Source organism: Pristiophorus japonicus, chromosome 10, assembly GCF_044704955.1.
Source record: "Pristiophorus japonicus isolate sPriJap1 chromosome 10, sPriJap1.hap1, whole genome shotgun sequence".
NCBI classification, from domain to species: domain Eukaryota; kingdom Metazoa; phylum Chordata; class Chondrichthyes; family Pristiophoridae; genus Pristiophorus; species Pristiophorus japonicus.
In genome coordinates this window covers 61,505,262-61,577,350 of record NC_091986.1, presented here as the reverse complement: position 1 = coordinate 61,577,350, position 72,089 = coordinate 61,505,262, and positions in this window count along the sequence as shown.

Genomic DNA, 72,089 nt, shown 5'->3' with positions numbered 1-72,089 from the left:
CTCTCCGACTCACCAACTGCCTCTCCGACTCACCAACTGCCTCTCCGACTCTCCAACTGCCTCTCCGACTCACCAACTGCCTCTCCGACTCACCAACTGCCTTTCCGACTCACCAAGTGCCTCTCCGACTCACCAACTCCCTCTCCGACTCACCAACTGCCTCTCCGACTCTCCAACTGCCTCTCCGACTCACCAACTGCCTCTCCGACTCGCCAACTGCCCCTCCGACTCACCAACACCCTCTCCGACTCACCAACTACCTCTCTGACTCACCAACTGCCCCTCCGACTCACCAACTACCTCTCCGACTCACCAACTGCCTCTCCGACTCACCAACTGTCTCTCCCACTCACCAACTACCTCTCCGACTCACCAACTGCCTCTCCGACTCACCAACTGCCTCGCCGACTCACCAACTGGCTCACCGACTCACCAACTGCCCCACCGTCTCACCAAATTCCCCTCCGACTCACCAGCTACCTCTCCGACTCACCAACTGCCTCTCCGACTCACCAACTGTCCCTCCGACTCACCAAATACTTCTCCGACTCACCAACTGCCCCTCCGACTCACCAACTGCCTCTCCGACTCACCAACTGCTTCTCCGACTCACCAACTGCCTCTCCGACTCACCAACTGCCCCTCCGACTCACCAACTGCCTCTCCGACTCACCAACTGCCCCTCCGACTCACGAACTGCCCCCCCGACTCACCAACTGCCTCTCAGACTCACCAACTGCCTCTCCGACTCACCAACTGCCTCTCCGACTCACCAACTGCCTCTCCGACTCACCAACTGCCTCTCCGACTCACCAACTGCCCCTCCGACTCACCAACTGGCTCTCCGACTCACCAACTACCTCTCCGACTCACCACCTACCTCTCCGACTCACCAACTACCTCTCTGACTCACCAACTACCTCTCCGACTCACCAACTGCCTCTCCGACTCTCCAACTGCCTCTCCGACTCTCCAACTGCCCCTCCGACTCACCAACGCCCTCTCCGACTCACCAACTAACTCTCCGACTCACCAACTGCCCCTCCGACTCACCAACTACCTCTCCGACTCACCAACTGCCTCTCCGACTCCCCAACTTCCCCTCCGACTCACCAACTACCTCTCCGACTTACCAACTGCCTCTCCAACTCACCAACTGTCCCTCCGACTCACCAACTACTTCTCCGACTCACCAACTGCCCCTCCGACTCACCAACTGCCTCTCCGACTCACCAACTGCTTCTCCGACTCACCAACTGCCTCTCCGACACACCAACTGCCTCTCCGACTCACCAACTGCCGCTCTGACTCACCAACTGCCCCTCTGACTCACCAACTGCCTCTCCGACTCACCAACTGCCCCTCCTACTCACCAACTGCCTCTCCGACTCACCAACTGCCTCTCCGACTCACCAACTGCCTCACCGACTCACCAACTGCCCCTCCGACTCACCAACTGCCTCTCCGACTCAACAACTGCCCCTCCGACTCACCAACTGCCCCTCCGACTCACCAACTGCCTCACCAAGTCACCAACGACCTCTCCGACTCACCAACTACCTCTCCGACTCACCAACTGCCCCCCCGACTCACCAACTGCCTCTCCGAGTCACCAACTACCTCTCCGACTCACCAACTACCTCTCCGACTCATCAACTGCCTCCCCGACTCACCAACTGCCCCTCCAACTCACCAACTGCCTCTCCGACTCACCAACTGCCTCACCGACTCACCAACTGCCCCTTCGACTCACCAACTGCCTCTCCGACTCACCAACTGCCGCTCCGACTCACCAACTGCCCCTCTGACTCACCAACTGCCTCACCGAGTCACCAACTACCTCTCCGACTCACCAACTACCTCTCCGACTCACCAACTGCCCCCCCGACTCACCAACTGCCTCTCTGAGTCACCAACTACCTCTCCGCCACACCAACTGCCACTCCGACTCACCAACTACCTCTCCGACTCACCGACTGCGCCTCTGACTCATCGACTGCCTCTCCGACTCACCGACTGCCTCTCCGACTCACCGACTACCACTCCGACACACCGACTACCTCTCCGACTCACCTACTACCTCTCGGACTCACCAACTACCTCTCCGACTCACCAAATGCCTCTCCGACTCTCCAACTGCCTCTCCGACTCACCAACTGCCTCTCCGACTCACCAACTGCCTCTCCGACTCACCAACTGCCCCTCCGACTCTCCAACTCACTCTCCGACTCACCAACTGCCTCTCCGACTCACCAACTGTCCCTCCGACTCACCAACTACCTCTCCGACTCACCAAATGCCCCTCCGACTCACCAACTGCCCCGCCTACTCACCAACTGCCTCTCGGACTCACCAACTGCCTCTCCGACTCACCAACTGCCTCTCCGACTCACCAACTACCTCTCCGACTCACCACCTACCTCTCCGACTCACCAACTACCTCTCTGACTCACCAACTACCTCTCCGACTCACCAACTGCCTCTCCGACTCTCCAACTGCCTCTCCGACTCTCCAACTGCCCCTCCGACTCACCAACGCCCTCTCCGACTCACCAACTAACTCTCCGACTCACCAACTGCCCCTCCGACTCACCAACTACCTCTCCGACTCACCAACTGCCTCTCCGACTCACCAACTGCCTCTCCCACTCACCAACTGCCTCTCCGACTCACCAACTGCCTCTCCGACTCACCAACTGCCTCTCCGACTCACCAACTGCACCTCCGACGCACCAACTGCCTCTCCGACTCACCAACTGGCTCTCCGACTCAGCAACTGCCCCGCCGACTCCCCAACTTCCCCTCCGACTCACCAACTACCTCTCCGACTTACCAACTGCCTCTCCAACTCACCAACTGTCCCTCCGACTCACCAACTACTTCTCCGACTCACCAACTGCCCCTCCGACTCACCAACTGCCTCTCCGACTCACCAACTGCTTCTCCGACTCACCAACTGCCTCTCCGACACACCAACTGCCTCTCCGACTCACCAACTGCCGCTCTGACTCACCAACTGCCCCTCTGACTCACCAACTGCCTCTCCGACTCACCAACTGCCCCTCCTACTCACCAACTGCCTCTCCGACTCACCAACTGCCTCTCCGACTCACCAACTGCCTCACCGACTCACCAACTGCCCCTCCGACTCACCAACTGCCTCTCCGACTCAACAACTGCCCCTCCGACTCACCAACTGCCCCTCCGACTCACCAACTGCCTCACCAAGTCACCAACGACCTCTCCGACTCACCAACTACCTCTCCGACTAACCAACTGCCCCCCCGACTCACCAACTGCCTCTCCGAGTCACCAACTACCTCTCCGACTCACCAACTACCTCTCCGACTCATCAACTGCCTCCCCGACTCACCAACTGCCCCTCCAACTCACCAACTGCCTCTCCGACTCACCAACTGCCTCACCGACTCACCAACTGCCCCTCCGACTCACCAACTGCCTCTCCGACTCACCAACTGCCGCTCCGACTCACCAACTGCCCCTCTGACTCACCAACTGCCTCACCGAGTCACCAACTACTTCTCCGACTCACCAACTACCTCTCCGACTCACCAACTGCCCCCCCGACTCACCAACTGCCTCTCTGAGTCACCAACTACCTCTCCGCCACACCAACTGCCACTCCGACTCACCAACTACCTCTCCGACTCACCGACTGCGCCTCTGACTCATCGACTGCCTCTCCGACTCACCGACTGCCTCTCCGACTCACCGACTACCACTCCGACACACCGACTACCTCTCCGACTCACCTACTACCTCTCGGACTCACCAACTACCTCTCCGACTCACCAAATGCCTCTCCGACTCTCCAACTGCCTCTCCGACTCACCAACTGCCTCTCCGACTCACCAACTGCCTCTCCGACTCACCAACTGCCCCTCCGACTCTCCAACTCACTCTCCGACTCACCAACTGCCTCTCCGACTCACCAACTGTCCCTCCGACTCACCAACTACCTCTCCGACTCACCAAATGCCCCTCCGACTCACCAACTGCCCCGCCTACTCACCAACTGCCTCTCGGACTCACCAACTGCCTCTCCGACTCACCAACTGCCTCTCCGACTCACCAACTGCCTCTCCGAATCACCAACTGCCCCTCCAACTCACCAACTACTTCTCCGACTCGCCAACTGCCCCTCCGACTCACCAACTACCTCACCGACTCACCAACTGCATCTCCGACTCACCAACTGCCTCTCCGACTCACCAACTGCCTCTCTGACTCACCAACTGCTCCTCCGACTCACCAACTGCCTCTCCGACTCACCTACTGCCCCTCCTACTCACCAACTGCCTCTCCGACACACCAACTGCCTCTCCAACTCACCAACTGCCTCTCCGACTCACCTACTGCCCCTCCTACTCACCAACTGCCTCTCCGACTCACCAACTGCCTCTCCAACTCACCAACTGCCTCACCGACTCACCAGTTGCTCCTCCAACTCACCAACTGCCTCTTCGACTCACCAACTGCCCCTCCGACTCACCAACTGCCCCTCCGACTCACCAACTGCCTCTCCGAGTCACCAACTACCTCTCCGACTCACCAACTACCTCTCCGACTCACCAACTGCCCCCCCGACTCACCAACTGCCTCTCCGATTCACCAACTACCTCTCCGACTCACAAATTACCTCTCCGACTCATCAACTGCCTCCCCGAATCACCAACTGCCTCTCCGACTCACCAACTAACTCTCCGACTCACCAACTGCCTCTCCGACTCACCAACTGCCTCTCCGACTCACCAACTGCCTCTCCGACTCACCAACTGCCCCTCCGACTCACCAACTACCTCTCCGACTCACAAACTGCCTCTCCGACTCACCAACTGCCTCTCCGACTCACCAACTACCTCTCCGACTCACCAACTGCCTCTCCGACTCACCAACTACCTCTCCGACTCACCAACTTCCTCTACGACTCACCAACTACCTCTCAGACTCACCAACCACCTCTCCGACTCACCAACTGCCTCTCCGACTCACCAACTGCCCCTCCGACTCACCAACTGGCTCTCTGACTCACCAACTGCCTCTCCGACTCACCAACTGCCTCTCCGACTCACCAACTGCCTCTCCGACTCACCAACTGCCTCTCCGACTCGCCAACTGCCCCTCCGACTCTCCAACTGCCTCTCCGAATCAGCAACTGCCTCTCCGACTCAGCAACTGCCTCTCCGACACACCAACTGCCCCTCCGACTCACCAACTACCTCTCCGACTCACCGACTGCGCCTCCGACTCATCGACTGCCTCTCCGACTCACCGACTGCCTCTCCGACTAACCGACTACCTCTTCGACTCACCGACTACCTCTCCGACTCACCTACTACCTCTCCGACTCACCAACTAACTCTCCGACTCACCAAATGCCTCTCCGACTCTCCAATGCCTCTCCGACTCACCAACAGCCTCTCCGACTCACCAACTGTCTCTCCGACTCACCAACTGCCCCTCCGACTCTCCAACTCCCTCTCTGACACACCAACTGCCTCTCCGACTCACCAACTGCCCCTCCGACTCACCAACTGCCTCTCCGAGTCACCAACTACCTCTCCGACTCACCAACTACCTCTCCGACTCACCAACTGCCCCCCCCCGACTCAACAACTGCCTCTCCAAGTCACCAACTACCTCTCCGACTCACCAACTACCTCTCCGACTCACCAACTGCCTCTCCGACTCACCAACTGCGCCTCCGACTCACCAACTGCCTCTCCGACTCACCAACTGCCTCTCCAACTCACCAACTGCCCCTCCGACTCACCAACTACCTCTCCGACTCACCAACTGCCTCTCCGACTCAGCAACTGCTCCTCCGACTCACCAACTGCCTCTCCGAGTCACCAACTACCTCTCCGACTCACCAACTACCTCTCCGACTCACCAACTGCCCCCCCGACTCACCAACTGCCTCTCCGAGTCACCAACTACCTCTCCGACTCACCAACTACCTCTCCGACTCACCAACTGCCTCCCCGACTCAACAACTGCCTCTCCAAGTCACCAACTACCTCTCCGACTCACCAACTGCCTCTCCAACTCACCAACTTCCTCCCCGACTCACCAACTGCCTCTCCGACTCACCAACAGCCCCTCCGACTCACCAACTGCCTCTCCGACTCACAAACTGCCTCTCCGACTCACCAACTGCCTCTCCAACTCACCAACTTCCTCTCCGACTCACCAACTGCCTCTCCGACACACCAACTACCTCTCCGACTCACCAACTAAATCTCCGACTAACCATCTACCTCTCCGACTCACCAACTACCTCTCCGACTCACCAACAGCCTCTCCGACTCTCCAACTGCCTCTCCGACTCACCAACTGCCTCTCCAACTCTCCAACTGCCTCTCCGACTTACCAACTGCCTCTCCGACTCACCAACTGCCTCTCCGACTCACCAACTGCCTCTCCGACTAACCAACACCCTCTACGACTCACCAACTGCCTCTCCGACTCTCCAACTGCCTCTCCGACTCACCAACTGCCTCTCCGACTCACCGACTGGCTCTCCGACTCACCAACTGCCCCACCGTCTCACCAAATTCCCCTCTGACTCACCAACTGCCTCTCCGAGTCACCAACTACCTCTCCGACTCACCAACTACCTCTCCGACTCACCAACTGCCTGCCCGACTCACCAACTGCCTCTCCAATTCACCAACTACCTCTCCGACTCACCAACTGCCTCTCCGAGTCACCAACTGCCTCTCCGACTCAACAACTGACTCTCCGACTCACCAACTGCCCCTCCGACTCACCAACTGCCTCTCCGACTCACAAACTGCCTCTCCGCCTCACCAACTGCCACTCCGACTCACCAACTACGTCTCCGACTCACCAACTGCCTCTCCGAGTCACCAACTACCTCTCCGACTCACCAACTACCTCTCCGACTCACAAACTACCTCTCAGACTCACCAACTACCTCTCCGACTCACCAACTGCCTCTCCGACTCTCCAACTGCCTCTCCGACTCACCAACTGCCTCTCCGACTCACCAACTGCCTCTCCGACTCTCCAACTGCCTCTCCGACTCACCAACTTCCTCTCCGACTCACCAACTGCCTTTCCGACTCACCAAGTGCCTCTCCGACTCACCAACGCCCTCTCCGACTCACCAACTGCCTCTCCGACTCTCCAACTGCCTCTCCGACTCACCAACTGCCTCTCCGACTCGCCAACTGCCCCTCCGACTCACCAACACCCTCTCCGACTCACCAACTACCTCTCTGACTCAACAACTGCCCCTCCGACTCACCAACTACATCTCCGACTCACCAACTGCCTCTCCGACTCACCAACTGTCTCTCCCACTCACCAACTACCTCTCCGACTCACCAACTGCCTCTCCGACTCACCAACTGCCTCGCCGACTCACCAACTGGCTCACCGACTCACCAACTGCCCCACCGTCTCACCAAATTCCCCTCCGACTCACCAGCTAACTCTCCGACTCACCAACTGCCTCTCCGACTCACCAACTGTCCCTCCGACTCACCAAATACTTCTCCGACTCACCAACTGCCCCTCCGACTCACCAACTGCCTCTCCGACTCACCAACTGCCTCTCCGACTCACCAACTGCCTCTCCGACTCACCAACTGCCCCTCCGACTCACCAACTGCCTCTCCGACTCACCAACTGCCCCTCCGACTAACGAACTGCCCCCCCGACTCACCAACTGCCTCTCAGACTCACCAACTGCCTCTCCGACTCACCAACTGCCTCTCCGACTCACCAACTGCCTCTCCGACTCACCAACTGCCTCTCCGACTCACCAACTGCCCCTCCGACTCACCAACTGTCTCTCCGACTCACAAACTGCCTCTCCGACTCACAAACTGCCTCTCCGACTCACCAACTGCCTCTCCGACTCACCACCTACCTCTCCGACTCACCAACTACCTCTCTGACTCACCAACTACCTCTCCGACTCACCAACTGCCTCTCCGACTCTCCAACTGCCTCTCCGACTCTCCAACTGCCCCTCCGACTCACAAACGCCCTCTCCGACTCACCAACTAACTCTCCGACTCACCAACTGCCCCTCCGACTCACCAACTACCTCTCCGACTCACCAACTGCCTCTCCGACTCACCAACTGCATCTCCCACTCACCAACTGCCTCTCCGACTCACCAACTGCCTCTCCGACTCACCAACTGCCTCTCCGACTCACCAACTGCACCTCCGACGCACCAACTGCCTCTCCGACTCACCAACTGGATCTCCGACTCACCAACTGCCCCGCCGACTCCCCAACTTCCCCTCCGACTCACCAACTACCTCTCCGACTTACCAACTGCCTCTCCAACTCACCAACTGTCCCTCCGACTCACCAACTACTTCTCCGACTCACCAACTGCCCCTCCGACTCACCAACTGCCTCTCCGACTCACCAACTGCTTCTCCGACTCACCAACTGCCTCTCCGACACACCAACTGCCTCTCCGACTCACCAACTGCCGCTCTGACTCACCAACTGCCCCTCTGACTCACCAACTGCCTCTCCGACTCACCAACTGCCCCTCCTACTCACCAACTGCCTCTCCGACTCACCAACTGCCTCTCCGACTCACCAACTGCCTCACCGACTCACCAACTGCCCCTCCGACTCACCAACTGCCTCTCCGACTCAACAACTCCCCCTCCGACTCACCAACTGCCCCTCCGACTCACCAACTGCCTCACCAAGTCACCAACGACCTCTCCGACTCACCAACTACCTCTCCGACTCACCAACTGCCCCCCCGACTCACCAACTGCCTCTCCGAGTCACCAACTACCTCTCCGACTCACCAACTACCTCTCCGACTCATCAACTGCCTCCCCGACTCACCAACTGCCCCTCCAACTCACCAACTGCCTCTCCGACTCACCAACTGCCTCACCGACTCACCAACTGCCCCTCCGACTCACCAACTGCCTCTCCGACTCACCAACTGCCGCTCCGACTCACCAACTGCCCCTCCGACTCACCAACTGCCTCACCGAGTCACCAACTACCTCTCCGACTCACCAACTACCTCTCCGACTCACCAACTGCCCCCCCGACTCACCAACTGCCTCTCTGAGTCACCAACTACCTCTCCGCCACACCAACTGCCACTCCGACTCACCAACTACCTCTCCGACTCACCGACTGCGCCTCTGACTCATCGACTGCCTCTCCGACTCACCGACTGCCTCTCCGACTCACCGACTACCACTCCGACACACCGACTACCTCTCCGACTCACCTACTAACTCTCGGACTCACCAACTACCTCTCCGACTCACCAAATGCCTCTCCGACTCTCCAACTGCCTCTCCGACTCACCAACTGCCTCTCCGACTCACCAACTGCCTCTCCGACTCACCAACTGCCCCTCCGACTCTCCAACTCACTCTCCGACTCACCAACTGCCTCTCCGACTCACCAACTGTCCCTCTGACTCACCAACTACCTCTCCGACTCACCAAATGCCCCTCCGACTCACCAACTGCCCCGCCTACTCACCAACTGCCTCTCGGACTCACCAACTGCCTCTCCGTCTCACCAACTGCCTCTCCGACTCACCAACTGCCTCTCCGAATCACCAACTGCCCCTCCAACTCACCAACTGCCTCTCCGACTCACCAACTGTCCCTCCGACTCACCAACTACTTCTCCGACTCGCCAACTGCCCCTCCGACTCACCAACTACCTCACCGACTCACCAACTGCATCTCCGACTCACCAACTGCCTCTCCGACTCACCAACTGCCCCTCCGACTCACCAACTGCCTCTCCGACTCACCAACTGCCCCTCTGACTCACCAACTGCCCCTCCGACTCACCAACTGCCCCTCCGACTCACCAACTGCCCCGCCTACTCACCAACTGCCTCTCGGACTCACCAACTGCCTCTCCGACTCACCAACTGCCTCTCCGACTCACCAACTGCCTCTCCGACTCACCAACTGCCTCTCCGAATCACCAACTGCCCCTCCCACTCACCAACTGCCTCTCCGACTCACCAACTGTCCCTCCGACTCACCAACTACTTCTCCGACTCGCCAACTGCCCCTCCGACTCACCAACTACCTCACCGACTCACCAACTGCCTCTCCGACTCACCAACTGCCTCTCCGACTCACCAACTGCCCCTCCGACTCACCAACTGCCTCTCTGACTCACCAACTGCCCCTCTGACTCACCAACTGCCCCTCCGACTCACCAATTGCCTCTCCGAGTCAGCAACTACCTCTCCGACTCACCAACTACCTCTCTGACTCACGAACTGCCCCCCCGACTCACCAACTGCCTCTCCGACTCACCAACTGCCCCTCCGACTCACCAACTGCCTCTCCGACTCACCAACTGCCTCTCCGACTCACCAACTGCCCCTCCGACTCACTAACTGCCTCTCCGACTCACAAACTGCCTCTCCGACTCACGAACTGCCTCTCCGACTCACCAACTGCCTCTCCGACTCACCAACTGCCTCTCCGACTCACCAACTGCCTCTCCGACTCACCAACTGCCTCTCCGACTCACCAACTACCTCTCCGACTCACCAACTACCTCTCCTACTCACCAACTGCCTCTCCGACTCTCCAACTGCCTCTCCGACTCTCCAACTGCCCCTCCGACTCACCAACGCCCTCTCCGACTCACCAACTAACTCTCCGACTCTCCAACTGCCCCTCCGACTCACCAACTACCTCTCCGACTCACCAACTGCCTCTCCGACTCACCAACTGCCTCTCCCACTCACCAACTGCCTCTCCGACTCACCAACTGCCTCTCCGACTCACCAACTGCCTCTCCGACTCACCAACTGCACCTCCGACGCACCAACTGCCTCTCTGACTCACCAACTGGCTCTCCGACTCAGCAACTGCCCCGCCGACTCACCAACTTCCCCTCTGACTCACCAACTACCTCTCCGTTCACCAACTGCCACTCCGACTCACCAACTGTCCCTCCGACTCACCAACTACTTCTCCGACTCACCAACTGCCCCTCCGACTCACCAACTGCCTCTCTGACTCACCAACTGCCTGTCCGACTCACCAACTGCCTCTCCGACTCACCAACTGCCTCTCCGACTCACCAACTGCCTCTCTGACTCACCAACTGCTCCACCGACTCACCAACTGCCTCTCCGACTCACCTACTGCCCCTCCTACTCACCAACTGCCTCTCCGACTCACCAACTGCCTCTCCAACTCACCAACTGCCTCACCGACTCACCAGTTGCTCCTCCGACTCACCAACTGCCTCTCCGCCTCACCAACTGCCCCTCCGACTCACCAACTGCCCCTCCGACTCACCAACTGCCTCTCCGAGTCACCAACTACCTCTCCGACTCACCAACTACCTCTCCGACTCACCAACTGCCCCCCCGACTCACCAACTGCCTCTCCGATTCACCAACTACCTCTCCGACTCACCAATTACCTCTCCGACTCATCAACTGCCTCCCCGAATCACCAACTGCCTCTCCGACTCACCAACTAACTCTCCGACTCACCAACTGCCTCTCCGACTCACCAACTGCCTCTCCGACTCACCAACTGCCTCTCCGACTCACCAACTGCCCCTCCGACTCACCAACTACCTCTCCGACTCACAAACTGCCTCTCCGACTCACCAACTGCCTCTCCGACTCACCAACTACCTCTCCGACTCACCAACTGCCTCTCCGACTCACCAACTACCTCTCCGACTCACCAACTTCCTCTCCGACTCACCAACTACCTCTCAGACTCACCAACCACCTCTCCGACTCACCAACTGCCTCTCCGACTCACCAACTGCCCCTCCGACTCACCAACTGGCTCTCTGACTCACCAACTGCCTCTCCGACTCACCAACTGCCTCTCCGACTCACCAACTGCCTCTCCGACTCACCAACTGCCTCTCCGACTCGCCAACTGCCCCTCCGACTCTCCAACTGCCTCTCCGAATCAGCAACTGCCTCTCCGACTCAGCAACTGCCTCTCCGACACACCAACTGCCCCTCCGACTCACCAACTACCTCTCCGACTCACCGACTGCGCCTCCGACTCATCGACTGCCTCTCCGACTCACCGACTGCCTCTCCGACTAACCGACTACCTCTCCGACTCACCGACTACCTCTCCGACTCAGCTACTACCTCTCCGACTCACCGACTACCTCTCCGACTCACCAAATGCCTCTCCGACTCTCCAACTGCCTCTCCGACTCACCAACTGCCTCTCCGACTCACCAACTGTCTCTCCGACTCACCATATGCCCCTCCGACTCTCCAACTCCCTCTCTGACACACCAACTGCCTCTCCGACTCACCAACTGCCCCTCCGACTCACTAACTGCCTCTCCGACTCACAAACTGCCTCTCCGACTCACGAACTGCCTCTCCGACTCACCAACTGCCCCTCCGACTCACCAACTGCCCCGCCTACTCACCAATTGCCTCTCGGACTCACCAACTGCCTCTCCGACTCACCAACTGCCTCTCCGACTCACCAACTGCCTCTCCGACTCACCAACTGCCTCTCCGAATCACCAACTGCCCCTCCCACTCACCAACTGCCTCTCCGACTCACCAACTGTCCCTCCGACTCACCAACTACTTCTCCGACTCGCCAACTGCCCCTCCGACTCACCAACTACCTCACCGACTCACCAACTGCCTATCCGACTCACCAACTTCCTCTCCGACTCACCAACTGCCCCTCCGACTCACCAACTGCCTCTCCGACTCACCAACTGCCCCTCTGACTCACCAACTGCCCCTCCGACTCACCAATTGCCTCTCCGAGTCAGCAACTACCTCTCCGACTCACCAACTACCTCTCTGACTCACGAACTGCCCCCCCGACTCACCAACTGCCTCTCCGACTCACCAACTGCCTCTCCGACTCACCAACTGCCTCTCCGACTCACCAACTGCCCCTCCGACTCACTAACTGCCTCTCCGACTCACAAACTGCCTCTCCGACTCACCAACTGCCTCTCCGACTCACCAACTGCCTCTCCGACTCACCAACTACCTCTCCGACTCACCAACTACCTCTCCTACTCACCAACTGCCTCTCCGACTCTCCAACTGCCTCTCCGACTCTCCAACTGCCCCTCCGACTCACCAACTGCCTCTCCGACTCACCAACTGCCTCTCCCACTCACCAACTGCCTCTCCGACTCACCAACTGCCTCTCCGACTCACCAACTGCCTCTCCGACTCACCAACTGCACCGCCGATGCACCAACTGCCTCTCTGACTCACCAACTGGCTCTCCGACTCAGCAACTGCCCCGCCGACTCACCAACTTCCCCTCTGACTCACCAACTACCTCTCCGTTCACCAACTGCCACTCCGACTCACCAACTGTCCCTCCGACTCACCAACTACTTCTCCGACTCACCAACTGCCCCTCCGACTCACCAACTGCCTCTCTAACTCACCAACTGCCTCTCCGACTCACCAACTTCCTCTCCGACTCACCAACTGCCTCTCTGACTCACCAACTGCCTCTCTGACTCACCAACTGCTCCTCCGACTCACCAACTGCCTCTCCGACTCACCTACTGCCCCTCCTACTCACCAACTGCCTCTCCGACTCACCAACTGCCTCTCCGACTCACCAACTGCCTCACCGACTCACCAGTTGCTCCTCCGACTCACCAACTGCCTCTCCGACTCACCAACTGCCCCTCCGACTCACCAACTGCCCCTCCGACTCACCAACTTCCTCTCCGAGTCAACAACTACCTCTCCGACTCACCAACTACCTCTCCGACTCACCAACTGCCCCCCCGACTCACCAACTGCCTCTCCGATTCACCAACTACCTCTCCGACTCACCAATTACCTCTCCGACTCATCAACTGCCTCCCCGAATCACCAACTGCCTCTCCGACTCACCAACTAACTCTCCGACTCACCAACTGCCTCTCCGACTCACCAACTGCCTCTCCGACTCACCAACTGCCTCTCCGACTCACCAACTGCCCCTCCGACTCACCAACTACCTCTCCGACTCACAAACTGCCTCTCCGACTCACCAACTGCCTCTCCGACTCACCAACTGCCTCTCCGACTCACCAACTGCCTGTCCGACTCACCAACTGCCTCTCCGAATCACCAACTGCCTCTCCGACTCACCAACTGCCGCTCCGACTCACCAACTGCCTCTCCGACTCACCAACTGCCCCTCCGACTCACCAACTGCCTCTCCGAATCAACAACTGCCTCTCCGACTCACCAACTGCCCCTCCGACTCATCAACTGCCCCTCCGATTCACCAACTGCCTCTCCGACTCACCAACTACCCCTCCTACTCACCAACTGCCTCTCTGACTCACCAACTGCCTCTTCGACTCACCAACTGCCTCTCCGACTCACCAACTGCCTCTCCGACTCACCAACTGCCCCTCCGACTCACCAACTGCCTCTCCGACTCACAAACAGCCTCTCCGACTCACCAACTGCCTATCCGACTCACCAACTGCCCCTCCGACTCACCAACTACCTCTCCGACTCACCAACTGCCTCTCCGACTCACCAACTGCCCCTCCGACTCACCAACTGCCCCTCCGATTCATCAACTGCCTCTCCGAGTCACCAACTACTTCTCCGACTCACCAACTGCCCCCCCGACTCACCAACTGCCTCTCCGACTCACCAACTAGCTCTCCGACTCACCAACTGCCTCTCCGACTCACCAACTTCCTCTCCGACTCACCAACTACCTCTCCGAATCACCAACTGCCGTTCCGACTCACCAACTGCCCCTCCGACTCACCAACTGCCTCTCCGACTCACCAACTGCCTCTCCGACTCACCAACTACCTCTCCGACTCACCAACTGCCGCTCCGATTCAAAAACTTCCCCTCCGACTCACCGACTGCCTCTCCGACTCACCAACTGCCTTTCCGACTCACCAACTGCCTACCCGACTCACCGACTGCCCCTCCGACTCACCGACTGCCTCTCCGACTCACCAACTGCCTCTCCGACTCACAAACTGCCTCTCCGACTCACCAACTTCCTCTCCGACTCACCTACTACCTCTCCGACTCACCAACTACCTCTCCGACTCACCAACTACCTCTCCGACTCACCAACTGCTTCTCCGAATCGCCAACTGCCTCTCCGACTCACCAACTGCCTCTCCGACTCACCAACTGCCTCTCCGATTCACCAACTGCCCCTCCGATTCACCAACTCCCTCTCCGACTCACCAACTACCTCTCCGACTCAGGAACTGCCCCTCCGACTCACCAACTACCTCTCCGACTCACCAACTGCCTCTCCGACTCACCAACTGGCTCTCCGACTCACCAACTGCCTCTCCGACTCACCAACTGCCTCTCCGACACACCAACTGCCTCTCCGACTCACCAACTGCCTCTCCGACTCACCAACTGCCTCTCCGATTCACCAACTGCCTCTTTGACTCACCAACTGCCCCTCCGATGCACCAACTGCCTCTCCGACTCACCAACTGCCTCTCCGACTCACCAACTGCCCCGCCGACTCACCAACTTCCCCTCCGACTCACCAACTACCTCTCCGACTCACCAATTGCCTCTCAGACTCACCAACTGTCCCTCCGACTCATCAACTACCACTCCGACTCACCAACTGCCGCTCCGACTCACTAACTGCCTCTCCGACTCACCAACTGTCTCTCCGACTCACCAACTGCCTCTCCGACTCACCAACTACCTCTCTGACTCACCAACTGCCCCTCCGAATCACCAACTGTCTCTCCGACTCACCAACTGCCTCTCCGACTCACCAACAGCCCCGCCGACTCACCAACTGACTCTCCGACTCACCAACTACCTCTCCGACTCAACAAATACCTCTCCGACTCACCAACTGCCCCTCCGACTCACCAACTGCCTCTCCGACACACCAACTGCCTCTCCGACTCATCAACTACCTCTCCGACTCACCAACTGCCCCTCCGACTCACCAACTGCCTCTCCGACTCACCAAATGCCCCTCCGACTCACCAACTGCCTCTCCGACTCACAAACTGCCTCTCCGACTCACCAACTGCCTCTCCGACTCACCAATTGCCTCTCCGACTCACCAACTGCCTCTAAGACTCACCAACTGCCTCTCCGATTCACCAACTGACCCTCCTACTCACCAACTGCCACTCCGACTCACACACTGCCTCTCCGACTCACCAACTGCCTCGCCGACTCACCAACTGCCTCTCCGACTCACAAACTGCCTCTCCGACTCACCAACTGCCACTCCGACTCACAAACTGCCTCTCCGACTCACCAACTGCCTCTCCGACTCACAAACTGCCTCTCCGACTCACCAACTGCCACTCCGACTCACAAACTGCCTCTCCGAATCACCAACTGCCTCTCCGACTCACAAACTGCCTCTCCGACTCACCAACTGCCTCTCCGACTCACCAACTGCCTCTCCGACTCGCCAACTAACTCGCCGACTCACCAACTGCCTCTCCGACTCACCAACTGCCGCTCCGACTCACCAACTGCCCCTCCGACTCACCAACTGCTTCTCCGACTCACCAACTGCCTCTCCGACTCACCAACTGCCCCTCCGACTCACCAACTGCCTCTCCGACACACAAACAGCCTCTCCGACTCACCAACTGCCTATCCGACTCACCAACTGCCCCTCCGACTCACCAACTACCTCTCCGACTCACCAACTGCCTCTCTGACTCACCAACTGCCCCTCCGACTCACCAACTGCCCCTCCGACTCATCAACTGCCTCTCCGAGTCACCAACTACTTCTCCGACTCACCAACTGACCCCCCGACTCACCAACTGCCTCTCCGACTCACCAACTACCTCTCCGACTCACCAACTGCCTCTCCGACTCACCAACTTCCTCTCCGACTCACCAACTACCTCTCCGAATCACCAACTGCCGCTCCGACTCACCAACTGCCCCTCCGACTCAACAACTGCCTCTCCGACTCACCAACTGCCTCTCCGACTCACCAACTACCTCTCCGACTCACCAACTGCCGCTCCGATTCAAAAACTTCCCCTCCGACTCACCGACTGCCTCTCCGACTCACCAACTGCCTCTCCGACTCACCAACTGCCTCTCCGACTCACCGACTGCCCCTCCGACTCACCGACTGCCTCTCCGACTCACCAACTGCCTCTCCGACTCACAAACTGCCTCTCCGACTCACCAACTTCCTCTCCGAATCACCAACTACCTCTCCGACTCACCAACTACCTCTCCGACTCACCAGCTACCTCTCCGACTCACCAACTGCTTCTCCGAATCGCCAACTGCGTCTCCGACTCACCAACTGCCTCTCCGACTCACCAACTGCCTATCCGATTCACCAACTGCCCCTCCGATTCACCAACTCCCTCTCCGACTCACCAACTAACTCTCCGACTCAGGAACTGCCCCTCCGACTCACCAACTACCTCTCCGACTCACCAACTGCCTCTCCGACTCACCAACTGGCTCTCCGACTCACCAACTGCCTCTCCGACTCACCAACTGCCTCTCCGACTCACCAACTGCCTCTCCGACTCACCAACTACCTCTCCGACTCACCAACTGCCGCTCCGATTCAAAAACATCCCCTCCGACTCACCGACTGCCTCTCCGACTCACCAACTGCCTCTCCGACTTACCAACTGCCTCTCCGACTCACCGACTGCCCCTCCGACTCACCGACTGCCTCTCCGACTCACCGACTGCCTCTCCGACTCACCAACTGCCTCTCCGACTCACCAACTTCCTCTCCGACTCACCAACTACCTCTCCGACTCACCAACTACCCCTCCGACTCACCAACTACCTCTCCGACTCACCAACTGCTTCTCCGAATCGCCAACTGCCTCTCCGACTCACCAACTGCCTCTCCGACTCACCAACTGCCTCTCCGATTCACCAACTGCACCTCCGATTCACCAACTCCCTCTCCGACTCACCAACTACCTCTCCGAATCAGGAACTGCCCCACCGACTCACCAACTACCTCTCCGACTCACCAACTGCCTCTCCGACTCACCAACTGCCTCTCCGACTCACCAACTGCCTCTCCGACTCACCAACTGCCTCTCCGACACACCAACTGCCTCTCCGACTCACCAACTGCCTCTCCGACTCACCAACTGCCTCTCCGATTCACCAACTGCCTCTCCGACTCACCAACTGCCCCTCCGATGCACCAACTGCCCCTCCGACTCACCAACTGCCTCTCCGACTCACCAACTGCCCCGCCGACTCACCAACTTCCCCTCCGACTCACCAACTACCTCTCCGACTCACCAACTGCCTCTCAGACTCACCAACTGTCCCTCCGACTCACCAACTACCACTCCGACTCACCAACTGCCCCTCTGACTCACCAACTGCCTCTCCGACTCACCAACTGTATCTCCGACTCACCAACTGCCTCTCCGACTCACCACCTACCTCTCAGACTCACCAACTGCCCCTCCGACTCACCAACTGACTCTCCGACTCACCAACTGCCCCTCCGACTCACCAACTGCCTCTCCGACTCACCAACTACCTCTCCGACTCACCAACTGCCTCTCCGACTCACCAACTGCCTCTCCGACTCACCAACTGCCTCTCCGACTCACCAACTGCCTCTCCGACTCACCAACTACCTCGCCGACTCACCAACTGCCTCTCCGACTCACCAACTGCCGCTCCGACTCACCAACTGCCCCTCCAACTCACCAACTGCTTCTCCGACTCACCAACTGCCTCTCCGACTCACCAACTGCCTCTCCGACTCACCAACTGCCTGTCCGACTCACCAACTGCCTCTCCGAATCACCAACTGCCTCTCCGACTCACCAACTGCCGCTCCGACTCACCAACTGCCTCTCCGACTCACCAACTGCCCCTCCGACTCACCAACTGCCTCTCCGAATCAACAACTGCCTCTCCGACTCACCAACTGCCCCTCCGACTCATCAACTGCCCCTCCGACTCACCAACTGCCTCTCCGACTCACCAACTACCCCTCCTACTCACCAACTGCCTCTCTGACTCACCAACTGCCTCTTCGACTCACCAACTGCCTCTCCGACTCACCAACTGCCTCTCCGACTCACCAACTGCCCCTCCGACTCACCAACTGCCTCTCCGACTCACAAACAGCCTCTCCGACTCACCAACTGCCTATCCGACTCACCAACTGCCCCTCCGACTCACCAACTACCTCTCCGACTCACCAACTGCCTCTCCGACTCACCAACTGCCCCTCCGACTCACCAACTGCCCCTCCGATTCATCAACTGCCTCTCCGAGTCACCAACTACTTCTCCGACTCACCAACTGCCCCCCCGACTCACCAACTGCCTCTCCGACTCACCAACTAGCTCTCCGACTCACCAACTGCCTCTCCGACTCACCAACTTCCTCTCCGACTCACCAACTACCTCTCCGAATCACCAACTGCCGCTCCGACTCACCAACTGCCCCTCCGACTCACCAACTGCCTCTCCGACTCACCAACTGCCTCTCCGACTCACCAACTACCTCTCCGACTCACCAACTGCCGCTCCGATTCAAAAACTTCCCCTCCGACTCACCGACTGCCTCTCCGACTCACCAACTGCCTTTCCGACTCACCAACTGCCTACCCGACTCACCGACTGCCCCTCCGACTCAGCGACTGCCTCTCCGACTCACCAACTGCCTCTCCGACTCACAAACTGCCTCTCCGACTCACCAACTTCCTCTCCGACTCACCAACTACCTCTCCGACTCACCAACTACCTCTCCGACTCACCAACTACCTCTCCGACTCACCAACTGCTTCTCCGAATCGCCAACTGCCTCTCCGACTCACCAACTGCCTCTCCGACTCACCAACTGCCTCTCCGATTCACCAACTGCCCCTCCGATTCACCAACTCCCTCTCCGACTCACCAACTACCTCTCCGACTCAGGAACTGCCCCTCCGACTCACCAACTACCTCTCCGACTCACCAACTGCCTCTCCGACTCACCAACTGGCTCTCCGACTCACCAACTGCCTCTCCGACTCACCAACTGCCTCTCCGACACACCAACTGCCTCTCCGACTCACCAACTGCCTCTCCGACTCACCAACTGCCTCTCCGACTCACCAACTGCCTCTCCGATTCACCAACTGCCTCTTTGACTCACCAACTGCCCCTCCGATGCACCAACTGCCTCTCCGACTCACCAACTGCCTCTCCGACTCACCAACTGCCCCGCCGACTCACCAACTTCCCCTCCGACTCACCAACTACCTCTCCGACTCACCAATTGCCTCTCAGACTCACCAACTGTCCCTCCGACTCATCAACTACCACTCCGACTCACCAACTGCCGCTCCGACTCACTAACTGCCTCTCCGACTCACCAACTGTCTCTCCGACTCACCAACTGCCTCTCCGACTCACCAACTACCTCTCTGACTCACCAACTGCCCCTCCGAATCACCAACTGTCTCTCCGACTCACCAACTGCCTCTCCGACTCACCAACAGCCCCGCCGACTCACCAACTGACTCTCCGACTCACCAACTACCTCTCCGACTCAACAAATACCTCTCCGACTCACCAACTGCCCCTCCGACTCACCAACTGCCTCTCCGACACACCAACTGCCTCTCCGACTCATCAACTACCTCTCCGACTCACCAACTGCCCCTCCGACTCACCAACTGCCTCTCCGACTCACCAAATGCCCCTCCGACTCACCAACTGCCTCTCCGACTCACAAACTGCCTCTCCAACTCACCAACTGCCTCTCCGACTCACCAATTGCCTCTCCGACTCACCAACTGCCTCTAAGACTCACCAACTGCCTCTCCGATTCACCAACTGACCCTCCTACTCACCAACTGCCACTCCGACTCACACACTGCCTCTCCGACTCACCAACTGCCTCGCCGACTCACCAACTGCCTCTCCGACTCACAAACTGCCTCTCCGACTCACCAACTGCCACTCCGACTCACAAACTGCCTCTCCGACTCACCAACTGCCTCTCCGACTCACAAACTGCCTCTCCGACTCACCAACTGCCACTCCGACTCACAAACTGCCTCTCCGAATCACCAACTGCCTCTCCGACTCACAAACTGCCTCTCCGACTCACCAACTGCCTCTCCGACTCACCAACTGCCTCTCCGACTCGCCAACTAACTCGCCGACTCACCAACTGCCTCTCCGACTCACCAACTGCCGCTCCGACTCACCAACTGCCCCTCCGACTCACCAACTGCTTCTCCGACTCACCAACTGCCTCTCCGACTCACCAACTGCCTCTCCGACTCACCAACTGCCTGTCCGACTCACCAACTGCCTCTCCGAATCACCAACTGCCTCTCCGACTCACCAACTGCCGCTCCGACTCACCAACTGCCTCTCCGACTCACCAACTGCCCCTCCGACTCACCAACTGCCCCTCCGACTCACCAACTGCCTCTCCGACTCACCAACTACCCCTCCTACTCACCAACTGCCTCTCCGACTCACCAACTGCCTCTTCGACTCACCAACTGCCTCTCCGACTCACCAACTGCCTCTCCGACTCACCAACTGCCCCTCCGACTCACCAACTGCCTCTCCGACTCACAAACAGCCTCTCCGACTCACCAACTGCCTATCCGACTCACCAACTGCCCCTCCGACTCACCAACTACCTCTCCGACTCACCAACTGCCTCTCCGACTCACCAACTGCCCCTCCGACTCACCAACTGCCCCTCCGACTCATCAACTGCCTCTCCGAGTCACCAACTACTTCTCCGACTCACCAACTGACCCCCCGACTCACCAACTGCCTCTCCGACTCACCAACTACCTCTCCGACTCACCAACTGCCTCTCCGACTCACCAACTTCCTCTCCGACTCACCAACTACCTCTCCGAATCACCAACTGCCGCTCCGACTCACCAACTGCCCCTCCGACTCAACAACTGCCTCTCCGACTCACCAACTGCCTCTCCGACTCACCAACTACCTCTCCGACTCACCAACTGCCGCTCCGATTCAAAAACTTCCCCTCCGACTCACCGACTGCCTCTCCGACTCACCAACTGCCTCTCCGACTCACCAACTGCCTCTCCGACTCACCGACTGCCCCTCCGACTCACCGACTGCCTCTCCGACTCACCAACTGCCTCTCCGACTCACAAACTGCCTCTCCGACTCACCAACTTCCTCTCCGAATCACCAACTACCTCTCCGACTCACCAACTACCTCTCCGACTCACCAGCTACCTCTCCGACTCACCAACTGCTTCTCCGAATCGCCAACTGCGTCTCCGACTCACCAACTGCCTCTCCGACTCACCAACTGCCTATCCGATTCACCAACTGCCCCTCCGATTCACCAACTCCCTCTCCGACTCACCAACTAACTCTCCGACTCAGGAACTGCCCCTCCGACTCACCAACTACCTCTCCGACTCACCAACTGCCTCTCCGACTCACCAACTGGCTCTCCGACTCACCAACTGCCTCTCCGACTCACCAACTGCCTCTCCGACACACCAACTGCCTCTCCGACTCACCAACTGCCTCTCCGACTCACCAACTGCCTCTCCGATTCACCAACTGCCTCTTCGACTCACCAACTTCCCCTCCGACTCACCAACTACCTCTCCGACTCCAACTGCCTCTCAGACTCACCAACTGTCCCTCCGACTCACCAACTACCACTCCGACTCACCAACTGCCCCTCCGACTCACCAACTGTCTCTCCGACTCACCAACTGCCTCTCCGACTCACCAACAACCTCTCTGACTCACCAACTGCCCCTCCGAATCACCAACTGTCTCTCCGACTCACCAACTGCCTCTCCGACTCACCAACAGCCCCGCCGACTTACCAACTGACTCTCCGACTCACCAACTACCTCTCCGACTCAACAAATACCTCTCCGACTCACCAACTGCCCCTCCGACTCACCAACTGCCTCTCCGACACACCAACTGCCTCTCCAACTCATCAACTACCTCTCCGATTCACCAACTGACCCTCCTACTCACCAACTGCCACTCCGACTCACACACTGCCTCTCCGACTCACCAACTGCCTCTCCGACTCACCAACTGCCTCTCCGACTCACAAACTGCCTCTCCGACTCACCAACTGCCACTCCGACTCACAAACTGCCTCTCCGACTCACCAACTGCCTCTCCGACTCACATACTGCCTCTCCGACTCACCAACTACCTCTCCGACTCACCAACTGCCTCTCCGACTCACCAACTGCCTCTCCGCCTCACCAACTGTCTCGCCGACTCAGCAACTGACTCTCGGAGACACCAACTGCCTCTCCGACTCACCAACTGCCTCTCCGACTCACCAACTGCCTCTCCGACTCACCAACTGCTCGTCCGACTTACCAACTACCTCGCCGACTCACCAAATGCCTGTCCAACTCACCAACTGCCCCTCCGACTCACCAACTGCCTCTCCGACTCACCAACTGCCCCTCCGACTCACCAACTGCCTCTCCGACTCCCCAACTGCCTCTCTGACTCATCAACTACCTCTCCTACTCACCAATTGACCCTACGACTCACCAACTGCCCCTCCGACTCAACAACTGCCTCTCCGACTCACGAACTGCCTCTCCGACTCATCCACTCCCTCTCCTACGCACCAATTGACCCTTCGACTCACCAACTACCTCTCCGACTCACCAACGGCCCTTCGACTCACCAACTGCCTCTCCGATTCACCAACTACCCCTCCTACTCACCAACTAACTCTCCGAATCACCAACTGTCTCTCCGACTCACCAACTGCCTCTCCGACTCACCAACTGTCCCTCCGACTCACCAACTGCCCCTCCGACTCGCCAACTGCCCCTCCGACTCACCAACTGCCTCTCCGACTCACCAACAGCCTCTCCGACTCACCAACTGCCCCTCCGACTCACCAACTACCTCTCCGACTCACCAACGGCCCTTCGACTCACCAACTGGCTCTCCGATTCACCAACTACCTCTCCTACTCAACAACTACCTCTCTGACTCACCAACTGCCTCTCCGACTCACCAACTACCTCTCTGACTCACCAACTGCCTTTCCGAATCACCAACTGCCTCTCCGATTCACCAACTGCCTCTTCGACTCACCAACTGCCCCTCCGATGCACCAACTGCCTCTCCGACTCACCAACTGCCTCTCCGACTCAACAACTGCCCCGCCGACTCACCAACTTCCCCTCCGACTCACCAACTACCTCTCCGACTCACCAACTGCCTCTCAGACTCACCAACTGTCCCTCCGACTCACCAGCTACCACTCCGACTCACCAACTGCCCCTCCGACTCACCAACTGCCTCTCCGACTCACCAACTGTCTCTCCGACTCACCAACTGCCTCTCCGACTCACCAACAACCTCTCTGACTCACCAACTGCCCCTCCGAATCACCAACTGTCTCTCCGACTCACCAACTGCCTCTCCGACTCACCAACAGCCCCGCCGACTCACCAACTGACTCTCCGACTCACCAACTACCTCTCCGACTCAACAAATACCTCTCCTACTCACCAACTGCCCCTCCGACTCACCAACTGACTCTCCGACACACCAACTGCCTCTCCAACTCATCAACTACCTCTCCGACTCACCAACTGCCCCTCCGACTCACCAACTGCCTCTCCGACTCACCAACTGCCCCTCCGACTCACCAACTGCCTCTCCGACTCACAAACTGCCTCTCCGACTCACCAACTGCCTCTCCGACTCACCAACTGCCTCTCCGACTCACCAACTGCCTCTAAGACTCACCAACTGCCTCTCCGATTCACCAACTGACCCTCCTACTCACCAACTGCCACTCCGACTCACACACTGCCTCTCCGACTCACCAATTGCCTCTCCGACTCACCAACTGCCTCTCCGACTCACAAACTGCCTCTCCGACTCACCAACTGCCACTCCGACTCACAAACTGCCTCTCCGACTCACCAACTGCCTCTCCGACTCACAAACTGCCTCTCCGACTCACCAACTACCTCTCCGACTCACCAACTGCCTCTCCGACTCACCAACTGCCTCTCCGCCTCACCAACTGTCTCGCCGACTCAGCAACTGACTCTCGGAGACACCAACTGCCTCTCCGACTCACCAACTGCCTCTCCGACTCACCAACTGCCTCTCCGACTCACCAACTGCTCGTCCGACTTACCAACTACCTCGCCGACTCACCAAATGCCTGTCCAACTCACCAACTGCCCCTCCGACTCACCAACTGCCTCTCCGACTCACCAACTGCCCCTCCAACTCACCAACTGCCTCTCCGACTCCCCAACTGCCTCTCTGACTCATCAACTACCTCTCCTACTCACCAATTGACCCTACGACTCACCAACTGCCCCTCCGACTCACCAACTGCCTCTCCGACTCACCAACTGCCTCTCCGACTCATCCACTCCATCTCCTACGCACCAATTGACCCTTCGACTCACCAACTACCTCTCCGACTCACCAACGGCCCTTCGACTCACCAACTGCCTCTCCGATTCACCAACTACCCCTCCTACTCACCAACTACCTCTCCGAATCACCAACTGTCTCTCCGACTCACCAACTGCCTCTCCGACTCACCAACTGACCCTCCGACTCACCAACTGCCCCTCCGACTCACCAACTGCCCCTCCGACTCACCAACTGCCTCTCCGACTCACCAACAGCCTCTCCGACTCACCAACTGCCCCTCCGACTCACCAACTACCTCTCCGACTCACCAACGGCCCTTCGACTCACCAACTGGCTCTCCGATTCACCAACTACCTCTCCTACTCAACAACTACCTCTCTGACTCACCAACTGCCTCTCCGACTCACCAACTACCTCTCTGACTCACCAACTGCCTTTCCGAATCACCAACTGCCTCTCCGACTCACCAACTGCCCCTCCAACTCACCAACTGCCTCTCCGACTCAGCAACTGCCTCTCCGACTCACCAACTGGCTCTCTGACTCACCAACTGCCCCTCCGACTCATCAACTACCTCTCCTACTCAACAATTGACCCTTCGACTCACCAACTACCTCTCCGACTCACCAACGGCCCTTCGACTCACCAACTGGCTCTCCGATTCACCAACTACCCGTCCTACTCACCAACTACCTCTCGGACTCACCAACTGCCTCTCCGACTCATCAACTACCTCTCCTACTCACCAATTGAACCTTCGACTCACCAACTACCTCTCCGACTCACCAACGGCCCTTCGACTCACCAACTGGCTCTCCGATTCACCAACTACCCCTCCTACTCACCAACTACCTCTCCGACTCACCAACTGTCCCTCCGACTCACCAACTGCCCCTCCGACTCGCCAACTGCCCCTCCGACTCACCAACTGCCTCTCCGACTCACCAACAGCCTCTCCGACTCACCAACTGCCCCTCCGACTCACCAACTACCTCTCCGACTCACCAACGGCCCTTCGACTCACCAACTGGCTCTCCGATTCACCAACTACCTCTCCTACTCAACAACTACCTCTCTGACTCACCAACTGCCTCTCCGACTCACCAACTACCTCTCTGACTCACCAACTGCCTTTCCGAATCACCAACTGCCTCTCCGATTCACCAACTGCCTCTTCGACTCACCAACTGCCCCTCCGATGCACCAACTGCCTCTCCGACTCACCAACTGCCTCTCCGACTCAACAACTGCCCCGCCGACTCACCAACTTCCCCTCCGACTCACCAACTACCTCTCCGACTCACCAACTGCCTCTCAGACTCACCAACTGTCCCTCCGACTCACCAGCTACCACTCCGACTCACCAACTGCCCCTCCGACTCACCAACTGCCTCTCCGACTCACCAACTGTCTCTCCGACTCACCAACTGCCTCTCCGACTCACCAACAACCTCTCTGACTCACCAACTGCCCCTCCGAATCACCAACTGTCTCTCCGACTAACCAACTGCCTCTCCGACTCACCAACAGCCCCGCCGACTCACCAACTGACTCTCCGACTCACCAACTACCTCTCCGACTCAATAAATACCTCTCCTACTCACCAACTGCCCCTCCGACTCACCAACTGCCTCTCCGACACACCAACTGCCTCTCCAACTCATCAACTACCTCTCCGACTCACCAACTGCCCCTCCGACTCACCAACTGCCTCTCCGACTCACCAACTGCCCCTCCGACTCACCAACTGCCTCTCCGACTCACAAACTGCCTCTCCGACTCACCAACTGCCTCTCCGACTCACCAACTGCCTCTCCGACTCACCAACTGCCTCTAAGACTCACCAACTGCCTCTCCGATTCACCAACTGACCCTCCTACTCACCAACTGCCACTCCGACTCACACACTGCCTCTCCGACTCACCAATTGCCTCTCCGACTCACCAACTGCCTCTCCGACTCACAAACTGCCTCTCCGACTCACCAACTGCCACTCCGACTCACAAACTGCCTCTCCGACTCACCAACTGCCTCTCCGACTCACAAACTGCCTCTCCGACTCACCAACTACCTCTCCGACTCACCAACTGCCTCTCCGACTCACCAACTGCCTCTCCGCCTCACCAACTGTCTCGCCGACTCAGCAACTGACTCTCGGAGACACCAACTGCCTCTCCGACTCGCCAACTGCCTCTCCGACTCACCAACTGCCTCTCCGACTCACCAACTGCTCGTCCGACTTACCAACTACCTCGCCGACTCACCAAATGCCTGTCCAACTCACCAACTGCCCCTCCGACTCACCAACTGCCTCTCCGACTCACCAACTGCCCCTCCAACTCACCAACTGCCTCTCCGACTCCCCAACTGCCTCTCTGACTCATCAACTACCTCTCCTACTCACCAATTGACCCTACGACTCACCAACTGCCCCTCCGACTCACCAACTGCCTCTCCGACTCACCAACTGCCTCTCCGACTCATCCACTCCATCTCCTACGCACCAATTGACCCTTCGACTCACCAACTACCTCTCCGACTCACCAACGGCCCTTCGACTCACCAACTGCCTCTCCGATTCACCAACTACCCCTCCTACTCACCAACTACCTCTCCGAATCACCAACTGTCTCTCCGACTCACCAACTGCCTCTCCGACTCACCAACTGACCCTCCGACTCACCAACTGCCCCTCCGACTCACCAACTGCCCCTCCGACTCACCAACTGCCTCTCCGACTCACCAACAGCCTCTCCGACTCACCAACTGCCCCTCCGACTCACCAACTACCTCTCCGACTCACCAACGGCCCTTCGACTCACCAACTGGCTCTCCGATTCACCAACTACCTCTCCTACTCAACAACTACCTCTCTGACTCACCAACTGCCTCTCCGACTCACCAACTACCTCTCTGACTCACCAACTGCCTTTCCGAATCACCAACTGCCTCTCCGACTCACCAACTGCCCCTCCAACTCACCAACTGCCTCTCCGACTCAGCAACTGCCTCTCCGACTCACCAACTGGCTCTCTGACTCACCAACTGCCCCTCCGACTCATCAACTACCTCTCCTACTCAACAATTGACCCTTCGACTCACCAACTACCTCTCCGACTCACCAACGGCCCTTCGACTCACCAACTGGCTCTCCGATTCACCAACTACCCGTCCTACTCACCAACTACCTCTCGGACTCACCAACTGCCTCTCCGACTCATCAACTACCTCTCCTACTCACCAATTGATCCTTCGACTCACCAACTACCTCTCCGACTCACCAACGGCCCTTCGACTCACCAACTGGCTCTCCGATTCACCAACTACCCCTCCTACTCACCAACTACCTCTCCGAATCACCAACTGCCTCTCCGACTCACCAACTGCCTCTCCGACTCACCAACTGCCCCTCCGACTCACCAACTGCACCTCCGACTCACCAACTGCCCCTCCGACTCACCAACTGCCTCTCTGACTCACCAACTGCCTCTCCGACTCACCAACTGCCCCTCCGACTCACCAACTACCTCTCCGACTCACCAACGGCCCTTCGACTCACCAACTGCCTCTCCGATTCACCAACTACCCCTCCTACTCACCAACTACCTCTCCGACTCACCAACTGCCTCTCCGACTCACCAACTACCTCTCCGACTCACCAACTGCCTTTCCGACTCAACAACTGCCTCTCCGACTCACCAACTGCCCCTCCTACTCACCAACTGCCTCTCCGACTCAGCAACTGCCTCTCCGACTCACCAACTGGCTCTCCGACTCATCAACTGCCTCTCCGACTCACCAACTGCCTCTCCGACTCACCAACTGCCTCTCCGAATCACCAACTGCCTCTCCGACTCACCAACTGCCCCTCCGACTCACCAAATGCCTCTCTGACTCACCAACTGCCTTTCCGACTCACCAACTGCCTCTCCGACTCACCAACTGCCTCTCCGACTCACCAACTGCCCCTCCGACTCACCAACTGCCTCTCCGAATCAGCAACTGCCTCTCCAAATGCCTCTGCGACTCACCAACTGCCTCTCGGACTCACCAACTGCCCCTCCGACTCACCAACTCCCTCTCCGACTCACCAACTACCTCTCCGACTCACCAAATGCCCTTCCGACTCACCAACTGCCTCACCGACTCACCAACCGCCTCTCCGACTCACCAACTACCTCTCTGACTTACCAACTGCATCTCCGACTCACCAACTGCATCTCTGACTCACCAACTGCCTCTCCGACTCACCAACTGCCTCTCCGACTGACCAACTGCCTCTCCGACTCACCTACTGCCCCTCCGACGCATCAACTTCTCCTCCGACTCACCAACTACCTCTCCGACTCACCAACTGCCTCTCCGACTCACCGACTGTCCCTCCGACTCACCTACAACCTCTCCGTATCACCAACTACCTCTCCGACTCACCAACTGCCCCTCCGACTCACCAACAACCTCTCCGACTCACCAACTACCTCTCCGACTCACCAACTGCCCCTCCGAGTCACCAACAGCCTCTCCAAATCACCAACTACCTCTCCAACTCACCAACTGCCCCTCCGATTCACCAACTACCTCTCCGACTCACCAACCAACTCTCCGACTCACCAACTACCTCTCCGAATCACCAACTGCTTCTCCGAATCGCCAACTGCCACTCCGACTCACCAACTGCCTCTCCGACTCACCGACTGCCCCTCCGACTCACCGACTGCCTCTCCGACTCACCAACTGCCTCTCCGACTCACCAACTGCCTCTCCGACTCACCAACTTCCTCTCCGACTCACCAACTTCCTCTCCGACTCACCAACTACCTCTCCGACTCACCAACTGCCTCTCCGACTCACCAACTGCCTCTCCGACTCACCAACTGCCTCTCCGACTCACCAACTGCCTCTCCGACACACCAACTGCCTCTCCGACTCAGCAACTGCCTCTCCGATTCACCAACTGCCTCTCCGACTCACCAACTGCCCCTCCGATGCACCAACTGCCTCTCCGACTCACCAACTGCCTCTCCGACTCACCAGCTGCCCCGCCGACTCACCAACTTCCCCTCCGACTCACCAACTACCTCTCCGACTCACCAACTGCCTCTCTGACTCACCAACTGTCCCTCCGACTCACCAACTACCACTCCGACTCACCAACTGCCCCTCCGACTCACCAACTGCCTCTCCGACTCACCAACTGTCTCTCCGACTCACCAACTGCCTCTCCGACTCAACAACTACCTCTCTGACACACCAACTGCCCCTCCGAATCACCAACTGTCTCTCCGACTCACCAACTGCCTCTCCGACTCACCAACTGCCCCTCCGACTCACCAACTGCCTCTCCGACTCACCAACTGCCTCTCCGACTCACCAACAACCTCTCCGACTCACCAACTGCCTCTCCGACTCACCAACTGCCTCTCCGACTCACCAATTGCCCCTCCGACTCACCAACTGCCCCTCCGACTCACCAACTGCCTCTCCGACTCACCAACTGCCCCTCCTACTCACCAACTACCTCTCTGACTCACCAACTGCCTCTCCGACTCACCAACTGCCTCAACGACTCACCAACAGCCCCGCCGACTCACCAACTGACTCTCCGACTCACCAACTACCTCTCCGACTCAACAAATACCTCTCCGACTTACCAACTGCCCCTCCGACTCACCAACTGCCTCTCAGACACACCAACTGCCTCTCCAACTCACCAACTACCTCTCCGACTCACCAACTGCCCCTCCGACTCACCAACTGCCTCTCCGACTCACCAACTGCCTCTCCGACTCACCAACTGCCTCTCCGATTCACCAACTGCCCCTCCTACTCACCAACTGCCACTCCGACTCACAAACTGCCTCTCTGACTCACCAACTGCCTCTCCGACTCACCAACTGCCTCTCCGACTCACAAACTGCCTCTCCGACTCACCAACTGCCACTCCGACTCACAAACTGCCTCTCCGACTCACCAACTGCCTCTCCGACTCACAAACTGCCTCTCCGACTCACCAACTACCTCTCCGACTCACCAACTGCCTCTCCGACTCAACAACTGCCTCTCCGCCTCACCAACTGTCTCGCCGACTCAGCAACTGACTCTCCGACTCACCAACTGCCTCTCCGACTCACCAATTGCCCTTCCGACTCACCAACTGCCTCTCCGACTCACCAACTGCCTCTCTGACTCATCAACTACCTCTCCTACTCACCAATTGACCCTACGACTCACCAACTGCCCCTCCGACTCACCAACTGCCTCTCCGACTCACGAACTGCCTCTCCGACTCATCCACTACCTCTCCTACTCACCAATTGACCCTTCGACTCACCAACTACCTCTCCGACTCACCAACGGCCCTTCGACTCACCAACTGCCTCTCCGATTCACCAACTACCCCTCCTACTCACCAACTACCTCTCCGAATCACCAACTGTCTCTCCGACTCACCAACTGCCTCTCCGACTCACCAACGGACCCTCCGACTCACCAACTGCCCCTCCGACTCACCAACTGCCCCTCCGACTCACCAACTGCCTCTCCGACTCACCAACAGCCTCTCCGACTCACCAACTGCCCCTCCGACTCACCAACTACCTCTCCGACTCACCAACGGCCCTTCGACTCACCAACTGCCTCTCCGATTCACCAACTACCTCTCCTACTCAACAACTACCTCTCTGACTCACCAACTGCCTCTCCGACTCACCAACTACCTCTCTGACTCACCAACTGCCTTTCCGACTCACCAACTGCCTCTCCGACTCACCAACTGCCCCTCCTACTCACCAACTGCCTCTCCGACTCAGCAACTGCCTCTCCGACTCACCAACTGGCTCTCCGACTCACCAACTATCCCTCCTACTCACCAACTACCTCTCCGAATCACCAACTGCCTCTCCGACTCACCAACTGCCTCTCCGAATCACCAACTGCCCCTCCGACTCACCAACTGCCCCTCCGACTCACCAACTGCCCCTCCGACTCACCAACTGCCTCTCCGACTCACCAACTGCCTCTCCGACTCACCAACTGCCCCTGCGACTCACCAACTACCTCTCCGACTCACCAACGGCCCTTCGACTCACCAACTGCCTCTCCGATTCACCAACTACCCCTCCTACTCACCAACTACCTCTCTGACTCACCAACTGCCTCTCCGACTCACCAACTACCTCTCCGACTCACCAACTGCCTTTCCGACTCACCAACTGCCTCTCCGACTCACCAACTGCCCCTCCAACTCACCAACTGCCTCTCCGACTCAGCAACTGCCTCTCCGACTCACCAACTGGCTCTCCGACTCATCAACTGTCTCTCCGACTCACCAACTGCCTCTCCGAATCACCAACTGCCTCTCCGAATCACCAACTGCCTCTCCGACTCACAAGCTGCCTCTCCGACTCACGAACTGCCTCTCCGACTCACCAACTGCCTCTCCGATTCACCAACTGCCCCTCCTACTCACCAACTGCCATTCCGACTCACAAACTGCCTCTCTGACTCACCAACTGCCTCTCCGACTCACCAACTGCCTCTCCGACTCACAAACTGCCTCTCCGACTCACCAACTGCCACTCCGACTCACAAACTGCCTCTCCGACTCACCAACTGCCTCTCCGACTCACAAACTGCCTCTCCGACTCACCAACTACCTCTCCGACTCACCAACTGCCGCTCCGATTCAAAAACTTCCCCTCCGACTCACCGACTGCCTCTCCGACTCACCAACTGCCTTTCCGACTCACCAACTGCCTACCCGACTCACCGACTGCCCCTCCGACTCACCGACTGCCTCTCCGACTCACCAACTGCCTCTCCGACTCACAAACTGCCTCTCCGACTCACCAACTTCCTCTCCGACTCACCAACTACCTCTCCGACTCACCAACTACCTCTCCGACTCACCAACTACCTCTCCGACTCACCAACTGCTTCTCCGAATCGCCAACTGCCTCTCCGACTCACCAACTGCCTCTCCGACTCACCAACTGCCTCTCCGATTCACCAACTGCCCCTCCGATTCACCAACTCCCTCTCCGACTCACCAACTACCTCTCCGACTCAGGAACTGCCCCTCCGACTCACCAACTACCTCTCCGACTCACCAACTGCCTCTCCGACTCACCAACTGGCTCTCCGACTCACCAACTGCCTCTCCGACTCACCAACTGCCTCTCCGAAACACCAACTGCCTCTCCGACTCACCAACTGCCTCTCCGACTCACCAACTGCCTCTCCGATTCACCAACTGCCTCTTCGACTCACCAACTGCCCCTCCGATGCACCAACTGCCTCTCCGACTCACCAACTGCCTCTCCGACTCACCAACTGCCCCGCCGACTCACCAACTTCCCCTCCGACTCACCAACTACCTCTCCGACTCACCAATTGCCTCTCAGACTCACCAACTGTCCCTCCGACTCATCAACTACCACTCCGACTCACCAACTGCCGCTCCGACTCACTAACTGCCTCTCCGACTCACCAACTGTCTCTCCGACTCACCAACTGCCTCTCCGACTCACCAACTACCTCTCTGACTCACCAACTGCCCCTCCGAATCACCAACTGTCTCTCCGACTCACCAACTGCCTCTCCGACTCACCAACAGCCCCGCCGACTCACCAACTGACTCTCCGACTCACCAACTACCTCTCCGACTCAACAAATACCTCTCCGACTCACCAACTGCCCCTCCGACTCACCAACTGCCTCTCCGACACACCAACTGCCTCTCCGACTCATCAACTACCTCTCCGACTCACCAACTGCCCCTCCGACTCACCAACTGCCTCTCCGACTCACCAAATGCCCCTCCGACTCACCAACTGCCTCTCCGACTCACAAACTGCCTCTCCGACTCACCAACTGCCTCTCCGACTCACCAATTGCCTCTCCGACTCACCAACTGCCTCTAAGACTCACCAACTGCCTCTCCGATTCACCAACTGACCCTCCTACTCACCAACTGCCACTCCGACTCACACACTGCCTCTCCGACTCACCAACTGCCTCTCCGACTCACCAACTGCCTCTCCGACTCACAAACTGCCTCTCCGACTCACCAACTGCCACTCCGACTCACAAACTGCCTCTCCGACTCACCAACTGCCTCTCCGACTCACCAACTGCCTCTCCGACTCACCAACTGCCACTCCGACTCACAAACTGCCTCTCCGAATCACCAGCTGCCTCTCCGACTCACAAACTGCCTCTCCGACTCACCAACTGCCTCTCCGACTCACCAACTGCCTCTCCGACTCGCCAACTAACTCGCCGACTCACCAACTGCCTCTCCGACTCACCAACTGCCGCTCCGACTCACCAACTGCCCCTCCGACTCACCAACTGCTTCTCCGCCTCACCAACTGTCTCGCCGACTCAGCAACTGACTCTCCGACTCACCAACTGCCTCTCCGACTCACCAACTGCCCTTCCGACTCACCAACTGCCTCTCCGACTCACCAACTGCCTCTCTGACTCATCAACTACCTCTCCTACTCACCAATTGACCCTACGACTCACCAACTGCCCCTCCGACTCACCAACTGCCTCTCCGACTCACGAACTGCCTCTCCGACTCATCCACTACCTCTCCTACTCACCAATTGACCCTTCGACTCACCAACTACCTCTCCGACTCACCAACGGCCCTTCGACTCACCAACTGCCTCTCCGATTCACCAACTACCCCTCCTACTCACCAACTACCTCTCCGAATCACCAACTGTCTCTCCGACTCACCAACTGCCTCTCCGACTCACCAACGGACCCTCCGACTCACCAACTGCCCCTCCGACTCACCAACTGCCCCTCCGACTCACCAACTGCCTCTCCGACTCACCAACAGCCTCTCCGACTCACCAACTGCCCCTTCGACTCACCAACTACCTCTCCGACTCACCAACGGCCCTTCGACTCACCAACTGCCTCTCCGATTCACCAACTACCTCTCCTACTCAACAACTACCTCTCTGACTCACCAACTGCCTCTCCGACTCACCAACTACCTCTCTGACTCACCAACTGCCTTTCCGACTCACCAACTGCCTCTCCGACTCACCAACTGCCCCTCCTACTCACCAACTGCCTCTCCGACTCAGCAACTGCCTCTCCGACTCACCAACTGGCTCTCCGACTCTCCAACTATCCCTCCTACTCACCAACTACCTCTCCGAATCACCAACTGCCTCTCCGACTCACCAACTGCCTCTCCGAATCACCAACTGCCCCTCCGACTCACCAACTGCCCCTCCGACTCACCAACTGCCCCTCCGACTCACCAACTGCCTCTCCGACTCACCAACTGCCTCTCCGACTCACCAACTGCCCCTGCGACTCACCAACTACCTCTCCGACTCACCAACGGCCCTTCGACTCACCAACTGCCTCTCCGATTCACCAACTACCCCTCCTACTCACCAACTACCTCTCTGACTCACCAACTGCCTCTCCGACTCACCAACTACCTCTCCGACTCACCAACTGCCTTTCCGACTCACCAACTGCCTCTCCGACTCACCAACTGCCCCTCCAACTCACCAACTGCCTCTCCGACTCAGCAACTGCCTCTCCGACTCACCAACTGGCTCTCCGACTCATCAACTGTCTCTCCGACTCACCAACTGCCTCTCCGAATCACCAACTGCCTCTCCGAATCACCAACTGCCTCTCCGACTCACAAGCTGCCTCTCCGACTCACGAACTGCCTCTCCGACTCACCAACTGCCTCTCCGATTCACCAACTGCCCCTCCTACTCACCAACTGCCATTCCGACTCACAAACTGCCTCTCTGACTCACCAACTGCCTCTCCGACTCACCAACTGCCTCTCCGACTCACAAACTGCCTCTCCGACTCACCAACTACCTCTCCGACTCACCAACTGCCGCTCCGATTCAAAAACTTCCCCTCCGACTCACCGACTGCCTCTCCGACTCACCAACTGCCTTTCCGACTCACCAACTGCCTACCCGACTCACCGACTGCCCCTCCGACTCACCGACTGCCTCTCCGACTCACCAACTGCCTCTCCGACTCACAAACTGCCTCTCCGACTCACCAACTTCCTCTCCGACTCACCAACTACCTCTCCGACTCACCAACTACCTCTCCGACTCACCAACTACCTCTCCGACTCACCAACTGCTTCTCCGAATCGCCAACTGCCTCTCCGACTCACCAACTGCCTCTCCGACTCACCAACTGCCTCTCCGATTCACCAACTGCCCCTCCGATTCACCAACTCCCTCTCCGACTCACCAACTACCTCTCCGACTCAGGAACTGCCCCTCCGACTCACCAACTACCTCTCCGACTCACCAACTGCCTCTCCGACTCACCAACTGGCTCTCCGACTCACCAACTGCCTCTCCGACTCACCAACTGCCTCTCCGACACACCAACTGCCTCTCCGACTCACCAACTGCCTCTCCGACTCACCAACTGCCTCTCCGATTCACCAACTGCCTCTTCGACTCACCAACTGCCCCTCCGATGCACCAACTGCCTCTCCGACTCACCAACTGCCTCTCCGACTCACCAACTGCCCCGCCGACTCACCAACTTCCCCTCCGACTCACCAACTACCTCTCCGACTCACCAATTGCCTCTCAGACTCACCAACTGTCCCTCCGACTCATCAACTACCACTCCGACTCACCAACTGCCGCTCCGACTCACTAACTGCCTCTCCGACTCACCAACTGTCTCTCCGACTCACCAACTGCCTCTCCGACTCACCAACTACCTCTCTGACTCACCAACTGCCCCTCCGAATCACCAACTGTCTCTCCGACTCACCAACTGCCTCTCCGACTCACCAACAGCCCCGCCGACTCACCAACTGACTCTCCGACTCACCAACTACCTCTCCGACTCAACAAATACCTCTCCGACTCACCAACTGCCCCTCCGACTCACCAACTGCCTCTCCGACACACCAACTGCCTCTCCGACTCATCAACTACCTCTCCGACTCACCAACTTCCCCTCCGACTCACCAACTGCCTCTCCGACTCACCAAATGCCCCTCCGACTCACCAACTGCCTCTCCGACTCACAAACTGCCTCTCCGACTCACCAACTGCCTCTCCGACTCACCAATTGCCTCTCCGACTCACCAACTGCCTCTAAGACTCACCAACTGCCTCTCCGATTCACCAACTGACCCTCCTACTCACCAACTGCCACTCCGACTCACACACTGCCTCTCCGACTCACCAACTGCCTCTCCGACTCACCAACTGCCTCTCCGACTCACAAACTGCCTCTCCGACTCACCAACTGCCACTCCGACTCACAAACTGCCTCTCCGACTCACCAACTGCCTCTCCGACTCACAAACTGTCTCTCCGACTCACCAACTGCCACTCCGACTCACAAACTGCCTCTCCGAATCACCAACTGCCTCTCCGACTCACAAACTGCCTCTCCGACTCACCAACTGCCTCTCCGACTCACCAACTGCCTCTCCGACTCGCCAACTAACTCGCCGACTCACCAACTGCCTCTCCGACTCACCAACTGCCGCTCCGACTCACCAACTGCCCCTCCGACTCACCAACTGCTTCTCCGACTCACCAACTGCCTCTCCGACTCACCAACTGCCTCTCCGACTCACCAACTGCCTGTCCGACTCACCAACTGCCTCTCCGAATCACCAACTGCCTCTCCGACTCACCAACTGCCGCTCCGACTCACCAACTGCCTCTCCGACTCACCAACTGCCCCTCCGACTCACCAACTGCCCCTCCGACTCACCAACTGCCTCTCCGACTCACCAACTACCCCTCCTACTCACCAACTGCCTCTCCGACTCACCAACTGCCTCTTCGACTCACCAACTGCCTCTCCGACTCACCAACTGCCTCTCCGACTCACCAACTGCCCCTCCGACTCACCAACTGCCTCTCCGACTCACAAACAGCCTCTCCGACTCACCAACTGCCTATCCGACTCACCAACTGCCCCTCCGACTCACCAACTACCTCTCCGACTCACCAACTGCCTCTCCGACTCACCAACTGCCCCTCCGACTCACCAATTGCCCCTCCGACTCATCAACTGCCTCTCCGAGTCACCAACTACTTCTCCGACTCACCAACTGACCCCCCGACTCACCAACTGCCTCTCCGACTCACCAACTACCTCTCCGACTCACCAACTGCCTCTCCGACTCACCAACTTCCTCTCCGACTCACCAACTACCTCTCCGAATCACCAACTGCCGCTCCGACTCACCAACTGCCCCTCCGACTCAACAACTGCCTCTCCGACTCACCAACTGCCTCTCCGACTCACCAACTACCTCTCCGACTCACCAACTGCCGCTCCGATTCAAAAACTTCCCCTCCGACTCACCGACTGCCTCTCCGACTCACCAACTGCCTCTCCGACTCACCAACTGCCTCTCCGACTCACCGACTGCCCCTCCGACTCACCGACTGCCTCTCCGACTCACCAACTGCCTCTCCGACTCACAAACTGCCTCTCCGACTCACCAACTTCCTCTCCGAATCACCAACTACCTCTCCGACTCACCAACTACCTCTCCGACTCACCAGCTACCTCTCCGACTCACCAACTGCTTCTCCGAATCGCCAACTGCGTCTCCGACTCACCAACTGCCTCTCCGACTCACCAACTGCCTATCCGATTCACCAACTGCCCCTCCGATTCACCAACTCCCTCTCCGACTCACCAACTAACTCTCCGACTCAGGAACTGCCCCTCCGACTCACCAACTACCTCTCCGACTCACCAACTGCCTCTCCGACTCACCAACTGGCTCTCCGACTCACCAACTGCCTCTCCGACTCACCAACTGCCTCTCCGACACACCAACTGCCTCTCCGACTCACCAACTGCCTCTCCGACTCACCAACTGCCTGTCCGATTCACCAACTGCCTCTTCGACTCACCAACTTCCCCTCCGACTCACCAACTACCTCTCCGACTCACCAACTGCCTCTCAGACTCACCAACTGTCCCTCCGACTCACCAACTACCACTCCGACTCACCAACTGCCCCTCCGACTCACCAACTGTCTCTGCGACTCACCAACTGCCTCTCCGACTCACCAACAACCTCTCTGACTCACCAACTGCCCCTCCGAATCACCAACTGTCTCTCCGACTCACCAACTGCCTCTCCGACTCACCAACAGCCCCGCCGACTTACCAACTGACTCTCCGACTCACCAACTACCTCTCCGACTCAACAAATACCTCTCCGACTCACCAACTGCCCCTCCGACTCACCAACTGCCTCTCCGACACACCAACTGCCTCTCCAACTCATCAACTACCTCTCCGATTCACCAACTGACCCTCCTACTCACCAACTGCCACTCCGACTCACACACTGCCTCTCCGACTCACCAACTGCCTCTCCGACTCACCAACTGCCTCTCCGACTCACAAACTGCCTCTCCGAATCACCAACTGCCACTCCGACTCACAAACTGCCTCTCCGACTCACCAACTGCCTCTCCGACTCACAAACTGCCTCTCCGACTCACCAACTACCTCTCCGACTCACCAACTGCCTCTCCGACTCACCAACTGCCTCTCCGCCTCACCAACTGTCTCGCCGACTCAGCAACTGACTCTCGGAGACACCAACTGCCTCTCCGACTCACCAACTGCCTCTCCGACTCACCAACTGCCTCTCCGACTCACCAACTGCTCGTCCGACTTACCAACTACCTCGCCGACTCACCAAATGCCTGTCCAACTCACCAACTGCCCCTCCGACTCACCAACTGCCTCTCCGACTCACCAACTGCCCCTCCGACTCACCAACTGCCTCTCCGACTCCCCAACTGCCTCTCTGACTCATCAACTACCTCTCCTACTCACCAATTGACCCTACGACTCACCAACTGCCCCTCCGACTCAACAACTGCCTCTCCGACTCACGAACTGCCTCTCCGACTCATCCACTCCCTCTCCTACGCACCAATTGACCCTTCGACTCACCAACTACCTCTCCGACTCACCAACGGCCCTTCGACTCACCAACTGCCTCTCCGATTCACCAACTACCCCTCCTACTCACCAACTACCTCTCCGAATCACCAACTGTCTCTCCGACTCACCAACTGCCTCTCCGACTCACCAACTGTCCCTCCGACTCACCAACTGCCCCTCCGACTCGCCAACTGCCCCTCCGACTCACCAACTGCCTCTCCGACTCACCAACAGCCTCTCCGACTCACCAACTGCCCCTCCGACTCACCAACTACCTCTCCGACTCACCAACGGCCCTTCGACTCACCAACTGGCTCTCCGATTCACCAACTACCTCTCCTACTCAACAACTACCTCTCTGACTCACCAACTGCCTCTCCGACTCACCAACTACCTCTCTGACTCACCAACTGCCTTTCCGAATCACCAACTGCCTCTCCGATTCACCAACTGCCTCTTCGACTCACCAACTGCCCCTCCGATGCACCAACTGCCTCTCCGACTCACCAACTGCCTCTCCGACTCAACAACTGCCCCGCCGACTCACCAACTTCCCCTCCGACTCACCAACTACTTCTCCGACTCACCAACTGCCTCTCAGACTCACCAACTGTCCCTCCGACTCACCAGCTACCACTCCGACTCACCAACTGCCCCTCCGACTCACCAACTGCCTCTCCGACTCACCAACTGTCTCTCCGACTCACCAACTGCCTCTCCGACTCACCAACAACCTCTCTGACTCACCAACTGCCCCTCCGAATCACCAACTGTCTCTCCGACTCACCAACTGCCTCTCCGACTCACCAACAGCCCCGCCGACTCACCAACTGACTCTCCGACTCACCAACTACCTCTCCGACTCAACAAATACCTCTCCTACTCACCAACTGCCCCTCCGACTCACCAACTGCCTCTCCGACACACCAACTGCCTCTCCAACTCATCAACTACCTCTCCGACTCACCAACTGCCCCTCCGACTCACCAACTGCCTCTCCGACTCACCAACTGCCCCTCCGACTCACCAACTGCCTCTCCGACTCACAAACTGCCTCTCCGACTCACCAACTGCCTCTCCGACTCACCAACTGCCTCTCCGACTCACCAACTGCCTCTAAGACTCACCAACTGCCTCTCCGATTCACCAAATGACCCTCCTACTCACCAACTGCCACTCCGACTCACACACTGCCTCTCCGACTCACCAATTGCCTCTCCGACTCACCAACTGCCTCTCCGACTCACAAACTGCCTCTCCGACTCACCAACTGCCACTCCGACTCACAAACTGCCTCTCCGACTCACCAACTGCCTCTCCGACTCACAAACTGCCTCTCCGACTCACCAACTACCTCTCCGACTCACCAACTGCCTCTCCGACTCACCAACTGCCTCTCCGCCTCACCAACTGTCTCGCCGAATCAGCAACTGACTCTCGGAGACACCAACTGCCTCTCCGACTCACCAACTGCCTCTCCGACTCACCAACTGCCTCTCCGACTCACCAACTGCTCGTCCGACTTACCAACTACCTCGCCGACTCACCAAATGCCTGTCCAACTCACCAACTGCCCCTCCGACTCACCAACTGCCTCTCCGACTCACCAACTGCCCCACCAACTCACCAACTGCCTCTCCGACTCCCCAACTGCCTCTCTGACTCATCAACTACCTCTCCTACTCACCAATTGACCCTACGACTCACCAACTGCCCCTCCGACTCACCAACTGCCTCTCCGACTCACCAACTGCCTCTCCGACTCATCCACTCCATCTCCTACGCACCAATTGACCCTTCGACTCACCAACTACCTCTCCGACTCACCAACGGCCCTTCGACTCACCAACTGCCTCTCCGATTCACCAACTACCCCTCCTACTCACCAACTACCTCTCCGAATCACCAACTGTCTCTCCGACTCACCAACTGCCTCTCCGACTCACCAACTGACCCTCCGACTCACCAACTGCCCCTCCGACTCACCAACTGCCCCTCCGACTCACCAACTGCCTCTCCGACTCACCAACAGCCTCTCCGACTCACAAACTGCCCCTCCGACTCACCAACTGCCCCTCCGACTCACCAACTGCCTCTCCGACTCACCAACAGCCTCTCCGACTCACCAACTACCCCTCCTACTCACCAACTACCTCTCCGAATCACCAACTGTCTCTCCGACTCACCAACTGCCTCTCCGACTCACCAACTGACCCTCCGACTCACCAACTGCCCCTCCGACTCACCAACTGCCCCTCCGACTCACCAACTGGCTCTCCGATTCACCAACTACCTCTCCTACTCAACAACTACCTCTCTGACTCACCAACTGCCTCTCCGACTCACCAACTACCTCTCTGACTCACCAACTGCCTTTCCGAATCACCAACTGCCTCTCCGACTCACCAACTGCCCCTCCAACTCACCAACTGCCTCTCCGACTCAGCAACTGCCTCTCTGACTCACCAACTGGCTCTCTGACTCACCAACTGCCCCTCCGACTCATCAACTACCTCTCCTACTCAACAATTGACCCTTCGACTCACCAACTACCTCTCCGACTCACCAACGGCCCTTCGACTCACCAACTGGCTCTCCGATTCACCAACTACCCGTCCTACTCACCAACTACCTCTCGGACTCACCAACTGCCTCTCCGACTCATCAACTACCTCTCCTACTCACCAATTGATCCTTCGACTCACCAACTACCTCTCCGACTCACCAACGGCCCTTCGACTCACCAACTGGCTCTCCGATTCACCAACTACCCCTCCTACTCACCAACTACCTCTCCGAATCACCAACTGCCTCTCCGACTCACCAACTGCCTCTCCGACTCACCAACTGCCCCTCCGACTCACCAACTGCACCTCCGACTCACCAACTGCCCCTCCGACTCACCAACTGCCTCTCTGACTCACCAACTGCCTCTCCGACTCACCAACTGCCCCTCCGACTCACCAACTACCTCTCCGACTCACCAACGGCCCTTCGACTCACCAACTGCCTCTCCGATTCACCAACTACCCCTCCTACTCACCAACTACCTCTCCGACTCACCAACTGCCTCTCCGACTCACCAACTACCTCTCCGACTCACCAACTGCCTTTCCGACTCAACAACTGCCTCTCCGACTCACCAACTGCCCCTCCTACTCACCAACTGCCTCTCAGACTCAGCAACTGCCTCTCCGACTCACCAACTGGCTCTCCGACTCATCAACTGCCTCTCCGACTCACCAACTGCCTCTCCGACTCACCAACTGCCTCTCCGAATCACCAACTGCCTCTCCGACTCACCAACTGCCCCTCCGACTCACCAAATGCCTCTCTGACTCACCAACTGCCTTTCCGACTCACCAACTGCCTCTCCGACTCACCAACTGCCTCTCCGACTCACCAACTGCCCCTCCGACTCACCAACTGCCTCTCCGAATCAGCAACTGCCTCTCCAAATGCCTCTGCGACTCACCAACTGCCTCTCGGACTCACCAACTGCCCCTCCGACTCACCGACTCCCTCTCCGACTCACCAACTACCTCTCCGACTCACCAAATGCCCTTCCGACTCACCAACTGCCTCACCGACTCACCAACCGCCTCTCCGACTCACCAACTACCTCTCTGACTTACCAACTGCATCTCCGACTCACCAACTGCCTCTCTGACTCACCAACTGCCTCTCCGACTCACCAACTGCCTCTCCGACTGACCAACTGCCTCTCCGACTCACCTACTGCCCCTCAGACGCATCAACTTCTCCTCCGACTCACCAACTACCTCTCCGACTCACCAACTGCCTCTCCGACTCACCGACTGTCCCTCCGACTCACCTACAACCTCTCCGTATCACCAACTACCTCTCCGACTCACCAACTGCCCCTCCGACTCACCAACAACCTCTCCGACTCACCAACTACCTCTCCGACTCACCAACTGCCCCTCCGAGTCACCAACAGCCTCTCCAAATCACCAACTACCTCTCCAACTCACCAACTGCCCCTCCGATTCACCAACTACCTCTCCGACTCACCAACCAACTCTCCGACTCACCAACTACCTCTCCGAATCACCAACTGCTTCTCCGAATCGCCAACTGCCTCTCCGACTCACCAACTGCCTCTCCGACTCACCGACTGCCCCTCCGACTCACCGACTGCCTCTCCGACTCACCAACTGCCTCTCCGACTCACCAACTGCCTCTCCGACTCACCAACTTCCTCTCCGACTCACCAACTTCCTCTCCGACTCACCAACTACCTCTCCGACTCACCAACTGCCTCTCCGACTCACCAACTGCCTCTCCGACTCACCAACTGCCTCTCCGACTCACCAACTGCCTCTCCGACACACCAACTGCCTCTCCGACTCAGCAACTGCCTCTCCGATTCACCAACTGCCTCTCCGACTCACCAACTGCCCCTCCGATGCACCAACTGCCTCTCCGACTCACCAACTGCCTCTCCGACTCACCAACTGCCCCGCCGACTCACCAACTTCCCCTCCGACTCACCAACTACCTCTCCGACTCACCAACTGCCTCTCTGACTCACCAACTGTCCCTCCGACTCACCAACTACCACTCCGACTCACCAACTGCCCCTCCGACTCACCAACTGCCTCTCCGACTCACCAACTGTCTCTCCGACTCACCAACTGCCTCTCCGACTCACCAACTACCTCTCTGACACACCAACTGCCCCTCCGAATCACCAACTGTCTCTCCGACTCACCAACTGCCTCTCCGACTCACCAACTGCCCCTCCGACTCACCAACTGCCTCTCCGACTCACCAACTGCCTCTCCGACTCACCAACAACCTCTCCGACTCACCAACTGCCTCTCCGACTCACCAACTGCCTCTCCGACTCACCAATTGCCCCTCCGACTCACCAACTGCCCCTCCGACTCACCAACTGCCTCTCCGACTCACCAACTGCCCCTCCTACTCACCAACTACCTCTCTGACTCACCAACTGCCTCTCCGACTCACCAACTGCCTCAACGACTCACCAACAGCCCCGCCGACTCACCAACTGACTCTCCGACTCACCAACTACCTCTCCGACTCAACAAATACCTCTCCGACTCACCAACTGCCCCTCCGACTCACCAACTGCCTCTCCGACACACCAACTGCCTCTCCAACTCACCAACTACCTCTCCGACTCACCAACTGCCCCTCCGACTCACCAACTGCCTCTCCGACTCACCAACTGCCTCTCCGACTCACCAACTGCCTCTCCGATTCACCAACTGCCCCTCCTACTCACCAACTGCCACTCCGACTCACAAACTGCCTCTCTGACTCACCAACTGCCTCTCCGACTCACCAACTGCCTCTCCGACTCACAAACTGCCTCTCCGACTCACCAACTGCCACTCCGACTCACAAACTGCCTCTCCGACTCACCAACTGCCTCTCCGACTCACAAACTGCCTCTCCGACTCACCAACTACCTCTCCGACTCACCAACTGCCTCTCCGACTCAACAACTGCCTCTCCGCCTCACCAACTGTCTCGCCGACTCAGCAACTGACTCTCCGACTCACCAACTGCCTCTCCGACTCACCAACTGCCCTTCCGACTCACCAACTGCCTCTCCGACTCACCAACTGCCTCTCTGACTCATCAACTACCTCTCCTACTCACCAATTGACCCTACGACTCACCAACTGCCCCTCCGACTCACCAACTGCCTCTCCGACTCACGAACTGCCTCTCCGACTCATCCACTACCTCTCCTACTCACCAATTGACCCTTCGACTCACCAACTACCTCTCCGACTCACCAACGGCCCTTCGACTCACCAACTGCCTCTCCGATTCACCAACTACCCCTCCTACTCACCAACTACCTCTCCGAATCACCAACTGTCTCTCCGACTCACCAACTGCCTCTCCGACTCACCAACGGACCCTCCGACTCACCAACTGCCCCTCCGACTCACCAACTGCCCCTCCGACTCACCAACTGCCTCTCCGACTCACCAACAGCCTCTCCGACTCACCAACTGCCCCTCCGACTCACCGACTACCTCTCCGACTCACCAACGGCCCTTCGACTCACCAACTGCCTCTCCGATTCACCAACTACCTCTCCTACTCAACAACTACCTCTCTGACTCACCAACTGCCTCTCCGACTCACCAACTACCTCTCTGACTCACCAACTGCCTTTCCGACTCACCAACTGCCTCTCCGACTCACCAACTGCCCCTCCTACTCACCAACTGCCTCTCCGACTCAGCAACTGCCTCTCCGACTCACCAACTGGCTCTCCGACTCACCAACTATCCCTCCTACTCACCAACTACCTCTCCGAATCACCAACTGCCTCTCCGACTCACCAACTGCCTCTCCGACTCACCAACTGCCCCTCCGACTCACCAACTGCCCCTCCGACTCACCAACTGCCCCTCCGACTCACCAACTGCCTCTCCGACTCACCAACTGCCTCTCCGACTCACCAACTGCCCCTGCGACTCACCAACTACCTCTCCGACTCACCAACGGCCCTTCGACTCACCAACTGCCTCTCCGATTCACCAACTACCCCTCCTACTCACCAACTACCTCTCTGACTCACCAACTGCCTCTCCGACTCACCAACTACCTCTCCGACTCACCAACTGCCTTTCCGACTCACCAACTGCCTCTCCGACTCACCAACTGCCCCTCCAACTCACCAACTGCCTCTCCGACTCAGCAACTGCCTCTCCGACTCACCAACTGGCTCTCCGACTCATCAACTGTCTCTCCGACTCACCAACTGCCTCTCCGAATCACCAACTGCCTCTCCGAATCACCAACTGCCTCTCCGACTCACAAGCTGCCTCTCCGACTCACGAACTGCCTCTCCGACTCACCAACTGCCTCTCCGATTCACCAACTGCCCCTCCTACTCACCAACTGCCATTCCGACTCACAAACTGCCTCTCTGACTCACCAACTGCCTCTCCGACTCACCAACTGCCTCTCCGACTCACAAACTGCCTCTCCGACTCACCAACTGCCACTCCGACTCACAAACTGCCTCTCCGACTCACCAACTGCCTCTCCGACTCACAAACTGCCTCTCCGACTCACCAACTACCTCTCCGACTCACCAACTGCCTCTCCAACTCAACAACTGCCTCTCCGCCTCACCAACTGTCTCGCCGACTCAGCAACTGACTCTCGGAGTCACCAACTGCCTCTCCGACTCACCAACTGCCTCTCCGACTCACGAACTGCCTCTCCGACTCACCAACTGCCCCTCCGACTCACCAACTGCCTCTCCGACTCACCAACTGCCCTTCCGACTCACCAAATGCCTCTCCGACTCACCAACTGCCTCTCTGACTCATCAACTACCTCTCCTAATCACCAATTGACCCTACGACTCACCAACTGCCTCTCCGACTCACCAACTGCCTCTCTGACTCATCAACTACCTCTCCGACTCATCCACTACCTCTCCTACTCACCAATTGACCCTTCGACTCACCAACTACCTCTCCGACTCACCAACGGCCCTTCGACTCACCAACTGTCTCTCCGATTCACCAACTGCCCCTCCGACTCACCAACTGCCTCTCCGACTCACCAACTGCCCTTCCGACTCACCAACTGCCTCTCCGACTCACGAACTGCCTCTCCGACTCACCAACTGCCCCTCCGACTCACCAACTGCCTCTCCGACTCACCAACTGCCCTTCCGACTCACCAACTGCCTCTCCGACTCACCAACTGCCTCTCTGACTCATCAACTACCTCTCCTACTCACCAATTGACCCTACGACTCACCAACTGCCTCTCCGACTCACCAACTGCCTCTCTGACTCATCAACTACCTCTCCTACTCACCAATTGACCCTACGACTCACCAACTGCCCCTCCGACTCACCAACTGACCCTCCGACTCACCAACTGCCCCTCCGACTCACCAACTGCCCCTCCGACTCACCAACTACCTCTCCGACTCACCAACGGCCCTTCGACTCACCAACTGCCTCTCCGATTCACCAACTACCTCTCCTACTCAACAACTACCTCTCTGACTCACCAACTGCCTCTCCGACTCACCAACTACCTCTCTGACTCACCAACTGCCTTTCCGACTCACCAACTGCCTCTCCGACTCACCAACTGCCCCTCCAACTCACCAACTGCCTCTCCGACTCAGCAACAGCCTCTCCGACTCACCAACTGGCTCTCCGACTCACCAACTGCCCCTCCGACTCATCAACTACCTTTCCTACTCACCAATTGACCCTTCGACTCACCAACTACCTCTCCGACTCACCAACGGCCCTTCGACTCACCAACTGGCTCTCCGATTCACCAACTACCCCTCCTACTCACCAACTACCTCTCGGACTCACCAACTGCCTCTCCGACTCATCAACTACCTCTCCTACTCACCAATTGACCCTTCGACTCACCAACTACCTCTCCGATTCACCAACTACCCCTCCTACTCACCAACTACCTCTCCGAATCACCAACTGCCTCTCCGACTCACCAACTGCCTCTCCGACTCACCAACTGCCCCTCCGACTCACCAACTGCCCCTCCGACTCACCAACTGCCCCTCCAACTCACCAACTGCCTCTCTGACTCACCAACTGCCTCTCCGACTCACCAACTGCCCCTCCGACTCACCAACTACCTCTCCGACTCACCAACGGCCCTTCGACTCACCAACTGCCTCTCCGATTCACCAACTACACCTCCTACTCACCAACTACCTCTCCGACTCACCAACTGCCTCTCCGACTCACCAACTGCCTCTCCGACTCACCAACTGCCCCTCCAACTCACCAACTGCCTCTCCGACTCAGCAACTGCCTCTCCGACTCACCAACTGGCTCTCCGACTCATCAACTGCCTCTCCGACTCACCAACTGCCTCTCCGACTCACCAACTGCCTCTCCGAATCACCAACTGCCTCTCCGACTCACCAACTGCCCCTCCGACTCACCAAATGCCTCTCTGACTCACCAACTGCCTCTCCGAATCAGCAACTGCCTCTCCAAATGCCTCTGCGACTCACCAACTGCCTCTCCGACTCACCAACTGCCCCTCCGACTCACCAACTCCCTCTCCGACTCACCAACTACCTCTCCGACTCACCTACTGCCCCTCCGATGCATCAACTTCTCCTCCGACTCACCAACTACCTCTCCGACTCACCAACTGCCTCTCCGACTCACCGACTGTCCCTCCGACTCACCTACAACCTCTCCTTATCACCAACTATCTCTCCGACTCAGCAACTGCCCCTCCGACTCACCAACTACCTCTCCGACTCACCAACTACCTCTCCGACTCACCAACTGCCCCTCCGAGTCACCAACAGCCTCTCCGACTCACCAACTACCTCTCCAACTCACCAACTGCCCCTCCGATTCACCAACTACCTCTCCGACTCACCAACTGCCCCTCTGACTCACCAACTGCCTCTCCGACTCACCAACTGCCTCTCCGACTCACCAACTGCCCCTCCGACTCACCAACTGCCTGTCCGACTCACCAACTGCCTCTCCGACTCATCAAATACCTCTCCTACTCACCAATTGACCCTTCAACTCACCAACTACCTCGCCGACTCACCAACTGCCCCTCCGACTCACCAACTGCCTCTCCGACCCACTAACTGCCTCTCTGATCTCACCAACTGACCCTCCGACTCACCAACGGCCCTTCGACTCAACAACTGCCTCTCCGATTCACCAACTACCCCTCCTACTCACCAACTACCTCTCCGAATCACCAACTGCCTCTCCGACTCACCAACTGCCCCTCCGACTCACCAACTGCCTCTCCGACTCACCAACTACCTCTCCGACTCACCAACTGCCTTTCCGACTCACCAACTGCCTCTCCGACTCACCAACTGCCTCTCCGACTCACCAACTGCCTCTCCGACTCACCAACTGCCTCTCTGATTCACCAACTGTCTCTCCGACTCACCAACTGCCTCTCCGACTCATCAACTACCTCTCCTACTCACCAACTGCCCGTCCGACTTACCAACTACCTCGCCGACTCAACAAATGCCTGTACAACTCACCAACTGCCCCTCCGACTCACCAACTGCTTCTCCGACTCACCAACTGCCCCTCCGACTCACCAACTGCCTCTCCGACTCACCAACTGCCTCTCTGACTCATCAACTACCTCTCCTACTCACCAATTGACCCTACGACTCACCAACTGCCCCTCTGACTCACCAACTGCATCTCCGACTCACCAACTGCCTCTCCGATTCACCAACCACCCTTCCTACTCACCAACTACCTCTCCGAATCACCAACTGCCTCTCCGACTCACCAACTTTCTCTCCGACTCACCAACTGACCCTCCGACTCACCAACTGCCCCTCCGACTCACCAACTGCTCCTCCGACTCACCAACTGCCTCTCCGACTCACCAACTACCTCTCCGACTCACCAACTGCCCCTCCGACTCACCAACTACCTCTCCGACTCACCAACGGCCCTTCGACTTACCAACTGCCCCACCGACTCACCAACTGCCCTCCGACTCACGAACTCCCTCTCCGACTCAGCAACTGCCTCTCCGACTCACCAACTGCCTCTCCGACTCACGAACTGCCTCTCCGACTCACCAACTGCCCCTCCGACTCACCAACTGCCTCTCCGACTCACCAACTGCCCTTCCGACTCACCAACTGCCTCTCCGACTCACCAACTGCCTCTCTGACTCATCAACTACCTCTCCTACTCACCAATTGACCCTACGACTCACCAACTGCCTCTCCGACTCACCAACTGCCTCTCTGACTCATCAACTACCTCTCCTACTCACCAATTGACCCTACGACTCACCAACTGCCCCTCCGACTCACCAACTGCCTCTCCGACTCACGAACTGCCTCTCCGACTCATCCACTACCTCTCCTACTCACCAATTGACCCTTCGACTCACCAACTACCTCTCCGACTCACCAACGGCCCTTCGACTCACCAACTGTCTCTCCGATTCACCAACTACCCCTCCTACTCACCAACTACCTCTCCGAATCACCAACTGTCTCTCCGACTCACCAACTGCCTCTCCGACTCACCAAATGACCCTCCGACTCACCAACTGCCCTCCGACTCACCAACTGCCCCTCCGACTCACCAACTGCCTCTCCGACTCACCAACAGCCTCTCCGACTCACCAACTGACCCTCCGACTCACCAACTGCCCCTCCGACTCACCAACTGCCCCTCCGACTCACCAACTACCTCTCCGACTCACCAACGGCCCTTCGACTCACCAACTGCCTCTCCGATTCACCAACTACCTCTCCTACTCAACAACTACCTCTCTGACTCACCAACTGCCTCTCCGACTCACCAACTGCCTCTCCGACTCATCAACTACCTCTCCTACTCACCAACTGCCCGTCCGACTTACCAACTACCTCGCCGACTCAACAAATGCCTGTCCAACTCACCAACTGCCCCTCCGACTCACCAACTGCTTCTCCGACTCACCAACTGCCCCTCCGACTCACCAACTGCCTCTCCGACTCACCAACTGCCTCTCTGACTCATCAACTACCTCTCCTACTCACCAATTGACCCTACGACTCACCAACTGCCCCTCTGACTCACCAACTGCATCTCCGACTCACCAACTGCCTCTCCGATTCACCAACTACACCTCCTACTCACCAACTACCTCTCCGAATCACCAACTGCCTCTCCGACTCACCAACTTTCTCTCCGACTCACCAACTGACCCTCCGACTCACCAACTGCCCCTCCGACTCACCAACTGCCCCTCCGACTCACCAACTGCCTCTCCGACTCACCAACTGCCTCTCCGACTCACCAACTGCCCCTCCGACTCACCAACTACCTCTCCGACTCACCAACGGCCCTTCGACTTACCAACTGCCCCACCGACTCACCAACTGCCCTCCGACTCACGAACTCCCTCTCCGACTCACAAACTGCCCCTCCGACTCACCAACTGCCTCTCCGACTCTCCAACTTCCTCTCTGACTCACCAAATGCCTCTGCGACTCACCAACTGCCTCTCTGACTCACCAACTGTCCCTCCGACTCACCAACTGCCTCTCCGACTCAGCAACTGCCTCTCCGACTCACCAACTGCCCCACCGACTCACCAACTGCCCCTCCGACTAACCAACTCCCTCTCCGACTCACAAACTGCCCCTCCCACTCACCAACTGCCTCTCCGACTCTCCAACTTCCTCTCCGACTCACCAAATGCCTCTGTGACTCACCAACTGCCTCTCTGACTCACCAACTGCCCCTCCGACTCACCAACTCCCTCTCCGACTCACCAACTACCTCTCCGACTCACCAACTGCCTCTCCGACTCACCAACTGCCCCTCCAACTCACCAACTGCCTCTCCGACCCAGCAACTGCCTCTCCGACTCACCAACTGGCTCTCCGACTCAACAACTGCCCCTCCGACTCATCAACTACCTCTCCTACTCACCAATTGACCCTTCGACTCACCAACTGCCTCTCTGACTCATCAACTACCTCTCCTACTCACCAATTGACCCTACGACTCACCAACTGCCCCTCTGACTCACCAACTGCATCTCCGACTCACCAACTGCCTCTCCGATTCACCAACCACCCTTCCTACTCACCAACTACCTCTCCGAATCACCAACTGCCTCTCCGACTCACCAACTTTCTCTCCGACTCACCAACTGACCCTCCGACTCACCAACTGCCCCTCCGACTCACCAACTGCTCCTCCGACTCACCAACTGCCTCTCCGACTCACCAACTACCTCTCCGACTCACCAACTGCCCCTCCGACTCACCAACTACCTCTCCGACTCACCAACGGCCCTTCGACTTACCAACTGCCCCACCGACTCACCAACTGCCCTCCGACTCACGAACTCCCTCTCCGACTCAGCAACTGCCTCTCCGACTCACCAACTGCCTCTCCGACTCACGAACTGCCTCTCCGACTCACCAACTGCCCCTCCGACTCACCAACTGCCTCTCCGACTCACCAACTGCCCTTCCGACTCACCAACTGCCTCTCCGACTCACCAACTGCCTCTCTGACTCATCAACTACCTCTCCTACTCACCAATTGACCCTACGACTCACCAACTGCCTCTCCGACTCACCAACTGCCTCTCTGACTCATCAACTACCTCTCCTACTCACCAATTGACCCTACGACTCACCAACTGCCCCTCCGACTCACCAACTGCCTCTCCGACTCACGAACTGCCTCTCCGACTCATCCACTACCTCTCCTACTCACCAATTGACCCTTCGACTCACCAACTACCTCTCCGACTCACCAACGGCCCTTCGACTCACCAACTGTCTCTCCGATTCACCAACTACCCCTCCTACTCACCAACTACCTCTCCGAATCACCAACTGTCTCTCCGACTCACCAACTGCCTCTCCGACTCACCAAATGACCCTCCGACTCACCAACTGCCCTCCGACTCACCAACTGCCCCTCCGACTCACCAACTGCCTCTCCGACTCACCAACAGCCTCTCCGACTCACCAACTGACCCTCCGACTCACCAACTGCCCCTCCGACTCACCAACTGCCCCTCCGACTCACCAACTACCTCTCCGACTCACCAACGGCCCTTCGACTCACCAACTGCCTCTCCGATTCACCAACTACCTCTCCTACTCAACAACTACCTCTCTGACTCACCAACTGCCTCTCCGACTCACCAACTACCTCTCTGACTCACCAACTGCCTTTCCGACTCACCAACTGCCTCTCCGACTCACCGACTGCCCCTCCAACTCACCAACTGCCTCTCCGACTCAGCAACTGCCTCTCCGACTCAACAACTGCCTCTCCGATTCACCAACTACCCCTCCTACTCACCAACTACCTCTCCGAATCACCAACTGCCTCTCCGACTCACCAACTGCCTCTCCGACTCACCAACTGCCCCTCCGACTCACCAAATGCCTCTCCGACTCACCAACTACCTCTCCGACTCACCAACTGCCTTTCCGACTCACCAACTGCCTCTCCGACTCACCAACTGCCTCTCCGACTCACCAACTGCCTCTCCGACTCATCAACTACCTCTCCTACTCACCAACTGCCCGTCCGACTTACCAACTACCTCGCCGACTCAACAAATGCCTGTCCAACTCACCAACTGCCCCTCCGACTCACCAACTGCTTCTCCGACTCACCAACTGCCCCTCCGACTCACCAACTGCCTCTCCGACTCACCAACTGCCTCTCTGACTCATCAACTACCTCTCCTACTCACCAATTGACCCTACGACTCACCAACTGCCCCTCTGACTCACCAACTGCATCTCCGACTCACCAACTGCCTCTCCGATTCACCAACTACACCTCCTACTCACCAACTACCTCTCCGAATCACCAACTGCCTCTCCGACTCACCAACTTTCTCTCCGACTCACCAACTGACCCTCCGACTCACCAACTGCCCCTCCGACTCACCAACTGCCCCTCCGACTCACCAACTGCCTCTCCGACTCACCAACTGCCTCTCCGACTCACCAACTGCCCCTCCGACTCACCAACTACCTCTCCGACTCACCAACGGCCCTTCGACTTACCAACTGCCCCACCGACTCACCAACTGCCCTCCGACTCACGAACTCCCTCTCCGACTCACAAACTGCCCCTCCGACTCACCAACTGCCTCTCCGACTCTCCAACTTCCTCTCTGACTCACCAAATGCCTCTGCGACTCACCAACTGCCTCTCTGACTCACCAACTGTCCCTCCGACTCACCAACTGCCTCTCCGACTCAGCAACTGCCTCTCCGACTCACCAACTGCCCCACCGACTCACCAACTGCCCCTCCGACTAACCAACTCCCTCTCCGACTCACAAACTGCCCCTCCCACTCACCAACTGCCTCTCCGACTCTCCAACTTCCTCTCCGACTCACCAAATGCCTCTGTGACTCACCAACTGCCTCTCTGACTCACCAACTGCCCCTCCGACTCACCAACTCCCTCTCCGACTCACCAACTACCTCTCCGACTCACCAACTGCCTCTCCGACTCACCAACTGCCCCTCCAACTCACCAACTGCCTCTCCGACCCAGCAACTGCCTCTCCGACTCACCAACTGGCTCTCCGACTCAACAACTGCCCCTCCGACTCATCAACTACCTCTCCTACTCACCAATTGACCCTTCGACTCACCAACTATCTCTCCGACTCACCAACGGCCCTTCGACTCATCAACTGCCTCTCCGATTCACCAACTACCCCTCCTACTCACCAACTACCTCTCGGACTCACCAACTGCCTCTCCGATTCACCAACTACCCCTCCTACTCACCAACTGCCCCTCCGACTCACCAACTGCCTCTCCGACTCACCAACTGCCTCTCCGACTCACCAACTGCCCCTCCGACTCAACAACTACCTCTCCGACTCACCAACGGCCCTTCGACTCACCAACTGCCCCACCGACTCACCAACTGCCCACCGACTCACCAACTCCTTCTCCGACTCACAAACTGCCCCTCCGACTCACCAACTGCCTCTCCGACTCTCCAACTTCCTCTCCGACTCACCAAATGCCTCTGCGACTCACCAACTGCCTCTCTGACTCACCAACTGCCCCTCCGACTCACCAACTGCCTCTCCGACTCAGCAACTGCCTCTCCGACTCACCAACTGCCCCACCGACTCACCAACTGCCCCTCCGACTAACCAACTCCCTCTCCGACTCACAAACTGCCCCTCCCACTCACCAACTGCCTCTCCGACTCTCCAACTTCCTCTCCGACTCACCAAATGCCTCTGCGACTCACCAACTGCCTCTCTGACTCACCAACTGCCCCTCCGACTCACCAACTCCCTCTCCGACTCACCAACTACCTCTCCGACTCACCAACTGCCTCTCCGACTCACCAACTGCCCCTCCAACTCACCAACTGCCTCTCCGACTCAGCAACTGCCTCTCCGACTCACCAACTGGCTCTCCGACTCACCAACTGCCCCTCCGACTCATCAACTCCCTCTCCTACTCACCAACTACCTCTCGGACTCACCAACTGCCTCTCCGACTAATCAACTACCTCTCCTACTCACCAATTGACCCTTCGACTCACCAACTACCTCTCCGACTCACCAACGGCCCTTCGACTCACCAACTGGCTCTCCGATTCACCAACTAACCCTCCTACTCACCAACTACCTCTCCGAATCACCAACTGCCTCTCCGACTCACCAACTGCCTCTCCGACTCACCAACTGCCCCTCCGACTCACCAACTGCCTCTGTGACTCACCAACTGCCTCTCCGACTCAACAACTGCCCCTCCGACTCACCAACTACCTCTCCGACTCACCAACGGCCCTTCGACTCACCAACTGCCTCTCCGATTCACCAACTAACCCTCCTACTCACCAACTGCCTCTCCGAATCACCAACTACCTCTCCGACTCACCAACTGCCCCTCCGACTCACCAAATGCCTCTCCGACTCACCAACTGCCTCTCCGACTCATCAACTGCCTCTCCGACTCACCAACTGCCTCTCCGACTCACCAACTGCCCCTCCGACTCACCAACTGCCTCTCCGAATCAGCAACTGCCTCTCCAAATGCCTCTGCGACTCACCAACTGCCTCTCCGACTCACCAACTGCCCCTCCGACTCACCAACTCCCTCTCCGACTCACCAACTACCTCTCCGACTCACCAAATGCCCCTCCGACTCACCAACTGCCTCACCGACTCACCAACCGCCTCTCCGACTCACCAACTACCTCTCTGACTTACCAACTGCATCTCCGACTCACCAACTGCCTCTCTGACTCACCAACTGCCTCTCCGACTCACCAACTGCCTCTCCGACTCACCAACTGCCTCTCCGACTCACCTACTGCCCCTCCGACGCATCAACTTCTCCTCCGACTCACCAACTACCTCTCCGACTCACCAACAGCCTCTCCGACTCACCGACTGTGCCTCCGACTCACCTACAACCTCTCCATATCACCAACTACCTCTCCGACTCACCAACTGCCCCTCCGACTCACCAACTACCTCTCCGACTCACCAACTACCTCTCCGACTCACCAACTGCCCTTCCGAGTCACCAACAGCCTCTCCGACTCACCAACTACCTCTCCAACTCACCAACTGCCCCCCCGATTCACCAACTACCTCTCCGACTCACCAACTGTCCCTCCGACTCACCAACTGCCTCTCCGACTCACCAACTACCTCTCCGACTCACCAACTGCCCCTCCGACTCACCAATTGCCTTTCCGACTCACCAACTGCCTCTCCGACTCACCAACTGCCTCTCCGACTCACCAACTGCCCCTCCTACTCTCCAACTACCTATCCGACTCACCAACTGCCCCTCCGACTCACCAACTGCCTCTCCGACTCACCAACTGCCTCTCCGACTCATCAACTACCTCTTCTATTCACCAATTGACCCTTCGACTCACCAACTGCCCCTCCGACTCACCAACTGCATCTCCGACTCACCAACTGCCTCTCTGACTCACCAACTGCCTCTCTGACTCACCAACTGACCCTCCGACTCACCAACGGCCCTTCGACTCACCAAATGCCTCTCCGATTCACCAACTACCCCTCCTACTCACCAACTACCTCTCCAAATCACCAACTGCCTCTCCGACTCACCAACTGCCTCTCCGACTCACCAACTGCCCCTCCGACTCACCAACTGCCTCTCCGACTCACCAACTACCTCTCCGACTCACCAACTGCCTTTCCGACTCACCAACTGCCTCTCCGACTCACCAACTGCCTCTCCGACTCACCAACTGCCTCTCCGACTCACCAACTGCCTCTCCGATTCACCAACTGCCTCTCCGACTCACCAACTGCCTCTCCGACTCATCAACTACCTCTCCTACTCACCAATTGACCCTTCGACACACCAACTACCTCTCCGACTCACCAACTGCCCCTCCGACTCACCAACTGCCTCTCCGACTCACCAACTGCCTCTCCGACTCACCAACTGTCTCGCCGACTCAGCAACTGACTCTCGGAGTCACCAACTGCCTCTCCGACTCACCAACTGCCTCTCCGACTCACCAACTGCCTCTCCGACTCACCAACTGCCCGTCCGACTTACCAACTATCTCGCCGACTCACCAAATGCCTGTCCAACTCACCAACTGCCCCTCCGACTCACCAACTGCTTCTCCGACTCACCAACTGCCCCTCCGACTCACCAACTGCCTCTCCGACTCACCAACTGCCTCTCTGACTCATCAACAACCTCTCCTACTCACCAATTGACCCTACGACTCACCAACTGCCCCTCTGACTCACCAACTGCATCTCCGACTCACCAACTGCCCCTCCGACTCACCAACTGCCTCTCCGACTCACCAACTGCCTGTCTGACTCATCAACTACCTCTCCTACTCACCAATTGACCCTACGACTCACCAACTGCCCCTCCGACTCACCAACTGCCTCTCCGACTCACCAAATGCCTCTCCGACTCACCAATTGCCTCTCCGACTCACCAACTGCCTCTCCGACTCACCAACTGCCTCTCCGACTCACCAACTGCCCCTCCTACTCACCAACTACCTATCCGACTCACCAACTGCCCCTCCGACTCACCAACTACCTCTCCGACTCACCAACGGCCCTTCGACTCAGCAACTGCCGCACCGATTCACCAACTACCCCTCCTACTCAACAACTACCTCTCTGACTCACCAACTGCCTCTCCGACTCACCAACTACCTCTCCGACTCACCAACTGCCTTTCCGACTCACCAACTGCCTCTCCGACTCACCAACTGCCCCTCCAACTCACCAACTGCCTCTCCGACTCACCAACTGCCTCTCCGACTCACCAACTGCCTCTCCGACTCACCAACTGGCTCTCCGACTCACCAACTGCCTCTCCGACTCACCAACTGCCTCTCCGACTCACCAACTGCCTCTCCGAATCATCAACTGCCTCTCCGACTCACCAACTGCCCCTCCGACTCACCAAATGCCTCTCCGACTCACCAACTGCCTCTCCGACTCACCAACTGCCTATCCGACTCACCAACTGCCTCTCTGACTCACCAACTGCCCCTCCGACTCACCAACTGCCTCTCCGACTCAGCAACTGCCTCTCCGACTCACCAACTGCCCCACCGACTCACCAACTGCACCTCCGACTCACCAACTCCCTCTCCGACTCACAAACTGCCCCTCCGACTCACCAACTGCCTCTCCGACTCTCCAACTTCCTCTCCGACTCACCAAATGCCTCTGCGACTCACCAACTGCCTCTCTGACTCACCAACTGTCCCTCCGACTCACCAACTCCCTCTCCGACTCACCAACTACCTCTCTGACTCACCAAATGCCCCTCCGACTCACCAAATGCCTCACCGACTCATCAACCGCCTCTCCGACTCACCAACTAACTCTCTGACTCATCAACTACCTCTCCGACTCACCAACTACCTCTCCGACTCACCAACTGCCCTTCCGAGTCACCAACAGCCTCTCCGACTCACCAACTACCTCTCCAACTCACCAACTGCCCCCCCGATTCACCAACTACCTCTCCGACTCACCAACTGCCCCTCCGACTCACCAACTGCCTCTCCGACTCACCAACTACCTCTCCGACTCACCAACTGCCCCTCCGACTCACCAATTGCCTCTCCGACTCACCAACTGCCTCTCCGACTCACCAACTGCCTCTCCGACTCACCAACTGCCTCTCCGACTCACCAACTGCCTGTCCGAATCACCAACTGCCTCTCCGACTCACCAACTGCCCCTCCGACTCACCAAATGCCTCTCCGACTCACCAACTGCCTCTCCGACTCACCAACTGCCTATCCGACTCACCAACTGCTTCTCTGACTCACCAACTGCCCCTCCGACTCACCAACTGCCTCTCCGACTCAGCAACTGCCTCTCCGACTCACCAACTGCCCCACCGACTCACCAACTGCACCTCCGACTCACCAACTCCCTCTCCGACTCACAAACTGCCCCTCCGACTCACCAACTGCCTCTCCGACTCTCCAACTTCCTCTCCGACTCACCAAATGCCTCTGCGACTCACCAACTGCCTCTCTGACTCACCAACTGTCCCTCCGACTCACCAACTCCCTCTCCGACTCACCAACTACCTCTCTGACTCACCAAATGCCCCTCCGACTCACCAAATGCCTCACCGACTCATCAACCGCCTCTCCGACTCACCAACTAACTCTCTGACTCATCAACTACCTCTCCGACTCACCAACTACCTCTCCGACTCACCAACTGCCCTTCCGAGTCACCAACAGCCTCTCCGACTCACCAACTACCTCTCCAACTCACCAACTGCCCCCCCGATTCAACAACTACCTCTCCGACTCACCAACTGCCCCTCCGACTCACCAACTGCCTCTCCGACTCACCAACTAACTCTCCGACTCACCAACTGCCCCTCCGACTCACCAATTGCCTCTCCGACTCACCAACTGCCTCTCCGACTCACCAACTGCCTCTCCGACTCACCAACTGCCCCTCCTACTCACCAACTACCTATCCGACTCACCAACTGCCCCTCCGACTCACCAACTGCCTCTCCGACTCACCAACTGCCTCTCCGACTCATCAACTACCTCTTCTATTCACCAATTGACCCTTCGACTCACCAACTGCCCCTCCGACTCACCAACTGCATCTCCGACTCACCAACTGCCTCTCCGACTCACCAACTGCCTCTCTGACTCACCAATTGACCCTCCGACTCACCAACGGCCCTTCGACTCACCAAATGCCTCTCCGATTCACCAACTACCCCTCCTACTCACCAACTACCTCTCCGAATCACCAACTGCCTCTCCGACTCACCAACTGCCTCTCCGACTCACCAACTGCCCCTCCGACTCACCAACTGCCTCTCCGACTCACCAACTACCTCTCCGACTCACCAACTGCCTTTCCGACTCACCAACTGCCTCTCCGACTCACCAACTGCCTCTCCGACTCACCAACTGCCTCTCCGACTCACCAACTGCCTCTCCGATTCACCAACTGCCTCTCCGACTCACCAACTGCCTCTCCGACTCATCAACTACCTCGCCTACTCACCAATTGACCCTTCGACACACCAACTACCTCTCCGACTCACCAACTGCCCCTCCGACTCACCAACTGCCTCTCCGACTCACCAACTGCCTCTCCGACTCACCAACTGTCTCGCCGACTCAGCAACTGACTCTCGGAGTCACCAACTGCCTCTCCGACTCAGCAACTGCCTCTCCGACTCACCAACTGCCTCTCCGACTCACCAACTGCCCGTCCGACTTACCAACTACCTCGCCGACTCACCAAATGCCTGTCCAACTTACCAACTGCCCCTCCGACTCACCAACTGCTTCTCCGACTCACCAACTGCCCCTGCGACTCACCAACTGCCTCTCCGACTCACCAACTGCCTCTCTGACTCATCAACTACCTCTCCTACTCACCAATTGACCCTACGACTCACCAACTGCCCCTCTGACTCACCAACTGCATCTCCGACTCACCAACTGCCCCTCCGACTCAGAAACTGCCTCTCCGACTCACCAACTGCCTCTCTGACTCATCAACTACCTCTCCTACTCACCAATTGACCCTGCGACTCACCAACTGCCCCTCCGACTCACCAACTGCCTCTCCGACTCACCAAATGCCTCTCCGACTCACCAACTGCCCCTCCGACTCACCAACTACCTCTCCGACTCACCAACGGCCCTTCGACTCAGCAACTGCCGCACCGATTCACCAACTACCCCTCCTACTCAACAACTACCTCTTTGACTCACCAACTGCCTCTCCGACTCACCAACTACCTCTCCGACTCACCAACTGCCTTTCCGACTCACCAACTGCCTCTCCGACTCACCAACTGCCTCTCCGACTCACCAACTGCCCCTCCAACTCACCAACTGCCTCTCCGACTCACCAACTGGCTCTCCGACTCACCAACTGCCTCTCCGACTCACCAACTGCCTCTCCGACTCACCAACTGCCTCTCCGAATCACCAACTGCCTCTCCGACTCACCAACGGCCCTTCGACTCACCAACTGCCTCTCCGCTTCACCAACTACCCCTCCTACTCAACAACTACCTCTCTGACTCACCAACTGCCTCTCCGACTCACCAACTACCTCTCCGACTCACCAACTGCCTTTCCGACTCACCAACTGCCTCTCCGACTCATCAACTGCCCCTCCCACTCACCAACTGCCTCTCCGACTCAGCAACTGCCTCTCCGACTCACCAACTGGCTCTCCGACTCACGAACTGCCTCTCCGACTCACCAACTGCCTCGCCGACTCACCAACTGCCTCTCCGACTCACCAACTGCCCCTCCGACTCACCAACTGCCTCTCCGACTCAGCAACTGCCTCTCCGACTCACCAACTGCCACACCGACTCACCAACTGCCCCTCCGACTCACCAACTGCCTCTCCGACTCACCAACTGCCCCTCCGACTCACCAACTACCTCTCCGACTCACCAACGGCCCTTCGACTCACCAACTGCCTCTCCGCTTCACCAACTACCCCTCCTACTCAACAACTACCTCTCCGACTCACCAAATGCCTCTGCGACTCACCAACTGCCTCTCTGACTCACCAACTGCCCCTCCGACTCACGAACTCCCTCTCCGACTCACCAACTACCTCTCCGACTCACCAAATGCCCCTCCGACTCACCAACTGCCTCACCGACTCACCAACCGCCTCTCCGACTCACCAACTACCTCTCTGACTCACCAACTGCATCTCCGACTCACCAACTGCCTCTCCGACTCACCAACTGCCTCTCCGACTCACCAACTGTCTCTCCGACTCACCAACTGCCTCTCCGACTTACCAACTGCATCTCCGACTCACCTACTGCCCCTCCGACGCATCAACTTCTCCTCCGACTCACCAACTACCTCTCCGACTCACCAACTGCCTCTCCGACTCACCGACTGTCCCTCCGACTCACCTACAACCTCTCCGACTCACAAACTGCCCCTCCCACTCACCAACTGCCTCTCCGACTCTCCAACATCCTCTCCGACTCACCAAATGCCTCTGCGACTCACCAACTGCCTCTCTGACTCACCAACTGCCCCTCCGACTCACCAACTCCCTCTCCGACTCACCAACTACCTCTCCGACTCACCAACTGCCTCTCCGACTCACCAACTGCCTCTCCGACTCACCAACTGCCTCTCTGACTCACCAACTACCTCTCCGACTCACCAACTGCCCCTCCGACTCATCAACTACCTCTCCTACTCACCAATTGACCCTTCGACTCACCAACTACCTCTCCGACTCACCAACGGCCCTTCGACTCATCAACTGCCTCTCCGATTCACCAACTACCCCTCCTACTCACCAACTATCTCTCGGACTCACCAACTGCCTCTCCGATTCACCAACTACCCCTCCTACTCACCAACTGCCCCTCCGACTCACCAAATGCCTCTCCGACTCACCAACTGCCTCTCCGACTCACCAACTGCCCCTCCGACTCAACAACTACCTCTCCGACTCACCAACGGCCCTTCGACTCACCAACTGCCCCACCGACTCACCAACTGCCCACCGACTCACCAACTCCCTCTCTGACTCACAAACTGCCCCTCCGACTCACCAACTGCCTCTCCGACTCTCCAACTTCCTCTCCGACTCACCAAATGCCTCTGCGACTCACCAACTGCCTCTCTGACTCACCAACTGCCCCTCCGACTCACCAACTGCCTCTCCGACTCAGCAACTGCCTCTCCGACTCACCAACTGCCCCACCGACTCACCAACTCCCCCTCCGACTAACCAACTCCCTCTCCGACTCACAAACTGCCCCTCCCACTCACCAACTGCCTCTCCGACTCTCCAACTTCCTCTCCGACTCACCAAATGCCTCTGCGACTCACCAACTGCCTCTCTGACTCACCAACTGCCCCTCCGACTCACCAACTCCCTCTCCGACTCACCAACTACCTCTCCGACTCACCAACTGCCTCTCCGACTCACCAACTGCCCCTCAAACTCACCAACTGCCTCTCCGACTCAGCAACTGCCTCTCCGACTCACCAACTGGCTCTCCGACTCACCAACTGCCCCTCCGACTCATCAACTACCTCTCCTACTCACCAATTGACCCTTCGACTCACCAACTACCTCTCCGACTCACCAACGGCCCTTCGACTCACCAACTGCCTCTCCGATTCACCAACTACCCCTCCTACTCACCAACTACCTCTCGGACTCACCAACTGCCTCTCCGACTAATCAACTACCTCTCCTACTCACCAATTGACCCTTCGACTCACCAACTACCTCTCCGACTCACCAACGGCCCTTCGACTCACCAACTGGCTCTCCGATTCACCAACTACCCCTCCTACTCACCAACTACCTCTCCGAATCACCAACTGCCTCTCCGACTCACCAACTGCCTCTCCGACTCACCAACTGCCCCTCCGACTCACCAACTGCCTCTGTGACTCACCAACTGCCTCTGCGACTCACCAACTGCCCCTCCGACTCACCAACTACCTCTCCGACTCACCAACGGCCCTTCGACTCACCAACTGCCTCTCCGATTCACCAACTACCCCTCCTACTCACCAACTGCCTCTCCGAATCACCAACTGCCTCTCCGACTCACCAACTACCCCTCCGACTCACCAAATGCCTCTCCGACTCACCAACTGCCTCTCCGACTCATCAACTGCCTCTCCGACTCACCAACTGCCTCTCCGACTCACCAACTGCCACTCCGACTCACCAACTGCCTCTCCGAATCAGCAACTGCCTCTCCAAATGCCTCTGCGACTAACCAACTGCCTCTCCGACTCACCAACTGCCCCTCCGACTCACCAACTCCCTCTCCGACTCACCAACTACCTCTCCGACTCACCAAATGCCCCTCCGACTCACCAACTGCCTCTCCGATTCACCTACTACCCCTCCTACTCACCAACTACCTCTCCGAATCACCAACTGCCTCTCCGACTCACCAACTGCCTCTCCGACTCACCAACTGCCCCACCGACTCACCAACTGCCTCTCCGACTCACCAACTACCTCTCCGACTCACCAACTGCCTTTCCGACTCACCAACTGGCTCTCCGACTCACCAACTGCCTCTCCGACTCACCAACTGCCTCTCCGACTCACCAACTGCCTCTCCGATTCACCAACTGCCTCTCCGACTCACCAACTGCCTCTCCGATTCATCAACTACCTCTCCTACTCACCAATTGACCCTTCGACACACCAACTACCTCTCCGACTCACCAACTGCCCCTCCGACTCAACAACTGCCTCTCCGACTCACCAACTGCATCTCCGACTCACCAACTGCCTCTCCGACTCACCAATTGCCTCTCTGACTCACCAACTGACCCTCCGACTCACCAACGGCCCTTCGACTCACCAAATGCCTCTCCGATTCACCAACTACCCCTCCTGCTCACCAACTACCTCTCCGAATCACCAACTGCCTCTCCGACTCACCAACTGCCTCTCCGACTCACCAACTGCCCCTCTGACTCACCAACTGCCTCTCCGACTCACCAACTGCCTCTCCGACTCACCAACTGTCTCGCCGACTCAGCAACTGACTCTCGGAGTCACCAACTGCCTCTCCGACTCACCAACTGCCTCTCCGACTCACCAACTGCCTCTCCGACTCACCAACTGCCCGTCCGACTTACCAACTATCTCGCCGACTCACCAAATGCCTGTCCAACTCACCAACTGCCCCTCCGACTCACCAACTGCTTCTCCGACTCACCAACTGCCCCTCCGACTCACCAACTGCCTCTCCGACTCACCAACTGCCTCTCTGACTCATCAACTACCTCTCCTACTCACCAATTGACGCTACGACTCACCAACTGCCCCTCTGACTCACCAACTGCATCTCCGACTCACCAACTGCCCCTCCGACTCACCAACTGCCTCTCCGACTCACCAACTGCCTCTCTGACTCATCAACTACCTCTCCTACTCACCAATTGACCCTACGACTCACCAACTGCCCCTCCGACTCACCAACTGCCTCTCCGACTCACCAAATGCCTCTCCGACTCACCAACTGCCCCTCCGACTCACCAACTGCCTCTCCGACTCACCAACTGCCTCTCTGACTCATCAACTACCTCTCCTACTCACCAATTGACCCTACGACTCACCAACTGCCCCTCTGACTCACCAACTGCATCTCCGACTCACCAACTGCCCCTCCGACTCACCAACTGCCTCTCCGACTCACCAACTGCCTCTCTGACTCATCAACTACCTCTCCTACTCACCAATTGACCCTACGACTCACCAACTGCCCCTCCGACTCACCAACTGCCTCTCCGACTCACCAAATGCCTCTCCGACTCACCAACTGCCCCTCCGACTCACCAACTAACTGTCCGACTCACCAACGGCCCTTCGACTCAGCAACTGCCGCACCGATTCACCAACTACCCCTCCTACTCAACAACTACCTCTCTGACTCACCAACTGCCTCTCCGACTCACCAACTACCTCTCCGACTCACCAACTGCCTTTCCGACTCACCAACTGCCTCTCCGACTCACCAACTGCCCCTCCAACTCACCAACTGCCTCTCCGACTCAGCAACTGCCTCTCCAACTCACCAACCGGCTCTCCGACTCACCAACTGCCTCTCCGACTCACCAACTGCCTCTCCGACTCACCAACTGCCTCTCCGAATCACCAACTGCCTCTCCGACTCACCAACTGCCCCTCCGACTCACCAAATGCCTCTCCGACTCACCAACTGCCTCTCCGACTCACCAACTGCCTCTCCGACTCACCAACTGCCTCTCTGACTCACCAACTGCCCCTCCGACTCACCAACTGCCTCTCCGACTCAGCAACTGCCTCTCCGACTCACCAACTGCCCCACCGACTCACCAACTGCACCTCCGACTCACCAACTCCCTCTCCGACTCACAAACTGCCCCTCCGACTCACCAACTGCCTCTCCGACTCTCCAACTTTCTCTCCGACTCACCAAATGCCTCTGCGACTCACCAACTGCCTCTCTGACTCACCAACTGTCCCTCCGACTCACCAACTCCCTCTCCGACTCACCAACTACCTCTCTGACTCACCAAATGCCCCTCCGACTCACCAACTGCCTCACCGACTCACCAACCGCCTCTCCGACTCACCAACTGCCTCTCTGACTCATCAACTACCTCTCCTACTCACCAATTGACCCTACGACTCACCAACTGCCCCTCCGACTCACCAACTGCCACTCCGACTCACCAAATGCCTCTCCGACTCACCAACTGCCCCTCCGACTCACCAACTAACTGTCCGACTCACCAACGGCCCTTCGACTCAGCAACTGCCGCACCGATTCACCAACTACCCCTCCTACTCAACAACTACCTCTCTGACTCACCAACTGCCTCTCCGACTCACCAACTACCTCTCCGACTCACCAACTGCCTTTCCGACTCACCAACTGCCTCTCCGACTCACCAACTGCCCCTCCAACTCACCAACTGCCTCTCCGACTCAGCAACTGCCTCTCCGACTCACCAACTGGCTCTCCGACTCACCAACTGCCTCTCCGACTCACCAACTGCCTCTCCGACTCACCAACTGCCTCTCCGAATCACCAACTGCCTCTCCGACTCACCAACTGCCCCTCCGACTCACCAAATGCCTCTCCGACTCACCAACTGCCTCTCCGACTCACCAACTGCCTCTCCGACTCACCAACTGCCTCTCTGACTCACCAACTGCCCCTCCGACTAACCAACTGCCTCTCCGACTCAGCAACTGCCTCTCCGACTCACCAACTGCCCCACCGACTCACCAACTGCACCTCCGACTCACCAACTCCCTCTCCGACTCACAAACTGCCCCTCCGACTCACCAACTGCCTCTCCGACTCTCCAACTTCCTCTCCGACTCACCAAATGCCTCTGCGACTCACCAACTGCCTCTCTGACTCACCAACTGTCCCTCCGACTCACCAACTCCCTCTCCGACTCACCAACTACCTCTCTGACTCACCAAATGCCCCTCCGACTCACCAACTGCCTCACCGACTCACCAACCGCCTCTCCGACTCACCAACTAACTCTCTGACTCATCAACTACCTCTCCTACTCACCAATTGACCCTACGACTCACCAACTGCCCCTCTGACTCACCAACTGCATCTCCGACTCACCAACTGCCTCTCCGACTCACGAACTGCCTCTCCGACTCATCCACTACCTCTCCTACTCACCAATTGACCCTTTGACTCACCAACTAACTCTCCGACTCACCAACGGCCCTTCGACTCACCAACTGCCTCTCCGATTCACCAACTACCCCTCCTACTCACCAACTACCTCTCCGAATCACCAACTGCCTCTCCGACTCACCAACTGCCTCTCCGACTCACCAACTGACCCTCCAACTCACCAACTGCCCCTCCGACTCACCAAATGCCCCTCCGACTCACCAACTGCCTCTCCGACTCACCAACTGCCTCTCCGACTCACCAACTGCCCCTCCGACTCACCAACTACCTCTCCGACTCACCAACGGCCCTTCGACTCACCAACTGCCTCTCCGCTTCACCAACTACCCCTCCTACTCAACAACTACCTCTCTGACTCACCAACTGCCTCTCCGACTCACCAACTACCTCTCCGACTCACCAACTGCCTTTCCGACTCACCAACTGCCTCTCCGACTCATCAACTGCCCCTCCCACTCACCAACTGCCTCTCCGACTCAGCAACTGCCTCTCCGACTCACCAACTGGCTCTCCGACTCACCAACTGCCTCTCCGACTCACCAACTGCCTCTCCGACTCACCAACTGCCTCTCCGACTCACCAACTGCCCCTCCGACTCACCAACTGCCCCACCGACTCAGCAACTGCCCCTACGACTCACCAACTGCCTCTCCGACACACCAACTGCGCCTCCGACTCACCAACTGCCCCTCTGACTCACCAACTGCCCCTCTGACTCACCAACTGCCTCTCTGACTCACCAACTGCCTCTCCGACTCACCAACTGCCCCGCCGACTCACCAACTAACTCTCTGACTCACCAACTGCCCCTCCGACTCACCAACTGCCCCTCCGACTCACCAACTGCCTCTCCGACTCACCAACTGCCTTTCCGACACACCAACTGCCTCTCCGACTCACCAACTGCCACTCCGACTCACCAACTGCCTCTCCGACTCACCAACTGCCTCTCCGACTCACCAACTGCCCCTCAGACTCACCAACTGCCTCTCCGACTCACCAACTACCTCTCCGACTCACCAACTGCCTCTCCGACTCACCAACTGCCCCTCTGACTCACCAACTGCCTCTCCGACTCACCAACTGCCCCTCCTACTCACCAACTACCTCTCTGAATCACCAAATGCCTCTCCGACTCACCAACTGCCTCACCGACACACCAACTGCCCCTCCGACTCACCAACTGCCTCTGCGACTCACCAACTGCGCCTCCGACTCACCAACTGCCTCTCCGATTCACCAACTGCCTCTCCGAGTCACAAACTACCTCTCCGACTCACCAACTACCTCTGCGACTCACCAACTGCCCCTCCGACTCATCAACTGCCTCTCCGACTCACCAACTTCCTCTACGACTCACCAACTACCTCTGCGACTCACCAACTGCCCCTCCGACTCACCAACTGCCACTCCGACTCACCAACTGCCTCTCCGACTCACCAACTGCCTCTCCGACTCACCAACTGCCTCTCCGAGTCACCAACTGCCTCTCCGACTCACCAACTGCCTCACCGACTCACCAACTGCCCCTCCGACTCACCACCTGCCTCTCCGACTCACAAACTGCCTCTCCGACTCACCAACTGCCTCTCCGACTCACCAACTGCCTCTCCGACTCACCAACTCCTTCTCCGACTCAACAACTATCTCGCCGACTCACCAACTGCCTCTCTGAGTCACCAACTACGTCTCCGACTCACCAACTGCCTCTCCGACTCACCAACTGCCTCTCCGACTCACCAAATGCCCCTCCGACTCACCAACTACCTCTCCGACTCACCAACTGCCTCTCCGACTCACCAACTGCACCTCCGACACACCAAATGCCTCTCCGACTCACCAACTGCCCCTCCGACTCACCAACTGCCTCTCCGACTCACCAACTGCCTCTCCGACTCATCAACTAACTCTCCTACTCACCAATTGCCCCTTCGACTCACCAACTGCCCCTCCGACTCATCAACTGCCTCTCCGACTCACCAAATGCCTCTCCGACTCACCAACTGCCTCTCCGACTCACCAACTAACTCTCCGACTCACCAACTGCCCCTCCGACTCACCAACTGCCCCTCCGAATCACTAACTGCCTCTCCGACTCACCAACTGCCCCTCCGACTCACCAACTGCCCCTCCGAATCACCAACTGCCCCTCCGACTCACCAACTACCTCTCCTACTCACCAACTACCTCTCCGACTCACCAACTGTCTCTCCAACTCACCAACTGCCTCTCCTGACTCACCAACTGCTTCTCCGAATCACCAACTGCCCCTACGACTCACCAACTGCCTCTCCGACTCACCAACTGCCTCTCCGACTCACCAACTGCCTTTCCGAATCACCAACTGCCCCTCCGACTCACCAAATGCCTCTCCGACTCACCAACTGCCTCTCCGACTCACCAACTGCCCCTCTGACTCATCAACTACCTCTCCGACTCACCAACTGCCTCTCCGACTCACCAAATGCCCCTCCGACTCACCAACTGCCTCTCCGAGTCACCAAATACCTCTCCGACTCACCAACTACCTCTCCGACTCACCAACTGCCCCCCCGACTCACCAACTGCCTCTCCGAGTCACCAACTACCTCTCCGACTCACCAACTGCCTCTCCGACTCACCAACTGCCTCTCCGACTCACCAACTACCTCTCCGAATCACCAACTGCCTCTCCGACTCACCAACTACCTCTCCGACTCACGAACTGCCTCTCCGAATCTCCAACTGCCACTCCGACTCACCAACTGCCTCTCCGACTCGCCAACTGCCTCTACGACTCACCAACTGCCTCTCCGACTCACCAACGCCCTCTCCGACTCACCAACTGCCTCTCCCACTCTCCAACTGCCTCTCCGACTCACCAACTGCCTCTCCGACTCGCCGACTGCCCCTCCGACTCACCAACGCCCTCTCCGACTCACCAACTACCTCTCCGACTCACCAACTGCCTCTCCGACTCACCAACTGCCTCTCCCACTCACCAACTGCCTCTCCGACTCACCAACTGCCTCTCCGACTCACCAACTGCCTCGCCGACTCATCAACTGCCCCTCCGACGCACCAACTGCCTCTCCGACTCACCAACTGGCTCTCCGTCTCACCAACTGCCCCACCGTCTCACCAAATTCCCCTCCGACTCACCAACTACCTCTCCGACTCACCAACTGCCTCTCCGACTCACCAACTGCCTCTCCGACTCACCAACTGCCTCTCCGACTCACCAACTGGCTCTCCGACTCACCAACTGCCCCACCGTCTCACCAAATTCCCCTCTGACTCACCAACTGCCTCTACGAGTCACCAACTACCTCTCCGACTCACCAACTACCTCTCCGACTCACCAACTGCCTCCCCGACTCACCAACTGCCTCTCCAAGTCACCAACTACCTCTCCGACTCACCAACT